This window comes from Juglans regia, chromosome 7, assembly GCF_001411555.2.
Source record: "Juglans regia cultivar Chandler chromosome 7, Walnut 2.0, whole genome shotgun sequence".
Classification (NCBI taxonomy): Eukaryota; Viridiplantae; Streptophyta; class Magnoliopsida; order Fagales; family Juglandaceae; genus Juglans; species Juglans regia.
The window spans coordinates 35,491,593-35,561,978 of NC_049907.1; the positions used below are offsets into that span (position 1 = coordinate 35,491,593).

General features: G+C 34.8%; 8 protein-coding genes across 12 annotated transcripts; 2 read left to right on the forward strand and 6 right to left on the reverse strand.

The window, feature by feature from the left end:
- The first annotated feature begins 6,922 nt into the window (after positions 1-6,922).
- On the forward strand, positions 6,923-7,616 carry LOC108994991. Its single transcript, XM_018970443.1, has 2 exons — positions 6,923-7,355; positions 7,501-7,616. Exons 1-2 carry the CDS (start codon positions 6,923-6,925, stop codon positions 7,614-7,616), a joined length of 549 nt encoding a protein of 182 aa, XP_018825988.1.
- A 494-nt stretch (positions 7,617-8,110) lies between these two features.
- LOC108995071 (receptor-like cytosolic serine/threonine-protein kinase RBK2) lies at positions 8,111-11,722 on the reverse strand. Of its 4 annotated transcripts, none has more exons than XM_018970572.2 (9): positions 11,567-11,722; positions 10,868-10,971; positions 10,385-10,762; positions 9,976-10,227; positions 9,720-9,874; positions 9,343-9,422; positions 9,096-9,231; positions 8,850-8,999; positions 8,111-8,534 (listed from the first exon to the last, which is right to left on the reverse strand). In XM_018970572.2, exons 1-9 carry the CDS (start codon positions 11,599-11,601, stop codon positions 8,364-8,366), a joined length of 1,461 nt encoding a protein of 486 aa, XP_018826117.1. In that variant the 5' UTR covers positions 11,602-11,722; the 3' UTR covers positions 8,111-8,363. The 4 variants fall into 4 exon arrangements, with proteins under 4 accessions (XP_018826117.1, XP_035548346.1, XP_035548344.1 ...); XM_035692453.1 differs by having other exon boundaries at positions 8,122-8,534; positions 10,385-10,771; positions 11,567-11,715; XM_035692451.1 differs by having other exon boundaries at positions 8,122-8,534; positions 10,385-10,771; positions 11,245-11,636.
- A 1,102-nt stretch (positions 11,723-12,824) lies between these two features.
- Positions 12,825-16,353, reverse strand: LOC108995072 (uncharacterized protein At4g15545). Of its 2 annotated transcripts, none has more exons than XM_018970574.2 (9): positions 15,876-16,353; positions 15,699-15,767; positions 15,174-15,230; positions 14,949-15,018; positions 14,207-14,302; positions 13,780-14,025; positions 13,620-13,662; positions 13,148-13,226; positions 12,825-13,076 (listed from the first exon to the last, which is right to left on the reverse strand). In XM_018970574.2, the coding sequence occupies exons 1-9, from the start codon at positions 16,152-16,154 to the stop codon at positions 12,984-12,986; spliced, it is 1,032 nt and encodes a 343-aa protein (XP_018826119.2). In that variant the 5' UTR covers positions 16,155-16,353; the 3' UTR covers positions 12,825-12,983. The 2 variants fall into 2 exon arrangements, with proteins under 2 accessions (XP_018826119.2, XP_018826118.2); XM_018970573.2 differs by having other exon boundaries at positions 13,768-14,025; positions 15,876-16,282.
- A 19,153-nt stretch (positions 16,354-35,506) lies between these two features.
- LOC108994990 (protein DMP2-like) lies at positions 35,507-36,405 on the forward strand. The gene has a single exon (XM_018970442.2). The coding sequence runs from the start codon at positions 35,554-35,556 to the stop codon at positions 36,154-36,156; it is 603 nt and encodes a 200-aa protein (XP_018825987.1). The 5' UTR covers positions 35,507-35,553; the 3' UTR covers positions 36,157-36,405.
- A 3,208-nt stretch (positions 36,406-39,613) lies between these two features.
- LOC108995035 lies at positions 39,614-42,276 on the reverse strand. Its single transcript, XM_018970495.2, has 4 exons — positions 41,052-42,276; positions 40,485-40,692; positions 40,191-40,320; positions 39,614-40,084 (listed from the first exon to the last, which is right to left on the reverse strand). The coding sequence occupies exons 1-4, from the start codon at positions 41,951-41,953 to the stop codon at positions 39,813-39,815; spliced, it is 1,512 nt and encodes a 503-aa protein (XP_018826040.1). The 5' UTR covers positions 41,954-42,276; the 3' UTR covers positions 39,614-39,812.
- Positions 42,277-42,903: 627 nt separating this feature from the next.
- On the reverse strand, positions 42,904-46,716 carry LOC108995036 (putative TrmH family tRNA/rRNA methyltransferase). Its single transcript, XM_018970496.2, has 4 exons — positions 46,040-46,716; positions 45,854-45,955; positions 45,045-45,171; positions 42,904-43,466 (listed from the first exon to the last, which is right to left on the reverse strand). The coding sequence occupies exons 1-4, from the start codon at positions 46,244-46,246 to the stop codon at positions 43,246-43,248; spliced, it is 657 nt and encodes a 218-aa protein (XP_018826041.1). The 5' UTR covers positions 46,247-46,716; the 3' UTR covers positions 42,904-43,245.
- A 151-nt stretch (positions 46,717-46,867) lies between these two features.
- On the reverse strand, positions 46,868-56,330 carry LOC108995034 (pyruvate, phosphate dikinase, chloroplastic). Its single transcript, XM_018970494.2, has 21 exons — positions 56,205-56,330; positions 55,472-55,774; positions 54,188-54,244; positions 53,420-53,653; positions 53,180-53,317; positions 52,760-52,922; positions 52,350-52,585; positions 52,097-52,225; positions 51,690-51,869; positions 51,176-51,313; positions 50,602-50,766; positions 50,315-50,476; positions 50,130-50,219; positions 49,477-49,615; positions 48,894-49,071; positions 48,663-48,792; positions 48,051-48,179; positions 47,762-47,899; positions 47,541-47,618; positions 47,261-47,352; positions 46,868-47,178 (listed from the first exon to the last, which is right to left on the reverse strand). The coding sequence occupies exons 2-21, from the start codon at positions 55,760-55,762 to the stop codon at positions 47,136-47,138; spliced, it is 2,910 nt and encodes a 969-aa protein (XP_018826039.1). The 5' UTR covers positions 55,763-55,774; positions 56,205-56,330; the 3' UTR covers positions 46,868-47,135.
- A 2,147-nt stretch (positions 56,331-58,477) lies between these two features.
- On the reverse strand, positions 58,478-63,112 carry LOC108995056 (putative E3 ubiquitin-protein ligase RF298). Its single transcript, XM_018970544.2, has 3 exons — positions 62,982-63,112; positions 60,262-62,421; positions 58,478-59,129 (listed from the first exon to the last, which is right to left on the reverse strand). The coding sequence occupies exons 2-3, from the start codon at positions 62,413-62,415 to the stop codon at positions 58,593-58,595; spliced, it is 2,691 nt and encodes an 896-aa protein (XP_018826089.1). The 5' UTR covers positions 62,416-62,421; positions 62,982-63,112; the 3' UTR covers positions 58,478-58,592.
- Between the last annotated feature and the right edge of the window lie 7,274 nt (positions 63,113-70,386).

Sequence of the window (70,386 nt, forward strand, 5' to 3'; positions counted from 1 at the left end):
CGACAAGTTCCGACCTATAAGTCTTTGTAATGTTATTTACAAAGCATTCTCCAAAATACTAGTGGATGAAATGTCAATGATACTCGGAGATATGATATCTCTGGAACAAGGGGCCTTTGTGAAAGGAAGAAACATTTTGGAAAACATCACACTCACACAAGAGATGATAAAGCTAATGCATCGGAAGAATTGAGGCGGTAACATAATGTTAAAAATAGACATGAGCAAGGTAGATGATAGAGTGGATTGGAGATTTTTGGAGCATACTTTACGGACGATTGGCTTCCCAGAGTCCTTTTATAGGTTGATTAAAAATTATGTGACAACACCGTGGTTCTCAGTTATGATGCATGGCACTTGCAAATGCTACTTCAAGTCGAAAAGGGGACTTAGACAGGGCGACCCATTATCCCCGTATTTATTTATTATCATGGAAGAAGTACTCTCAAGATTGATAAAGAATAAGATGTCAGGAAAAAAAAATCAAGCCTTTTTCTCAACCGAGTGGAACACCTTTTATCTCACATTTATTATATGATGACGACATTGTTGTATTCACTAATGCTAGCAAGGGCTCTATCTGATGCCTAACGGAGGTGGTAAAGACATATGAGAGATGGACGGGGCAAAGAGTAAACAAGGAAAAATCTGCTATATTTTTCTCAAAGCAACTGAACTGTCGAAGGAGGAGAGAGTTGATGATGGAAACAGGATTTACGGAGGGTCACTTTCCATTTTCCTATTTAGGAGTGCCGATTGTGGATGGCAAATTGAAGGTGAGACATTTTGAAACTCTGAGTATGAGTATTGGCAAGAAGTTATCAGGATAGAAAAGTAGGCTGTTATCACAAGGGGGTCGCTTAATCCTATTACGACATGTACTCTCAAGCATGCCGATTTATCTAATATCGACCCTTCATGTTCCAAAAATTGTGATACAAAAGATCCATAGTTTGTTTTCAAACTTTTTCTAGGGTGAACAAGGGGCAAAGGTAAAAGAAAGTGGAGGGCTTGGAGGAAAATAATGGAGGGAATACCAGATTTATTGACTAATTCAAGATGGAAGGTTCGATAATGAAATCTCTGATTATGATATGATAATTTCTTAAAAGAGGGCCCTCTGTTTGAAACAGTGAATGAGGTGGAGGAACATTAGATTTCAGGAATTGTTTACTAACGAGAGATGGGAGGCTGAAAAACTATAGATGTTGTTGGGGAGACAGAAGGTGAGTGAGGTAATGGAGATGGTAGGGTCTTTGAGAAATAATAAGGATATACTAGTCTGGCTACCTGAGAAGATTGGGTGTTTGCAACAAAGTCGGCATGGGAGGTTGTGAGAGAGAGGAGGCCGAATTTTGAATGGGCTAAAATTTAAATGGGTGTGACACAAGTTAATACCAAAAAAGATCGCAATGTGTATATGGAGGGCTCTTTTTAATTGCTTAAGCATAGATGAGCAAATCCATAAAATAGGGATCCCTCTTGTTTCAGGTTGTAACTTCTACAATGAGAGAAAAAGTGTAGACTTGGAACACTTGTTTAGTAAGGGAGAGTTTGTGGTAAGTGTTTGGCGAAAAGTCTCGACAGAGTTTGGAATACCATTCTTCACTCGACAAAGTTGGAAGGAAATGATAAAAGTGTGGTTTAATAGGGCATCTCACACATCCCAACTGGGAATTTTGATGGGCTTAACACCATGTATGGTAATCTGGAGGTTATGGCGTCGACGATGTGCAACCAAGATGGAGGGGAAAATAAAATTTGAATCACTTCTGGACATTTGCGCAAGGGCAAGTGCTGTTCTTGGAACACAATATTCTTCTCTCTTTTCTCTCTCGGGAAAAAGAGGTGAAGGGGGGGTCCACAACAGATTCTAACAGAATTTGGTGAGTGGGAAAGGAGGGAGGCTGCGTCTTGCGGCGAGTACAGTAGGCAACAAACACGTTCTGAGTGGGAGGAAAAGAATTGTAAGGTGGTAGTTACTGAAAGCTACGGTGGCTAGTGGAGGAGAAAGATGAACGAACTTGAAAAAAGATGGGATAAGCTGCGTTTAACAGAGGAAGAGTCTCTTAACATAGAGGTTGATGATGACATATCGGAGGAATTGAGAATAAAAGGGGACTGTAGTGTCGTGGGAAAGGTTTGGATGGAGAGGAAACTGAGCTCAGGGGTGCTGGAAGACACCATGGGTAAAGTGTGGCGTATCAGTAAGAAAGCCAAGTTTAAAGAGGTAGGACTGAATATTTTTGTCATTGAATTTGCGAATCAAGCTGACAAACTGAAGGTAATGGGAGGTAGGCCATGGCTTTTTGACAACTACATGTTTGTCTTATTGCCATTTAATGGTTTTATACCTGCACATAAGATGGATTTTACTAGGGAAAGGATATGGGTTCAAATGTCTGAGTTATCTCTTGTCTGTATGAACAAAGAAAGGGGGGTTATGATAGGAGAAACTGCAGGGGAGGTTCTGGAGGTAAATACTCAGAACGATGGGAATGGATGGGGGGAGTATTTAAGGGTACTGATTATTGTAGATCTCTTTAGACCTCTAGCTAGGGGTAGGTCCATCTCAGTAAAAGGGGTGCAATACTGGATCCCTTTCAAGTATGAAAAACTGCCTCATCTTTGTTTTAAATGTGGATGCATTATGCATAAAAAGAGCTCATGCGAGAAAGAAGATGATACAGAAGGGGACCAATATGATGCATGGCTTAGGGTGGGAATAAGAGGTAGGTTGAGGGAGAGGGGTGGTAAAACCTCAGAAGGGGCAACTGGGGAAAATGAGGGTGAAGGTGAGAAAGAAGGGGTATTAAGGAAAAACATGATTTTTAAAAGAGATGGGAAGGAGAGGAATGATGGGCTTGTTAATAATGGGAAGACTACTGTGACTCAATGTGAGAAGGAGAGGAATGTTGAGCCACCTATTGTGGGGAATGCTGAGGAGAGAGTAGAGGCAGAAAGAGTAAAAGCTGCAGGAGAGATTTCTGTGACTCTTGCTACTGAAGTCTCTGGTCCGAGGAGGGAGTCATGGAAAAGGAGAGCTAGGGGAGTGGGTCAACAGGAATCACAGAGAGGGGATTTCATCCAAGTGAAAAAAAGAAAAGGGAGTCAAGGGGAGAAAGGAGAGAGGAAAAAAGCAAGAAAAAAGATGAGTATTCTGGAAGATGAAGAAAGTGAAGCAGATTCAAATGTATGGGTGGTGGCTGTTGAACAGCCCCACCTATCACAATGAAAATGCTAAGCTGGAATTGCCAAGGGCTTGGGAACCCTTGGACAATTCAAGACCTTTATCATTTGGTGAAGGAGAAGAGGCCCAACATAGTTTTCTTAATGGAAACTAAGATGAATAAAAATAAAAGTGAAAAAATGAAAAAAAGACTGAAGTGTGAGGGGTTCTTTGTAGTGGAACCAGTTGGTAGGAAGGGTGGCTTAATTATGTTCTGGGATTACACGGTGACAATTGAGGTAGCTAATTACTCTCATAGACACATTAGCTTATGGATTACCAATGAAGGAGATTTGAACAAGTGGTTATTGACAGGGTATTATGGAGAACCTGAAGCTAGTAAGAGAGCTGCCTCTTGGAGATTTTTCTCCTCCCTCAAACCTGATATGAATATTGGGTGGGGGGTTATTGGAGATTTCAATGAAATAATTGCTCAGGATGAAAAAAAGGGTGGAAGGCAGCGGTAAGAAAGTCAAATGGCAGCATTCAGAAGTGCTTTGGAGGAAGGGGGTCTTTATGATATGGGATGGAGAGGGGACAAATACACTTGGAGCAACAAACATGAAGATGAGACATTCACCAAAGAAAGGTTAGACAGGACTGTTGTGAATGAAAAATGGAAAAATATGTTTCAAGAGGGATGGGTGGATGTAATGGCAGCTAGGTGTTCTGATCATAGGCCATTATTATGGGTTATGAACCAGATGGTTGATAGGGAAAGGAGAAAGAATAGAATATTTAGATATGAAGCTAGTTGGGGTCTCGAGGAGGAGTGTTCTGAGATATTGAGGAGGATATGGGGTAATGGAGAAATAAGGAATGAGGAGAATCCAATGAGGCTTACCAAACTAGAAATCAGCAAACAAGCTCTATCTAGATGGAGTAAACAGAAGGGATCAGGTGTGGGAAGGGAGTTAGAAGAAAAAACAAAAGTTTTGACGAGGTTACAAATAAGAGAAGGCAGTAGCAATGTAGAAGTTATAAAAACAATTCAAAAAGAGGTGGAGAGGTTATTGGAGAAGGAAGATTTAAGGTGGAGGCAGAGAGCAAAACAAAACTGGTATCAACTAGGGGACAAAAGCACAAAATTTTTCCATAGTTGTGCAAACCAGAGAAGAGCCAAGAATAAGATCAGTGAAATTAGTGATGAAAATGGTAGAATCTGGTCAAGAAAAGAAGATGTAGAAGCAGCTTTTAACGATTATTTTGGGAAATTGTTTACTTCTTCTAATCCTAGTCAAGCAGAAATTAGTAATTGTCTGCTAAAGATGGAACCTCGAGTTAGTGCTCAAATGAATGAAGGGCTGGAAAAGGTGTTTACTAGAGTAGAGATTGAAGAAGCTTTACACCAAATGGCTCCTTTAAAGTCACCTGGACCTGATGGATTCGGAGCTTGTTTTTTTCAGAAACACTGGCACATAATTGGAGAAGAAGTTAGCAAGTCTGTGCTCTCTTGGCTGAATGGTAATCCTTTCGACCCTTCTTTAATAGCTCTAATTCCCAAAGTTAAGAGCCCCAGTAAAGTTAGTGAGTATAGGCCTATTAGTTTATGCAATGTGGCTTATAAAATCATGTCTAAGGTGCTGGCAAATAGGATGAAGAAACTCCTAGACCTCATTATATCTCCAAACCAAAGTGCTTTTATTCCAGGGAGATTAATAACCGATAACATTATGGTTGCCTATGAACTTTTGCACTCTATGAAGGCCAGAAAGAAGGGCAAGATTGGTTCCATGGCTATTAAATTAGACATGTCAAAGGCTTATGATAGAATAGAGTGGAAGTTTCTTGAATCTGTCATGGGTAGAATGGGGTTCTGTGATAAGTGGATTCACTTGATAATGAGGTGTGTTCAGACTGTTTCTTACTCAGTTTTTGTGAATGGACAGCCTGGTTCCACTTTTTACCCTTCTAGAGGATTGAGACAAGGAGATCCTCTATCTCCTTATCTTTTTATTCTCTGTGCAGAGGGCTTATCCACTCTACTCAATTTTTCTGACTCACTTGGGGATACAAGAGGGGTTAATGTGGCAAGAGCGGGTTGTAGAGTGAACCATTTATTGTTTGCAGACGACTGTGTATTATTTGGAAGGGCTAAGGTTGAGGAATGGCAGAAAATTCAAACCATGTTGCAGGTGTACGAGATTGCCTCTGGCCAGGTGCTTAACAAAGAGAAATCTGCAATCTATTTTAGTTCAAACACAAACCTTATTGATAAGAGGTTGATAAGAGAGGCTGGTGGGGCTGTGATGGTAGGGACTTATGAGAAGTACTTGGGGTTGCCACCTGTTATTGGAAGGTCCAAATACCATACCTTCAGAGGCATAAAGGAAAGGGTTTGGAGAAAAATCACAAATTGGAAAAATAATTTTCTGTCAACTGCAGGAAAGGAGGTGTTGATTAAGGTTGTCCTTCAAGCAGTCCCAACCTACACTATGAGTGTCTTCCTGCTCCCAAAAAGACTCTGTCATGAGCTTAATAGCATGTTTGCCAAATTCTGGTGGTGTAATCAGAAAACCAGTAAAGGGATTCATTGGAGTAGTTGGGAAAATTTGGGAAAACAAAAACAAAAAGGAGGGCTCGGATTTAGAAATGTGGAGTGTTTCAACTTAGCATTACTAGCCAAGCAAGGATGGAGATTTTTGAATAATCCTTCGAGTTTAGTGGCTCAGATTTACAAGCAGAAATACTTTAAAGACTCATCCTTCCTAAGTGCAAAGCTGGGCAGCAGACCCTCACAAATTTGGAAAAGTGTTTGGCAGGCTTCTGATCTGATCAAGGAAGGTTTGAGGTGGAGGGTGGGAAATGGAAGAAGAATTAAAATTTGGGGGGATAAATGGCTAACATCTCCATCATCCTTTAGAGTTCAATCCCCAGTTTCAAGGTTGAATGAGGAGGCAAAGGTTGAGGAACTGATCTTGCAAGAGGAGAAGGTATGGAATGAAGCTTTGATCCGAGATATTTTTGCTGAGGATGAGGTGAACCAGATTCTTAGCTTACCTTTGAGTAGGATGGATGGTGATGACAAACTGGTATGGGGCCCTTCTAATAAAGGTCAATTCTCAGTTAGAAGTGCCTATTATCTTGAATTAGAAAGGAAGAGAAGTCTTAAAGGTGAACCTTCAAAGGAGAGGGAAGATGACCAAAGATGGGTTAAGATATGGCAACTGGATGTACCAGGGAAAATCAAACAGTTTTTGTGGAGAGCTAGGAACAACTTTTTGGCAACTAGAGCTAATTTGCTGAGCAAGAAACTGGTGAAGAATGATGTATGTCAAATATGCAAGGAACAAAAGGAATCTGTCATACACGTGTTGTGGCAATGTGTTGCTACTAATGATGTCTGGTGTGAGTCTTGTTCTAAAATCCAAAAGTGGAAAACCAGTGAGGGTAACCTGCTGGAACTGCTAGAGAAACTGATGCAGAAATTAGCAAAAGAGGAAATGGAGGAAGTGGCTTGGATAATGTGGAACATATGGACAAGAAGAAACCAGTTTGTTTTTGAAAACAAATTCATATCCCCTGGCCAGATTATCAATGCAGCAAGAGAACAGATGAGAGATTTTAAAATGGCTCAATCAGAGATAGAGAAGAATCTTCACAGCAGCAATATGACCAACGAGATGGCAGAAACCTAACAGAGGACAGGTGAAAGTCAATTGGGATGCATCTATTGAAAAAAAGAAGGAAAAAATGGGAATTGGCATAGTTATAAGAGATGAAATGAGGGAAGCACTAACAGCCTGCTGTGATCAAAAGAAATACGTGCAACACCCTGCAACAGCAGAGTGTATGGCACTTTGGAAAGCTATGGAGATCAGTAGAGACCTTGGTTTTCATAGAGTAATTTTCGAGGGTGATGCACAGAATATTGTGAGAGCTATCAATGAAGATAATACTGATTATCCAAGCTATGGGAGTATAATTCACGATGCCAAGAAGATGCTACAACAGCAGCAAGGATGGAAGGTGCAGTATGTTCATAGGACATCAAATGAAGTGGCTCATAAATTAGCTAAGCAAGCCTTATGTCTGGAATCAGAACTTATTTGGATGGAAGTTATGCCAACTTTTATTTCTGATAGAATAGATACGGAAAAGCAATGTATTGATGACATTACACAAAGTTAATACAAAGGTTTATGATTCTTGATTCAAAAAAAAAAAAAAGATGGAGGGGAAAACCGAATATGGAAGTATGGGCTTCGATTAAATACTGGGTAGGCACTCTTGCGGCTAGAAATAACAAAGTCAACAATTTATCCTACTAGGAAGCTCGGATGCTGAGGAATTTGGAGGTCCCGATGATGGAAATAAAGAAAACAGAGGTGCAAGTAGTGAGATGGAGAAAGCCACGGCAAGGACATTTGAAGCTGAACCTGGATAGAAGTAGTTTCGGCAACCCAGGGCTTGCCGAAGGAGGTGGTATTCTGAGGGATGATGATGGGAAATTAGTTTTTGGTTTCTCAAAATTCTTTGATTCTTGCATAAACATGGAAGCTGAATTAAGGGTGGTGATAGAAGGAGTAGAACACTATCAGAATCTGGTATATATAGAAATAGACATAGAGTGCAATTCTTTAGTTGTAGTAAATTGGATCCTGACTCACAAATGCACAGTATGATATCCCTGAGACTTTTGGGATCAACTACAGAATATTTTGCAAAATTTGGTTTTTTCCATAACACACCACTATAGAGAAGGAAATCAAGTGGTTGATTTTGTGGCTAGACGGGATGCTTTGGGCAAGACCGAGTTGTACTCAAATTGGTTGCGTAAATTAACGTAATAATTATATAAAAATAATTTTATAAATTAACGTAATTTTATATGATTTATCAGATTATAAATTTATTTTTATTATAAATAAATATAACAAATTAAATGAATCTACGTTAATTTATAAAATTATATTTATGTAATTTTTTTATAAACATAAAAATCCTCGTAAATAACCATTTACGTTACGGTCTCGTCATACATGCAAGTCATTAGAAAAAATATAAATAATATATATATCAGATTCTGCTCGGTTTTCTCTCTTCAGTCCATATTGTTTTCCTTTCTTCCAAACTGTTTTGGCGCTCGATCTTTACATTTGATCAAATTCAACAAATGAGTTTTAACTGGATATTAGTTCCCCAAAACAATGTTCATATGAAGATCCAGATCAGTTAAACACTTGGTTGAGTTATACTCTTCTGCATCAGACAGCTCCTCAGAGTATGTCCTCCGAAGTCTAGGCTGTTGGCATTGTTTTACGAGCTCTAAAGCGCTGTCCTCGCCTTTCAGAATCTTTACAACCTGCATCGGACCAAGTAGTTCAATCAGTCAGCATATAATGTTTGATTCTGAGACTTTAATTAGTCATCAACTTCACCATTCTTCGCTTGTCATGCATTGGTTAAATTAGATCCCTTGTAGGGACGAGCCTTGTGAAACACTTTGCAGCATGTTATGAGTTCTGGACAATGTTGTTTTGTTTTCATGTGTATAGGGAAAGTAGTGAGGGGTTAGGTATTTAGTTTCGGGTCTAGCTTGGAAAGATCACTGACATAAGGGTCTAGCTGATGACTAAGCAATTACTGGGGAAAAAATCAATTTAAAAAGATTACATGCCTGGCTCATTTTGGGACGATGCATTGAAGAATGATGTATACACAAAGAAGCTGTCAAGACCATACGACTCATCTGTTCTGAGTCATAGGAATCAGCAAGACATGGATCGACAAGATCCTTGATACTGTTCGTAGAGAGCAAAGGTTTGGCCTGCATCATATTGTTCAACACATGAGCTTGAATTGTCAGTAGTATTCCACCATATACTTTCGATAATAAATGGAAATGTGGCAGAAGGAAACATACCCACATCACAAGGCTTTGCTGTGAGCTATCCAGGGCTTTCCGTCCGGTGATGAGCTCTAACAGCAGTACCCCATGAGCATAGACATCAGTCTTCTCATCTACCACGCCATGCATGAAGTACTCAGGAGGAAGGTAGCTGTCATTGGTTTTTTTTTTGGGGGGTGGAGGGGTTAGAGAAGGATGTCAAATAGTTGGAAAGCATGCTTTCAAAGAATGAGAAACCATGAAGACTTTGGGATCTACAAACCCGAATGTGCCTTCAAAATTTGACACAACATGGTGAGTCCATTGATCAGGTAGCCACTTTGCAAGCCCGAAATCAGAAATCTGGATCAAATTTGAAGTTGCAAATAAAACTGTGAAGTCTCAAACAAGCAATATGAAGGTGTCCTGTTAGAGTTTTACAGCATTCAATTATCATATTGGGCACATGATTACTCCATTCTATCCACCTAACTGATGCAAAAACTACCAATAATTTTAGCCTAGTTTGCCAAAGTTAATGTAATCATTCAGAATGACAGAAACTGGATTCCTTTCAGTTAAGTGATATTAATGTAATTTTCTATTAAAAAAAAAAAAAAAACTTGTTATCATTCAGTTATCCTCAGATTATAAAATTACCTGAGGCTCAAAATCCTCTGCAAGCAATATGTTAGAAGCCTTGATATCTTTGTGGATAATTCTCCTCTGACATCCCTCATGAAGATACAGAATGCCTTCAGCAGTCCCTAAAGCAACCTTATATCTGATGCCCCAATCCAGTTTCTCCCTCGGGCCTGACAAAACATCACAAAATGAAAGAAGCTGATAAATTTTAATGTTTGGATACTTGAGAGGATTTGAAAATACATAGCTTCATAATGATAAACAAACTAACCATAAAGTATAGACGCTAGGCTTCCATGGGGAGACAATTCAAGAACGATGTGCATCCCGCCGTCAACCACATACCCAATCAATTTAGCAATATTGGGGTGTTCAACATGGACCATAACCCCAAGCTCTGACAGGAAATCAGCGGTCATATCTTCTTGGGTTCCTCTGTTCAGCCTTTTGACTGCAATAAGCTGCCCATCTTCCAATTCACCCCTGTAAACTTCAGCATAGCCTCCCTCACCAATCAAATTCTCTTCATCAAGCAGAAACATAAGATGTTTATTAGCCTAGCAACACAGCTAAAATTACATTTAGGAATTTTTTTTTTTTTTTAATTATCATCAGTTCAGTTAAAATGTTAGATTCACAATTGAACTTTAAATTATATTCTGAAGAAAGGAACCGCAGACCATGGCTGAAGTTGTTGGTTGCAGCTTGGAGATCTGAGAGAGTGAAGTTCTTCCAGGAAGACTTGAAGCAGCAAATTTCACTATCTATAGGAACTGGAGTATCCAGAGCCGGAACCATCCCTTCTACAATTCTTTTGCTTTTCCTCCTGGTAAGCTTTGCGACACTTCTTAGCGAAGGGAATGTCTGAAAGCGCACGTGGGGTCTTTTCTTCAACATGGAAAAGAAGTCACGCCAGTATTTAGTGGCTCTTGAATCCTGTTGGCCTCCTAAGTCAGAAGTACTGGCTTTGGAAGCTGTTTCAGATTCTAAGCTTGTTGAGCAGCCGTTCTCAGGAGCTCCTCTTGGAGAGGAGGACTCGTACATGGCCTCCTCCACATCTATTTTAACTCAAGTCCATATGAAACAATACCGGCATTAAATTATACCTTGATAGTTGAGATGATCATGGTGTCTAAAGGACAAAATAAAGATGGGTAATTTACCATAACTTGAGAAGGAGTCGGAGAACCCAAGTCGCAAACGTCTGCATCCAGAAGGATTAGCCTTCCCTTCTTCATTGTCTACGGAAATGTCGCGGGAACCATTGCTGTCCATATAGTCCTCAAGGATCAATTAGAAACAACACAGAATATGACAACACCCAAAAGAGCTACTTAAGAGTAAATTCAAACAAAGGGGACACGCATATGAAAGGACCAGAAGTTCTCCAAAAAAGATCTAACACTAAAACGAATATCAACGTGTGATTAATGAGCATAGACAGCTGAACTGAAACATCATTTATCGCAGAAGAGGAACGGACAGGACACAAAAGCAACAATGTAGACATGTCCGTTCTGTTCGCAAGGCTATGGAATACCTTCTAGTTTTTTCATTTTCTTTTCCTGTTGTTTTCACGAGCAGATGAAGCATCATGGAATACCTTCTGCCTTCCATTAACGTTGTAAAGAAATTGACACACTATCATTCTTCACCCGCAGTTAATTATAAAATATTGCGTAACCGAATAAGATATAAGTAACAAGAGAAACTCAATGTAGTCACAAAACAAGAGGTTGGAAACAAAGACATCGTGGCATAAAAAAGAAATGAAGGCATCAATGTAGCGTAACCGTTACAACATTACCACACAGAAAAGAAACAAACCCAGAAAAAGATAAAATAGAAGGCTCAGAAAATACCTTGAACAAGCTAAAGGTTCTCCGACATTTTCCATGAGGCACAAGAGTTGGCCAATCCAGAGAGAGGCCTCAGAAGCCAAAACAAAGGCGAATGAAAGGAAAGAGACAGAGAGAGAGCCAGAGAGAGAGATTGAAAGTAGCGGCTGGCATGAACTGAGTTTTCTCCGCTTTTTCTAACATCCAATATTTATTTTGACTTCTCCCCGAATATTCATGCTGGAAAATAGGCTTTCTTTGTGATTGTTCCTTCTTAATCCAATCTCCATTTATTTCTTTTTAGTTTGTTTTTAAAATCAAACTCAAACGTGGAAAAGGGGATACATAAAACATATTCCGTGCGATATTCTTGGAGGGTACAGCATGCACGTACTCTCTCTCTCTCTCTCTCACACGTAAAAAATCATAAATATTGTATCTTATGATCTTCGATGTCTATAAATCTATAATAATTCATCCCAAGTAATCCATACTAGATCAACCTTAGTATCACGTTTGAAATTTGATTTGCTTACTAATCAATATTTAAAGACGGCCAACTAATCAACTCATCTCACATGATCATTATAACTTTCTCAAACTTCCACATAAAATACAATAAATAATTCGATTTTTTCAAATCACAAAATAAAAATAACATTCTAACAATATTTTATTCAACTTTCAATTTTCATCTCATCTCATCTCAACTCACTATCCAAACCTATCTGAATTATTTACGGACAGATTAATTTATGGTCCGAAATTTTATTTTATTTTTTTCCATTGCTTTTTAATCATTTTAGCCAACACCTGAGCCATCGCTGTTTGTTAAATAATCTTCACTTACAGTTTACACCAGCAATCCCAGATATAAGATCTTGGATAAACCGTTTCTTTCTCGACTGTGTCGGATTATGCACACCGAAACACCCATTATGGAGAAGCAAGTGCATTGCCAAAATACCTGCCTTCCTTGAAGCCGTCAAAAAGCCTACCTTGAAGGTCAGACTTCACTATTTTTAACTTGCTACAGCTGGGATTTGAATTCTGTCTGAGCCCACCTGGTTTCATGGAAAAATATAATGCTATCTAAAAATCAGGATCCAATTTTAGTTATTTACTCCCAAACTTCCAAGCAAGCCATCTCAAGGATGCAGATTGTTTATTATTAGTACTTTAGTTCACTTGATGTGTGCTCTTCCTTGTAAATGACAAAAAGGACAACATCCTAGCCTTACTCAAGTTTCAGAACAGGTCATATTTCATCAATAGACATGCAAATTCACAACCTGATATCAAATTGAACAAGGGTTTAAAGAATAGTTTCATTACACTTTGCACTAGAGTCTGTCTAATATACAGTGGGAACTGCTCAAGAAACTCTATAGAAATAAACACAATGCTTACAAACTGTTATCACAGTCCCGGCTATGCAATATCAGTGGACATTGCGAGTGATCAGTCCCTCGAATATCATATAGAGGTCCCTGTTCTCTGGGCCAAAAATCTCATCGGCCTTCCTTAGAGTCTCCTGAAATATTTCAGATGCATAATTATTCATTGGATGCTGAAAACTACAGAACTGTTAAAAGCGGGGTAAACCTCTTTTGTTTGCTTGTGGGAATTCAACTCCTTAACATTTGCTAGAAAGGCACCAAACTGCTCATAAGACAGACGGCTCCTGATGACAAAAGAGACAGGATCAGATCAAAAGCTGCTTCATCCGAGAAGCCAATAACCAAATTATGATCACGTGCAAAAATTAAAAAATATGGTTCCAGAGCTGTTAAAATTGCTCAGATTAACTATATAAAAAAGTAATGCATAAGGGGAAAGGAGGAACAATTATTTGGACTTAAATTCGGCAGTGGCATGAATAATTCGAGATAGCAAATAAAATAAAAGCTTTGGGTTACAAAAGGACTGGGCGTATGGAGTATACAAGCTTTATTTTTGCATAATTTAGTAGTACATAAATGTTTCAAAAATAGTTCTAAATAAAGCATAATTTAGTAGTACATAAATGTTTCAAAAATAGTTCTATCATTCTTGATCTCAAAACTCCATGTTTTACCTGACTTGGCGGAAGAATTCTTTCCCATCAACCCTTGTTCGTCCTGAAACATATCAAGGACACTGACTAATGAAATGGGTTTTAGACCATATAATCAGTTTTCATAAGCAATCTACTTGTCCAGGTGCATAGATATGTAAGAGCTAACCACTCTGCAAACCTGTGTCAGAGCCTGACAAGGAGCCATGATGGCTTGAGTGCATAGAAGAATACGCCGAAGACCGATCATCGAACATTCCTCTTGATCCAGAAAATGAAGTCGAACGCCGCCTCGGGGACACAGGTAAGGATGTTCTTGTTGGGGACACCGATGCAGATAGGCTCGGAGGAGAACCTGGAGGAGTAAGCCGGGGTGTGACAGTTTGGGATGCAAACAGGAGGCCATGTGATATGCGAGGTCTTGACGCTGCAAAGATTGGCAAGAAACAGAACTAAGGTTATAAATGACATACTCAGTTACAGGATTTTAAATCCATAAGCAATACAACATATGGCCTGCAGGCATTAACTTGTGCAAGACACATATTCCAATTGCCTAAGGGAAGAAATCTGATCTAAAGTACTCCTAATTCATAATACGCTCATACCATCAGGCTCACTTTCCTCTGCTAGTGAATTTCCTACTTCAGACATCTGACTCCGGAATGAAGAGTATCTAGAATATGAAACTGCAGCATCATCATCTGAAACAAAATAGACAACCTCGTTCAGATTAGTGGTTGTATTGGTAAAATGATACACCAAAAACTTGGACCAACGCTTTACGATAAGAATGTTCGAGAGGTCATTGTCAAATATTAGGATGGAAATAATTGGTGCAAATTTATGAGCAAAGCATTTTAACCAAGAGAAAAATGTATAATGTTCAGAGCACATTCAAATGTTAAACGGATCAATTAACAAGTAAATTCCAATTTTCTTTCCTGCTGTCAAAAGAGAAGAGGCAAGTTTTTCCAAGGGAATCCCAGAAACATATGGCTGTCAATGAGCTAATACATTCGTTTTTCAAATTTTCTTTAGAGAAGATGGCAATACTATTGTACAGGAAGCCCTCCCCACCCCAAAAACCCCCGCTCACTGATTGATCCAGACCTCACCCTACTGAAAAAGGCTCTTGCCACTTCACCATAGAAGGCCAATAGTGATCTAATATGTTCTAATCGGGTCCAAAAACTTTCCTTGGCTGGGATTAAGAATAAATATCCATTAGTCGGCAGTTTCATTTCCATGCACAAGCGGATCCACTATTGGGATATTTATCAATTTTGAATGCAAATAGACACCCAGAATCCACCTAGGTAGAACAACATGAAAATAGAAGTAGAGGACCTCCAGTCTGCGATGCTGAAGAAAGACTTGACTGGCTTTGTATCTTAGCAGCAACCTCTGGAGCCCCTGCCTGAAGTAAAACCAGATTCAGTAATGGCACAAGCCAAAATATACCAACACGTACAGCTAGTATTGTGCTCGCAATATATTATATATATTTTTCATTAGACTGCCACATTGGGCTAGACCCGAACTCATGAGGAATGCTGAGAGAAGATAACTCACAGAATTTTCATCATCCTCTTGAAGCGATTGCATGAGTGTCTTCTTGAAGACCTCCAACTGCACACACCCAATACAGTACGACCATGAGACCTCCAACCATAAACCCGATTTTACACTCATTCAGTTGTATAAACTAAGGAGCTCAAACAGCTCTAAGCACCTCGTTAGCTGATGCGTTCGTGTACACATACATACATTAATGCATGCATAGAAAAAAAAAACACGTAACAACTAATGAACTCCTCTCGCTCGCTCTCTCTGTCTCTCTCGTTCTGAGATCCTCACAAAAAATAAACCGATTAAGCTTTAAAATCCAATGAACAGAATAAGATTAGTGCAATAGAAGATTGTTTCAAGTTTTCGTCTTTTCCCCCGCCGCCATTCTCAACAAAACGTGATTGAGCATTTAAATTACCAATCAAATTTCACTCAGTGCATCACACTACGCGGCAAGTTAATAATCAAACGGATTGAAAACCGATAAGTCAGAAAAATGTAGCTGTTGGTAGAAAGAATTGGCAGTACCTTGGAGACATCTCGGTTAAGCTTCTTCACGGTGCTGGACAGCGAAGCGTTCTGTTTTAACAAGCTCTCCTGCATCAAATAGGAACCCCCGAAATATGAATGAACTAAAACGGGATTTTTTCAACCAAAAAAGAAAGGAATTGAAAGGGGTTCGAGGCTTGGGGGGGCTGTTCGGACCTTTTCCTTGTCAGCGAGAGCGAGTTTATCGGTGGAATCGGAGAGGGAGGCGTCGAGGGACTCAACCTGGGCCTGGAGTTGGGCGATGAGCTGGTCCTTGTCGGCGAGTTGGGAGCGGAGGGAGGAGGACTCAGATTCGAGGGCGGAGACGCGTGTGGAGAGGGCAATAGAGGTGATTTTGCGAGCCACATCGAGCTGCTCGAAAGGATCTGACGGCAGGACTTCCAACACCTCCTCGGGAAGATCGAAGTTTGAGCCACTCGGTTCCTTCGCTAGCATCTCTCTCTCGCGGGGTTTTCGATTTTCTTATTGTTTCTTTATATGGATTTCGTCATTTCTCAAATAAAAGAACAAATGGAGATGGCTGATTGGTTAGATACAGATATGACATAAGAGGTGTTTTTTTTAATGTCAAGGGAAAACCGAAAATGTGTGGTTTCTAATAGGAAAGCTCGTGAACGGATAGAACGTTTGGAAGAGACAAACAGCACGCACTAGCGGTCCGTTATGAGTGTTTCCTCTCACACGCACGCGCGTGCGCCTTGTCACTATTCTCCTTAAAATAAACAAAAAAAAAAAAAAAAACATAGTCAAATGGGTTGAAGATGATGTTTTTGGGCATGGGATGGGTTAAGCCAGATGGACCTAGCTTTTATGGATGTACAAGAATAAGGCTATAAGTTGGGCCCAATTACAAATTCATATGGCATTAGCACTTTGCATGCACTTCTTCTACTTTCCAACTGCTTATGTTTTGGCTAGATTTTGATGAGATTGTAAATATAGTTTCAGCAATGTTAAAACTCGCATATTTTTTTTTTAAATAGTGATATCTATTATTAAAAAATTAATTTTTTTATATAAATTTTAAATTTATTTACTTTTTTTTAAATAGAATATAGAATTTGTACACTCTAAAACTGCACAAATTATTTATCTTTTACAAATGGGCATTCCAAGTTGCGGGAATCAATCTATAGTTAGTTAAACCTGAGTTATCATAGTCTTAATTTTGCCTCTTATATTCTAATGTTGGGTTGTTTCATAGTATTCAGCATCATCATCTTAGTTCATAACATGCTATGATATCAGCACATGGATTGGGGGCATAGTTATGAAGTTGTAATAACACTCACAAAATGCCACGTAGCAGGTCAGCATTGATGGTTGTTGATTCTGCAACACAAACTGAGAGAGGGAACCTCCATTCCCCCTCGGGTGACCAAAGCATCTCCAAAAGACATTAGCATAAAGAGAGGCTCATTGATTCTTCACATGCACTTTGGCTTTTCTTGATGTTTCCTCTACCCCCTTCCCAAGGCACTACTATCTCTTATGAAAGAAGTAGACAGGAGACACAGAACATTATTGCTTCCTTGCAATTCACTTCTTAGAAATAAAAAATAAAAAAAAAGGATTCATTTGACCCCACATTTTTTTTAAAAGCTTCTTGGATTTGTTCCCACTTCCCCTTTATTTTCTTACAATATTACTGAGGAATCCAGTGGGACTGAGACAGAAAACAAGCTCCACTCACTATTCTTTTTTTTTTTTTAAATATATATATATATATAATTATAAATATTTAAATAAATATTTTTAATTAAATTATATATAAAAATAAGATTGAAGCGACATATCATTCGTATTCGCAATTAAATTAAATATAGTTTTAAGTTTGCAAATTTTAAGATTGTATGCAGCATTATGTTGTATAAATACTTTAATTATAAAGTAATTATATAAAAATAAATTCACAAATTAATCTCTGTATCTGAAACACTTCCTATGCAAAAATTCAACTATGAGTTGGACAGGGACTCAACAATTATCCAAAATCTAATTAAGATGTAGGAGATCTTAATTATAAAGTATGAAAGATGGGTGGTCAATGGCTAGCAGAAAGAGATTCGGTAGGTGGCAAAGGAAGGAAGATCAGTTAATGCCTTGCTGCATACATTGCATTGCTACTTAGATCGGTCCCGTCTGGCACATGCTGATCGCTGATGGGACTTTTTTAAAAAACTCAAAGTACATTCAAATTAAATTAGAGTGATAATAGGTAGGTGTGAATTAAGAGCTGCATATAAAAATTTTATTGTATTATGCATTATTTTTTATTTTTATATTTTTATTATTATTTATAAAATACTTAAAATTATATCACTAATCAAACGCAACCTAAAACAAGACGGAGTTTAAAAATATATTTAATCTTGAAATACACCTCAACTAGTAAATATTTATAATCTTGACAATTACATCTTTACATTAAAACAATGTCAATCATTCAAATATTTTATTTGTAGTCTTATAATAATAAACTAGACTAATTTAAACAGAAGTTAAAAAAAAAAAAAACATAAAAAAAAATCTTATATCCAAACATATTCATGAAAAACTCTAACTAGATCGCGTTCATTCATTTACTGAGAAGTCAAACTCGATCAACAATATTTAATTGATATGTGAATTGCACAACCTACCAACGAATAATCATAAATACCAATATATAAAATTGAGAAATTAATGTTTTTTATGTCAAATAGCAAGTATATATCATGTGTTGTATTATTTTGTATAAATATATTACTTATGAGAAATTATACTTGCAATCGTGAGTGTACAAGTACCGTACAATCGCTTTGAAAAATGTGAATAAATATGGGATCTATATGAAAATAAATTAATTTTTTAATAGTAAATTTCACTCTTTTTCAAAGCGACTACACGACGTTTGTACATTCCATGACTGTATATAGCATTATTCATTACTTATTTTACAATCAATAAGAATCAACTCAGTTTGGATTGAGAGGGATTTTCAATCTATTTCATTTCATCATTGTAATTTTATACAAAATATAATAAATAATTCAATTTTTTTAAATTATAAAATAATAATAATATTAAAAAATAATATTCTAATAATATTTTATTTAACTTTTATATAAACTGACTATTCAAACCTAATCTTATTTATTTAATTTTTGTCAGTTGGTGTAAAACAATTTGATGAGAAGTTTTCAACGCTGTATATGATCACCAGAGCAAGAAGAAGAAAATATCATCCGTCAATTTCCAAGTAATACTTTGAAGGCAAGTTTGGAATCCAAATTATATCTAAAGAAAATCACATGTTATCCTCTTAACTATATATATAAATTAGCCACCAAGTTCTTAAAGTCGTCACTTTGACTTTCAAGTTGGAAAGTAGGTTACAATTTACTTCCTCATTAAGATTAGAACATGTTATAGGTGAAAAATATATGATGTGGCCGATCCATCTGATCTGGCAGATCTGATCGGACCTCTTTAATTTTCACATATGAAATAAGATGAGTTTAAATGAATGTTAAAAGTTAAATAAAATATTATTATAATATATTTTTTTAATATTATTTTTATTTTAAAATTAAAAAAAATTAAATTGTTTATTTTATTTTATGTATAAATTTAAAAAAATTGTAATAAGTAAATTAAATAAATTGAGAAGAATTGTAAAAATAAACCAATAGTATCATGCCGCTTGTCATCCTATTTTATATCATTCTTTCAAGTGATATAAAATTATTAAAAAAAATTATCATCTATTAACGGGCACTTGATCATTTGATAATTTTACCATCGTGATTTGATTAGATATTTCGTCATGCGCATGTGTGATGCCTATAAATTTGAATTTATAGTAACTAAAAACAATTAAAATTTTGATAGGATATTTGAAAAGAATGTTTCTGTTGAATCATCTCAAACTTACCTCTTTTTGACGTGGCACTACCACGTAATATCACATAATTTATGAAAAAATATAAAAAAATATATTCAAACCAAAAGAACATCCGAAAATATAAAAAAGATTAAAACTAAAACTTTAGGTTTTTCAGTAGAGTTATTTAAAAGTTTTTACACCACACATCATCCACATGATATAATTTAATTTGTAAGATTTAAATTTTAAAATTTTATTTTAAATCAAATTCTGCTAAGTAAATTATGTGTGATGTAAAGACTTTCAAATAAAATTATTTCTAGGTATCATCTACCTCTTTTGTGTCCGTGTCAAAATTATATGTAGGTACCCTATATCACATACGTATGCATAATCAACATATAATATATCATTTTTGTCCCTCTAACATATCTCAAAGATGTCTGTTGTCTAAAGTTTCCTCATAACATTTCTCATTTCAAATTGTCAAGTATCATTATTCATTTGAGAATATAAGATTCTCATATTTAATTCATTTCTTGTCATCGTATAAAAATTATTCATGAATACAATAAATTAGATACAAGCACGAAAATAAGAAAAGGCTTCTAAAATTATAAATTATCAAATATTTATTATAATTAATTTTTAAATTTAAATAATTAAATACATAATCAAACTCATCTTTTCGACCGAGATTAAACTCGTCTTTTAGAATTTATGTATCAAAATGGTGTTTATTTTATATTTTTATTTTTTTGAAAAAATAAAATAAAATAAAACAGAAGCAGAAGAAAGCATCAATGACTTTAGCGCTGGATAGAGACGAAAGGTGTAGCTGTCATATGTACCACACGCCACAGGGGATGGTAGAGACAAGTTTAGGTGAACAGTCGCCTTTCCATTCCCACCCAGAAAAGACATGAACGCGTTGTTGTAAACCACGTACAAGGTAAACAACCACTGGTAACAACTGCTTTTCCTTTCACAAATCATAAATAAATAAACAAATGTCACGAGAAAGCTATTTTTGGTATAGCGAACTTTCAAACGTCTCCGACATCTCCACCGACATCGATGCAGTTAATGAATTGAACACAAGATTTTGCGAAAATATAAAAGAACTACAGAACATAACCATTTCAGTCAGACATTGGTAGATCTATCAACACGGAATTCAATTCATTACATTATCTTTACATGCCATAACATTACAACAAAAGGAGTGAACCTAAAGGTCCAGAAAAACATACAACACACACAACTCAGAACAGAAATAGGAAATCTGCTTAAGTTAAAGTCATCCCCCTAATGTTTATCGTATTTTACACTGCAAAAGGGAAACAAAACACATACATTTACAGCCTACCTTTAGCTTCTTAACCCATCTTGCTTACCCATATTGCAAATCAAACACCCCCCCTAATTTTTTCCCTTTTTTGAGATATTTTTTCCAGTATTACAACACTACATTACCCATATTTCGATTACTACTACCCAAAGAGAGAGTATTATCTAATCCGTCCCCGTAATTCTCCCGATTTTCAGATTAACCTTCCGTTTTAAAAAAAATCACGGATGGTTTAAGATCCTAAAACTCGAGATTAACGCAACGGAGACGAAAGTCGCGGCACAAAGAGAGATAATTCGTTCGGATCAAGATCTTATCCGGATGTCCGATTCCGGTTACCCTGTTCATCACCTGATTGGAAACGGACCTTACAAACTGAGCTTGAGCAATCGCCTCAGATCTCGAGTGGCGGAGTCATCAACAAGTGTGGAGACATGATTTTTCTTAGAGAAGGACGGCAAAGGAAGCGAGCTCGGTGCCGGTGAGACCGCGAACGCCGACCCAGCGTACACGTCGCACTTTCCGATCATCGGTGGCGACCTCGGATCCTCGATCCGGATCTGCATCGGCACCATTCCAAGTTCCGAACCCAGCCTCTGGGTCCCCAGGAGGACCTGACCATCGTCTTCCTTCCGCAGGACCGCGCTCTTGAGCTTTGAGTCCATCGATTCCCCTCTCCTCAAAATCGTCACATTTTCCATCGAGAGACTCCTCTTCTCCAACTTCAAATCGTCGGAGGAGCTCGATCTCTTCGAGACGGACGGCTCCGACTGGCTCATAACGAACCGTTTTCTCTGCTCCGGTTTCTCGGACCGGACAGCCGGTTTACGGCTAGATCTAGAGTTAGAGACATAACTAGTGTTAGCATTTCCATAATTACTTTTCCGGCGATGAAAAACAACCGTATGAGGGTCTCTGATTCGTCCGATCAAACAATCCTGAGGTCGTAAAACCTCCGTCCCCATGGTTTGGAATCCTCAAAAGCGAAAAAAAGAAAGAAAGAGATATATCGAAAGAATGGGGGGGGGAAGTTGTTTCTTCTCTGGCCCGCTGCTCTGCTGAACACAGAGTCGTCGTGTTTGTGTTGTTTGTGTTGTAAGGTCGAGCAAGCAGGGAAATGGGAATATATAAGGGTGGGGGATGAGAAAAAAGTGGGGTTAGTGGGTTGGTTTGAGCTGTGGTTGGGTTGGGTTGGATTGGGTTAACGAAAGTTGCTTTGTTTGATCAATCGACTTTTCTAATTTAAAGATAGATATTATATTAGTTTCACAAATTCTCTAATTTTTTTTTAAAATATTAAATTTATATAATTATTTAATATTAATATAACCACAAAATAAATTTTATAAAAATAAATTTATAAATAGATACACATATTATATCATATCACTCTATTTTATAGATTTATTTATATAAAATTTATTGGTAAAGCCTTTTTATTAAATTATAGCTAAAATAATATCACAAATGAGATAGATTAATATGATTTATTATATCAAATTTATAATAAAATTAATTTTATAATTTAATATATTAAATTAAATTATATCGATTATTGAATTTATTTTTTAAAATTTTTTTGTGATAAAAGAATTTTTTTAATTAAAAATATTTATAAAATACAATTTTCAATTTTATAATTTATATTTCTAAAATTAAAAAACTTTAGCTATTTAATTTAAAGAGAAATAATTTATGCAAGTCTCAAATAGATAAATTTCATATAAAGTCTTGTAAAAAAATAAATTTCATTTTAAAAAAGTGTAAAAAAATTACTTCTTATTAATAGAATCTATTATTTTATAAAAGGTTTGTATGAAACTTATGAGTAGTATTATACTTTTTGAAAAAAGCTTCTGAATGTACTTTCTGAACATTATATTTTATTATTATTTTTTATATTTTTGAAACCATTATAAATATTTTTAAAAAATTAAAAAAATTTATAATATTATTAAAAAATATTTTTTTAATCACTAAAAAAAATAAAAATAAAAACTCATTCTACACATTTTTTACATTCTTAATTCAGAACGTTTAGTATTTTATAAAATTTATATCTAACATTACCCCTTATTAAATTTTGACGCGTGAAAGAAAGAGCTGCTCAGCTGACACATTTGAGTGGTCTGACCCGACTTACTTACTGACTGGGTCTCTGTCTCTTTCTACGTATGTTTGTGTGTGGGGCCTACCTTGCCACCCGATGATCCGATCCCAGCCCGTTCTAACGGGGCACCGTTAATCTTTTGCTCCTAAAACACTATTCGATACTTTTTCGATGGCTGTAGTGACACTCCGTATATATTCGTGATTGGTCTGGCCCTGTCAGTTTGTAGAGTCACTGACGGTGTTTGTCTGTCAAGGGTCTTAGGTGTCCGTTTCCCTCTTTTCCATGCAAATTAATTATTAATGTTAGGCGGGGACCACCATGGGATAATAATTATTGTTATTTTCCTTTCTTGTAAGGAAAATGATTTATCTACAACACATTTTACAACACATTGTACAACAATGTGTTAAATGAAGGACATTATTATAAAATTAAAATAAGATGATTTTACAATAATACCCCTTATTTAACACATTATTGTACAATATATTGTAAAATATGTTGTAGGTGTATCACTACTCTTCTTGTAATTCGGGGCTGCATTGTACTAATATTATATAACCTGTCCCCTCAAAGCTCGAACTGCACGGGTTCGAATGATGTTAACGGATGGTATTATATTATATAAATTAATTTAAATATAATTTATTAAATTTATTGTATCAAAATCTTAAACTACTCTAATATAATTCTTTAATATAACCGTTCGTATCATGTCAATGTATCTTGAGCCCTTACTAAATATTATAAAATATATTAATACAATTCGACCAGAACCATTTTAATTTATTTATGTAAAAATAGATTAAATAAACTCAAAATTAACTCATTTGACCATATTAAATTTAACATCATTTTATATAAATATTTAAATCACAATATTTATAAAAAAATATAAAACGAACTACAAGTCTAAAATTACAATCCAAATCATAAAAATATTAAAATAAAAATCCTAATAATTTTATTTTTAGGTATAAGAATATAATTTTAATTTTAACTTTCATAACAGATCAAAAGAGATTGACCCCTTAAACAATCGTGTCTTAACGGATCAATCCGTTTTGATTTGAACTCATTAATACTTAACTCAAAACCGTTATTATTATATCGTGTTCGTGTTGAGTTAAATGATCGTGTCATATATTGTCACTCCTAACTGAAGCAGTCATACCACCAAAAGATCATTTTATCGTTATAATTATTATTTTTTTTATTTTTTTTTATTAATATTAGTTACAAGTTTCAAATAAATAAATTATATATAATGACTTGTTGGGATATAAAAACACTCTCAACCCATCTCATTTCATCATTACAAATTTTTCAAATTTTCATACACAATATAATAAACAATTCATACTTTTCAAATCACCAAATAATAATAATATTAAAAAATAATATTCTAACAATATTTTATTCCACTTATCTAAAACCATCTAATCTCATCTTATCTCATTATCCAAACTAGCACTAAATCTTTTTATAAAAAAGTGTATCTCACTAATAAAAAATAATTTTTTTACAATTTCTAAGCTGTGGTCAACTTTTTTATAATGGCTTGCATGAGACTTGTCTATATGAGATTTGTATAAATAATTTCTCTTTTTTTATATTCATTTTTAAGAAGAAATTTTGATTGCGTTTAAATGTTAAGATGAGTTAAGTTGAATTGTAAATATTAGTATTTCGTGGGTCTCCTTGCAATGAGTTTAACGTTTTTGTGTTTAACTTTTTAAGTTGAAATGTATAAAGTAGGTTGAGATGTGTTTAACTTTATTATGAGAAATTGAAAAAGTAGTAGGTTCCATCAATGATTGGTTTGATATGAGTCGTGTAAGATCCAACAACCAAACATAGCCTATTGTGTTTAGATAATGAGGTGATCTTAGATGATTTCAATTTATATGTGATAATAATGTTGTGTGATTCCATTAAAAATGTATTTCAATGTAAATAAGTTAAGATGTATGTTTGAATGTATGAAAAAGTTGAGATAAATTTAACTATTTTACAAGAAAAAATTGACTCACCATCTTAACTCTCATCATTTTATGATGTATCATTAGATTATAGGTTTACAAGCGAAATATAATAAATAATTTCCAATCGCTTAATGCCACATCATAGGATAGTGAAATGATTATGAAAGCTAGAATGATGAATATCATTACTTTTTTTTACAAAATATTTAAAAAATAATAAATCACATCAATAATTAATTCGATATAAATTTAAATTGCTTTAACAATCCAAACATAGTCCTGAGTCCCGAGATCACAACTATTCTCAATAGGATGCCGACGTGGCCGGTTGCGTGGACCGATTTGGCGTGCTCCAAATGTAAATTATATTTTTTTAATTAACTTTTATAAAAAAAATTATAAATTCATTAATAGATAATTTCTTAATCATTAATTACCACGATGGAGCAAAATCATAGGGCAAGTTAGTATTTTCCTTCTCAATATTCTAAAATTTCTAAAATTTAATTTTTTCTTTTTTTTTTCTCAAAATCTAATAAAAATATTAATTCAAATTATATTGTTACTATTCACAAATTATTTTACTACAATTAAGATATTTCATGAGATATTCTTATATTTATTTTATAATAAAAATAATTTTATAACTTGATTAGTCATATTAAATCACTATAATTTATAAATTTACTTTATAAAATTTATTTGTACTAAAACATTTCTAAAAGAGTAATAGTTTGGTGGTTGGATATAACTAACTAATTTAGAAGAATTAGAGAATACGGTCTCGTTAGGTTACACAAATGAAATGAGATAAAAGTTAAAGGTTAAATATTATTTTTATTTTAAAATTTGAAAAGTTGAATTGTTCATTATATTTTATATAAAATTCTTGAGAAAATTATAATAATTATATGATACGAGATCAAATGAAATGAGATGAGATAGTTTTAGATAAAAGTTAAAAACAGAATAAAATACTATTAAAATAAAATATTATTATTATTTTAAAATTAAAAAAAATTAAATTATTTATTATATTTTGTATGAGAATTTAAAAAAATTATAATAATAAAATAAAATAAGATTGATTGAGATAATTTCTCAATCCAAACGAATCTATATCCAAAGGGCTAAGAGCTGTAATTAGGTTGCGATGTGTTTAACTTTATTATAATAAATTGAAAAAGTAGTGGGTCCCATCAATAATTGGTTTGATATGAGTTGTGTAAGATCCAACAACCAAACACAGCCTATTGCGTTTAGATAATGAGGTGATCTTAAATGATTTCAATTTATATGTGATAATAATGTTGTGTGATTCTATTAAAATGTGTTTCATTGTAAATAAGTTGAGATGTATGTTTGAATGTATGAAAAAGTTGAGATAAATTTAACTTTTTTACAAGAAAAAATTAATTTATCATACCAACTCTCATCATCATTCTATTATTTCATGATGTGGCATTAGATGATAGGTTTATAAGTAAAATGTAATAAGTAATTTCTAATCACTTAATGTCACATCATAGAATGGTGAAAATATTATGAAAGTTAGATGACGAATAATATTATTCTTTTTACAAAATGTTTAAGAAGTAATAAATCATACCAATAATTAAATCGAGATAAATTAAAATTGTTTTAACAACCCCAACATAGCCCTGAGTCCCGAGATCACAACTATTCTCTATAGGATGTCGTCGTGGCCGGTTGCGTGGACCAATTTGGCGTGCTCCAAATGTAAATTATATTTTTTTTAATTAACTTTTATAAAAAAATTTATAAATTGATTAATAGATACTTTCTTAATTATTAATTACCACGATGGTGCAAAATCATGGGACAAGTTAGTATTTTCCTTCTCAATATTCTAAAATTTCTAAAATTTAATTTTTTCTTTTTTTTTCCTCAAAATCTAATAAAAATATTAATTCAAATTATTTCATTACTATTCACAAATTATTTTACTACAATTCAGATATTTCATGAGATATTTTTATATTTATTTTATAATAAAAATAATTTTATAATTTGATTAGTCACATTAAATCACGATAATTTATAAATTTACTTTATAAAATTTATTTGTACTAAAACATTTCTAAAAGAGTAATAGTTTGGTGGTTGGATATAACTAACTAATTTAGAAGAATTAGAGAATATGGTCTCGTTAGGTTACACAAATGAAATGAGATAAAAGTTAAAGGTTAAATATTATTTTTATTTTAAAATTTGAAAAGTTGAATTGTTCATTATATTTTATATAAAATTTTTGAGAAAATTATAATGATTATATGATATGAGATCAAATGAAATGAGATGAGATAGTTTTAGATAAAAGTTAAAAACAGAATAAAATACTATTAAAATATTATTTTTAAATATTATTATTATTTTAAGATTTTAAAAAAATAAATTATTTATTATATTTTGTATGAAAATTTAAAAAAATTATAATAATAAAATAAAATGAGATTGATTGAGATGATTTTTCAATCCAAACAAATCTATATCCAAAGGGCTAAGAGCTGTAATTAGGAGTTCTATTGCATACAAGGTGTTGTTACTTCTAGTTCTATAACAGCTTTATCTATTTATTCTTTTTACATTGAGATAATAAAACAGATATGTCCAAGATAAAGTTACAAAAGTAGTCCTCAAAAGAGTGTCCAGTCAATTTCCAAATAAAGTAGTTACATTTGTAGTCAGGGACAAATTTAAAGTGGGCATGGGATATTGGTCCCTCAAAATTTTTGAAAGTAAAACGTTTCTGTTTGTTAAAAACAAAACAAAGTTTGAGAATCTTGCGAATTATTTTTATTTTTGTCATTTGGTCTGGGTTTATGTTAACATAAATGCTTGGTATCTCGAGACGGGATCTCGAGAGTGTCGACTTGCATTTTTTTTTTTATCTAAAGATTAAAGTATTTTTTAAATATTTAAAAATATAAAATAATATATGAAAAAAAAATTAATTTGAGTAAATTCTCGAAAGAATTTATCGAGCTACATGCTCAATGGGTGTAGCACGACTCTTATGTTAATAAGAGATCCATTAAGAATATATTTAGATAAGTTTTGTGAAAATTATTTTTAAATTTTTTACAAGAGAAATGTTTAGTCTATACAAAGATGATTCTAAAAATAATTTTATAAATTGACAGAATTTGATATGTTACATCTAATTATAAAATATTTTTTTCAAAAAATATAACAGATCACTTTATTTTGTAAGTGTGCTTCCATAACTCTGGCAGGTTTGGGGGTGGAATGAGACACAAAATTCTCATCTCATATCATCATTACATCTTTTTCAAATCCTCATACAAAATATAATAAACAAGTTAATCTTTTTAAATCCCAATTCAACTTTTTTCAAATCTCAATACAATAATAATACCAAAACATAATATTTTAAACATTAAAACAAAATATAAAATTCTTATCTCATCCTCCAAACCTGCCCTTAATAGATATAAGATTTTCTCAAAAGTTAGAGGAAAATAAAATCTTAGAAATTTTAAGATACATAATTAAAAGGAGAAGTTCAAATGACGAAGTCCAAACCTACTTGAAAGCACCTTACATGGTATGGATTAGGGTTGTAAGAAAAAATTAAAAAACCGATCAAATCAAATCGAATCGACCAATTATGTTCGGTTAAATATCGATTTGGTCGATTTCAGATCCCAAGAATCAAAACTGATCAAAAATCGGTTTGGTCCCTATATTCATGACTTGAAAATTGAATTAAATCAAACCCAAATATATATTTTAATTTTTTATATTATATATATTATACATATTATAAAATTAATATAACATGAGATTTTAATCTTATTATTTATATTTCCTTGATAAAAGCTTACTCTTGAGTATGAATATTAATATTAAGTTATCAACATGTTTCTATTTATCTTTACATATTAAGTTACATACTTATATGCATGATTAGGACTGTAATCGAGCCGGGCCGAGTTGGTCTTTGGTTTGCCGAGCTCGGCTCGACTCAAAATATTCGAGCTCGAGTCCGAACTCAAGATTTTTTTTTTTATTCTTTGTTCGAGCTCTACTCGATAAACTAAACTCTCAACTTGAGCTCGAGCTCGTCTCACAAACGAGTTCGAGTCGAGCCGAGCTTGAAATTTTTTTTAAAAATTTTTTGAATAATATTTAATAATTAATAAATTAAATAAAAAATAAAAAAATGTAATATTAAATTATACAACTAACAAGTAGAACCTCTATTGAATTATAAAATTTAAAAAAATTTAAAAATAATTAATATCTAACTAGTTGATATTTATCCAAAATAAAAATATATTATATGCCTACATATATTATTAATACATATACTTAATATGACAGCATATAAGGTTGCAACCCGAGCTCAAAGCATCGGATATGTGCCCGACCCAACTCGGACATCTACAGTGCGGATGACAACCCGATCCGAGCCGATTATTAAAAACAAAAAACGGATCGAACCTGTGTGACCCGACTGATCTTAAAAAAAAAAAAAAAAAAAAACAGAAAAATGTTTTGGCTCAGATATTTCGGGGTCATATGTGCAACCCTAAGGGGTTCATCAACTTTTTGATGGACGGGCTCACGTAGCCGTCGATTTGGTTCTGACGCAAGTTACTCCCCACCCTCCAATCACAATGATTTGGGGTCGCTGGCAAGCTGCTACTGCTACCTTAATGAATGGTGTTGGCTATGTAAACAGGTCTGATGAGACTGACGGGAACACTCCCATTTTCATATTAATTAACAATAATATAATATTATTATTTCTTAATTATAAGAGCTTGCCAATCATCTAGCTCTTATCAAGTCTAAAATTTAGCTAGAATCTCAACTTTTGGCTATAATATTAATTTTTGACTCAATGAGTTTATATTGGACTAGCTATCTTAAAGTTAAAATAATAATATAATATTATTTTTTTAAAATTTTTTTTTACAAATACAATTCATATATTTTCTAGATCTTCATACTTTATAAAAATAATATATATACTCTATCAATATTTGCAATCAATAGAATAAATAATGTGCATGCCATGTATATTTTACTATTCAAAGAAAGAGAGAAGTGATGAAATAATAAAATATTGCTTTCTATTATGAATAGTAGCTAGTTATGTTTGGAGATGACTTAAGATTTATTGTAGCTTAAGTTTTAAGTTTTGGACTTTTAACTAGTCCAATATGAAAGTTTTTTCTCACATCTAACTAAAATTTAGACTTATATTGATATTTAACTAGTCCATTATCAATATTCTAAGAGTTGCAACCGAAAAGTTGGTGAGAATTGTACCGATTAAATAAATAAAATAAATCCAATATTAAATTACACATGGCAAGCAAAAAATGATTGCTTAACCTTATCAAAAAAATAAAAAAATTACAGATTAAAGTACATTTGAGTGATCATTAAAGCAGACGTTTGATTGCTTTTAAAAAAAAAAGATGTTTGAGTGATAAGTATATCTGCACATACAGTACTACAACAATCTAAAGATGATGTTTGAGGTTGTGTTTGGATGTTGAAGTGAGTTGAATTGAGTTGAGTTGAATTGAGATGATAAAATATTGTTAGAATATTATTTTTTAATATTATTATTATTTTAAAATTTAAAAAAATTGAATTGTTTATTATATTTTATGTTAAAATTTGAAAAAGTTATAATGATGAATTGAGAGGAGTTGAGAGGATTTATGAAACCAAACGAAGCCTAGTGAGTGAACCAATGCATAAGGCCCCAAGGTCTATGAGTTAACCCCTACCAGTTGGCAGTCGGTTTCGACCAATATAATACATAGCGAACCCGTTGTTTCACTTGACCCGATGAAACCGGCTTTTGTCGGGTGGGCCAACAACGGGTCTTGCGGACGGATCGGTTTAGGGCCTTTTATACACAGGCCTAATAGCATATATCTATTTCATATATGATTCTCACATACTAGTATATGAAATTATTAAATTTTATCGATTAATTATTATACAAATTATAAAATATACTTATGAAGTATATTCACTATAGACATAAGTAATTATATTACATATTATATATTTAATTATAAAAGTGGTATGTTTATATTATTAGTTACTACATATATATATGTGTGTGTGTGTGTGTAAATAGGTGTATGTATAAATTTATCAATATATTAATGAATTTTAATCGAGTGGAGCTAACGAGTCGACTCGAGTATAAACGAGTGAGCCTTAACGAGCTTTAACAGAGTCGAGTCGAGTTTTGTCGGGTATGTATCATTTACAATTCGAATGGGCATCTGCTTTTACGAACGAGTTTTTTTTTTGTTCACAATTCGAATTTAACCGAGCGAGTACCGAGCGGACTATCGAACAGACTGATTTATTTACAGTCATACTGCATGATTTAAGTATAACGTATACATCTATTATATATATTGATAAGTACAATTTTTTTAAAGCTAAGCAACTAGTACGCAGTTATTATATAATTTTCTTTTATATACTTTGAAGTTGGACTTTTTTACTTTGGTGGTTGTATTTGCAACTGTTTTAGTGTGTGTGTGTGTGGGGTTTATTTATTTATTTATGTTGGCTAGTTATTTTTTATGTGCATGTTTTAGGCTTTTAGCCCTTATGAATATTGTTATGTGCATTTTTAGTTGGTTTTTTAAGCATTATTAAATGCATGTTTTAATTAAACTAATTAGTGTATTTTGGCTAATTATTTTTAGCATTTATTTGGATAATTGGTTATATGCGTGGTGTATTAAGTTGAAAACAATGTTTTGGACTCTATTATATTTGGGCTACAAAAATAATCATTTGGATCAAAAAACCAATTAGCCCAACAAAAAAACCCAAAACTAAATCATACATTAAATCGAATTGAACCGAACCAAAACCAAAAAATTGAAAGTCTTGGTTCTTTGGATTAATCGGTCGATTTCGATTCTCAAAATTCTCAAAACCGTCTTAGACCAATTTGGTTCCAAAACATATTTAAAACCGGATCGAATCAAACCGATTACACTCCTAAATTATCGATTAGAGAATTGCAGTCTCATCTTTGCAAACTACAATGATCTCGTTGGAGATCCTGATAATTATAGGAGACAAAAGGATGACAGCTAGAGTGAGCGGAATACTTGAAGCGAGTATATAAAGAACTAGAGTAGAAAAAGCAACTAGTTGGAGAGAGGGGAAGAGCTTCACTCAATCCATGGTTCAAGAGAAAGGAAGAGAGTGGATTCCACGCTCTTGGAGAGGAGAGTGGGTTAACAATGCCATAATCTACAACACAGTTTTTTTTTTCTTTGGATACAAGGGGAGGGAGATTCGATCCTTGATTTTCTTAGTGAAAAATTAAAGAGTTGCCGATTGATCTTAGCATCTACAACACAGAGTCAAGTGTGAAGGGATATTCTATAGGATACTGCTACGTCAACAGATGAAGGCCACCGAAGAGAGTAAATGTATTTTTTTTTATATATTTAAATATATATTTTTTAAAAATTCACAACTTCATTTAAAAACACTTCCTTAATCACTAAATAAAAACTAATAACAAAAAAATAAAAAAAAGAATCAGTGGCTGGTTTCAGTGGGCTTCGTCAGTTGAGCAAGCATTTTCCTATTCTATATATATAGAGGCAGAGGAATCGGGCCGAATTAAGGCCTGGCCCAAATACTGTAGTCTCCAACTAAAATTGTCGTAAAACGACAGAGTAGTGGCATATATAGGGTCCAGAAAAAGGATCCAATAAACTTCACAAGTGGGCCCTATGAACATGGGCTTCATGGCTCACGATTAAAACAGAAAAGAAAGAGCCCATTTTTATGATCCGGTTAGGCTTCGAACCAGCAGCACCACAATTCATAATATATGTTTTTGTGAAGAAAAGTACTACAAATATAAAACAGATGTCATAAAAATAAATTTATAATCAGATATAAATTTATATAATATGTTAAATCCATTTTTATTTATTTTATAATAAAAATATATTTATAATTTAATATATCACTTCAAATCACATTAATTTATGAATTTAATTTTATAAAATCTTTTCGTACTAAAATATTTTTGGTTTACGAGTGAATGATCCTTTGAGTTAGGTTTGTTGCGCAAAGTGACGTCCAATTTTTTAGGTAAAATTCAGAATGACGTGCAAGATTGATAGTTTTACCTTATTTCGAAAAGGAATGCATATTTTAGTTTAAAATAAATGTATGACGTGGAAAAGGTGGTGCAACCATTTGGAAAGACGTGCACTTGTGTAGGAAAGGACTAGGCAAGTTTGGCTCCAGTTAACGTACTTCTACGGTCGAAATATGAAAATTTTGTGGCAGGTCTTTTAAGTTTGTAATTTAGTTTTTTTATTTTTTATTTTATATATATATATATTTTTAAATTTTTTATGAATAGTAATAAATTGAGTAGTGGAAGAAGTTGTGTGGAGTCTATCTAAATTGAATTTAAAGTGTGTTTAGATGTTAAGATAATTTAATACTTTTTATGAAAAATTGAAAAAGGTTGTGAGTCACACGTATAAATATGTGTTAAGTTAAAAAATGTTATGAGTTTCAAGTGTAACTGAATTTAAAATGTGTTTGGATGTTAAGATAAATTTAATACTTTTTATGAAAAGTTGAAAAAGGTTGTGGGTCTCATGTATAAAGATGTGTTAAGTTAAAAAATGTTGTAGGTCCTATGTGTAAGGAGGTTTTGAGTTGAGATGAGTTTAGTAATTTAAGAGTTGGCTATTTGAATGTTAAATTCAGTTTAAAATTAGACTGAACTCAACTGAATCTTGCAATCAAACACAATCTTAAGAAAAAAGTAAAATTTTCATTTAGACCCGTCCTAATTAATAATTCTTTTCAGAAGACACTCGAAACTTGTACGTTCACCTGAACTTGTGTAGATGATTTTACTATCCAAAATCGCCTTTTCCTCAATCATTCAAAGCACCAAAACAATGTGTTAGAAAATGAAGAGCTAACACAGATTGAAAATGCATGACAAACAGTGAGATGATTGTTAATCTATCTCTTAGATAAATATTACTTTTTATTCACGAATTGAGTTTTGCAAAAGAGAATCTGATAAGTATGTTTTCATGATACAATATTGTTTATATAGTATGCAGATTGCAAATTCTGAATACTAATTTTAGAATGAAAAGATGTAATAGCAGTAGTTGTAATGCTTCATTTGAATTTAAATAAAACGGTTTCTATCATAAAGGTGTGAAATAACTGTCATTGACAGTTAATAATATTGATTGCCTTGCGATATATATAATATTTCATTCAGATGATGAATTAATTATATGCTAATGATTAATTGGTAAGGCATGTTTATGTGCATAATACAAGTTAGAGATTAAAGTTTCTTTTTTAGGTCCATAGTCCATATAAAACCTATATATAATTGAGATCGTTTCGTAAAGAAAGATGAATAAACCATAACTGAAATATGGCATGCACGTACGTACGTATATTTTCGTAAAGTATAAGTTGCTAGCCAGTTTATAACGTCAAATGCTTATGCTGCGCCAACTGCCAAGTGTGCATTCACCGGCCAATATATCTTCTTATCCCATTGATGAACACTACTTCAGAAATCAAGCAAAAAACTGTAGATTTGTTGGTCTGGAAAATAAAGAAATACAGCAATAATATTGTTGATTTTGTCAGCTGAATATGATATATCTGTCCTAATTACTAGCTAGCTTGCAAGTTGGAAAAGAAAATTCTAACTTTCTCTAGTTAATTGTTTTTCAAGCAATCCATCGAATAGTGAGTAAAAACGTCACGAGGAGCTTAAATATTCATGTACGTGCGTATATATTTAATTATTAGGACTTGCACATGAATATTGTGTATTAATCTCAACTGATGATCATGATGATGTAATTATGTACCGATTAGTATATATGTGTGTGAGTGTGTGTAACCTCTCTCTGATATTCTCTCTAACGATCTGTGTCTGTCTTCAAGATTATAATTCTTTGTTGATGAATACCAACAAGAAACATGGTTTCCCCCCATACGCAAACTTCATATCAACGCGTATGATTAGACTAGCTCGATTTCGACTGGTTAATAACGAAAAAAATGATCAGGCATTTCATTATATATATATATATATATATATATATATATTGATCATCATCAAGATGATTGGTATTTAGTGTTTAGAGTTAGCTCAAATTAAGTTGCATGACTTTTAATTAATGCCACCACCTGAGTTGTCTTGGCATGGAGTGTCTAGAAACGTAGCAAACTGAATCCTCAAAAGCTTGGATTGGGGACGAAGCCCACTCTTTCCAAAAGTAAAAGCAATGCAATCCAGACGATCGACCAAATATCTTCCATTTTACGTAGAAGCAATTGATCTGTCTTGTCTTACTACATATTATATATAAATAATCCATAGAAGTTGGCAGGACCCATAACACAAAACAATTAAACGCACTTCTTGCACTCATCCCCAAGAATCGATCCCCATGGCTGCTGCAGTACCCTACAGCTCTAATTTCTCCGAGCCCAAAGAAAGCGCCCAACAAACCATTAAAGGCAAAACATTATTAGGTCTTGGCAACCTCGTCAGGCTCCTCCCGACAGGCACTGTCTTCACGTATCAGTTCCTCAGCCCTCTCTTATCCAACTATGGCCACTGCCATACTGTCAGCAAGTACCTCACAGCCATTCTTGTTGGTTTGAGCGGTTTGTCTTGCTTCTTTTCCACCTTCACTGACAGTTACGTTGGAGATGACGGGAACACCCACTACGGGATTGCAACAAAGAATGGTATTTGGCCCTCGCAGGAGTCTAAGAACGTGGACTTGTCGGCATATAAGCTTCGGCTTGCGGACTTCGTGCATGCCTTCTTTTCGGTGATTGTGTTTGGGGTCGTGGTTCTTTTGGATCAAAATACTGTGGGGTGCTTCTATCCAGTGAAAGATTCCACAGAGAAAACTTTGCTCATGGTGCTGCCACCAGTTGTTGGGGCGGTTTCCAGTGGGGTTTTCATGTTATTTCCTAACAATCGCCATGGAATCGGATACCCTAATGATAATTCGAGCGAGTCTTCAAAGGATTCCAAGTGATCATCATCATCTGGTACTTGTGGTGGTACCGAAGAGGAGAAGTAAATTACTAGCTATAGCTTGACGAAAACCTAAAGAAGTTAATTAGAGTGTGGTTTGAGCTTTCCCTTTGTTTACTCTTAATTCATTGCTTTTATTAAGGTTTGATATATCTATATATATATGTTTGCATGCATGGGCGTCAAGTTGTACTATGTAATATTAAGTTGTGTGAAGAAGTACTAATTTGTGTGTGATTTCTTCCTCAAATTCTTAATTATACACCACCTTGTTGTCTTATATTAATGTTTCCTGTTTTAAGGTAATTCGTAGGACATGTTTACTGGCGTCAAGATCTACGTACGTACGTTCGTTCGTTAGAATATAAACGGCCGGGGGAGTACTAGTCATACATGTCTCCGTTGCGTAGACTACATGCAACTAGCGAAGAATAAATAATAAATATCTCCGTTTAGTTTATAAAAAATTCTATACACCAATATGCATGCTATCATTCTATTAGCCTATTAGTTACAATGTGACAAAAAAATCATTCAATAATAATAAATACATTACATCTTAAATAGTGAAATAAAATTAGTATAGTATATAATAACATTACTCAATTATTCAATTGATTAATTAATATACTATCCCAAGCACCACAAGAAACATAACATTTTCTGACACAAAAATTTGTCGCAAATAACCATATAAATTGCTGCAAATACCTTTGGTGATCAAGGAAAAGAAGAGGAAGACACCAAATAGTATATATATATATATATATTTACTTTAGTGAAGGATTGATACAAATCAAGGCAGTTTAAGATGTGTTTGGATACCAAACTCATCTCAACTCATCATTACAACTTTTTCAAATCTCAATATAAAATATAATAAACAATTCAACTTTTTCAAATCTCAAAATAATAATAATATTAAAAAATAATATTCTAACAATATTTTATCATCTCAACTCAACTCAACTCAACTCACTTCATCATCCAAACACAATCTTAATTAATTTAGTAAAAATTAGTTCTTGAATACTCCTTAATTAATATGGCCCCGTTTATCGTAAAACAAATTATAAGTCAGAATTCAATGAGAGAGCATATGAAAAATGACGTAAACTAGGCCTTAAATAATTAGAGAAAGGAAAATATATATTTAAGAAAAATTTACAAAAATTTTACTTCTCTACATGTCAGTTATTAATATATTAAAAATCATGAAGAAAATTAACAAAATGAGTCTTATAAGTAAATATTTAAATAAGAATATAAATACATGTAATATTACTCTTTAAGAAATGTTATAATTATAAATAGATCTTATAAAAATTATAAATTTATAAATTGATATACTTTTATATAATAGGTTAGATGTATTTTATAATAAAAACATCAAGTTATATCAATTTGAGAATTTATTTTAAGATATATTTTTAGGCTAGTTTTGTTATATGCATGAAGGTATGGCTTCGGCCTCTGCAAATTACAGACCATTAACGCGTGCAATTCTCCATCCATCCCTGACTCAGCTTCACAGATACAGTGACAATTAGAAGCTTAGAATTTAGAAATACCTCTTCTAGCTGTTGCTTCAAGATGTCTCATGCATCCTCCCAAATTAAGCATATCAATATTGACGAATCGTCCGAGTCTTTGCCGTACGTTCGTTGAACTCTTCTCCATCTCCCCCTAATTCGATTCTTTCTTTTCTTTTTCCACACCAACGTAAATTCGTCATTAATCTCGTACCCGCTTCGATTGTCTAACACTGCATTCAAGATCAGTTGGTACGGGGTTGAATCCCCATGATTAATGGTGTGGTGTTGTGTCTCTTTAGTACTCATCTAGTGGTTAGGCTTTGTGTTTAGGTGTGTATTTAGTCCTTCCCTGAGTTTCTTTCCCGAGAAATACTTGGTCTATTCAGCTTGATGTTAGATCAAATTCGTTCTACTTATCTTACTAGTTGGGTGTGGTTTTGCATGGTCGATTCAGCTTGGATTTTTTGCTTTACATTCTTTGGTGTGTGTGTGTTTTTTTTTTTTCCTACTTTTTAGGTTAAGTTTTGTGGAGAGATCGACAGTACTTTGCAGCTGCGCTACTGTTAAGAGCTTTCAGACGGTATTGACTCATTTATTTTAAAAAATGAGATAAAAGTTAAAAATAAAATATTATTAGAATATATTTTTTGTTTTGAAATTTGAAAAAGTTAAATCGTTTATTTTATTTTGTATAGAAATTTGAAAAAGTTATAACAATTAGATGAAATGAGACGAAAATTTTTATGAAAATAAATGAGGTAATATATTTATTTCCCTTCGAAAATCTAGCATCAATTTCAAACATATTAAGAACTCTAGAAATCTCATATCAGATTTTTTTTATATCTATCCTGGGTTTCGGTTTGGACTGTGTGTTGAGTACGGTGGTGGCAAAAATATGCAGAGGTTTCCAGTGAGTTTTTAATTCTGGTTGTTTTGGTGTGGAGGGAAGTGAATTTTAGGGTTGCAAGATATATCGAACATCATTTTTAGGATTTCAACCAAATGGGAAAGTAATGATTTCCCTCAAAAATTATTTTCAGGGCTTAAAAAAAAAAAAAAAAGGAAAAAGTTGTCACACTTGCTGATGAATATAGATGGATGCTTATTTGCATTAATATTTCTAGTAGCTAGGTAGGAGATGTTTACTAGCCACTTAAGATAGCAAGTAATTGATCTTCACATGACTTGAATTATGTGGGTTTCTCTATATATTGCTAAATCATATCATATGTGATGCGGATTAGGTCAACCAATAAAGCAATCCATTATTTTGTAGTGTTCTGTTCTGTTTTGGAGTCTTTCATCATTTGGAGTTACTTGTTCTATGCTCTGCTTCGAATTGGAGTCTATGTTTAATCAAGTCTAGTCTACTTTGATTCGGATGACGTTATTTGCATTATCTAATTCATAAACGTTTCTTTTGCATAGTCTAGTCTACTGTGTAACCTTAGCAAAAATACAACTCAAAATGAACACTTAATGAGAAGTAGGCTCGTTTGTTTTCAGAGATGAGATGAAATGAGTTGAGATTAAAGTTAAAAAGTTGAATAAAATATTGTTAGAATATATTTTTTAATATTATTGTTGTTCTGGGATTTGAAAAAGTTGAATTGTTTATTTTATTTTGTGTGGGGATTTGAGAAAGTTGTAATGATGAGGTGAGATGAGATGAGATGTTTTTGGAAAACAAACAAGGCGCCTCGTTTGTTTTTGTAGATGAGATGAGATGAGATAGATTGTGATTAAAGTTAAAAGTTAAATAAAATATTGTTAGAATATATTTTTTTAATATTATTTTTATTTTAGAATTGAAAAAGTTAAATTGTTTATTTTATTTTGTGTGAGAATTGAGAAATTTGTAATGATTAGATGATATGAGATAAGATGAGTTGAGATGAGTTGTAAGAACAAACGAGACAAATTAATCAAGTGATTGAACAAGACCATAGGTACTGAAAAGGGTTACAGGTTAATCCCCCTACAGATTTGCTTTCACTCATATCCAAGGTAGAGTTAGCATGATCATTCATACCACAAACTTACTTTTATTCATGCTACAAATAAATAAGTATTTTTGTGATGGAAAATGTAGTATTTACAGGACTCCTGCCAACAACACTCAGAGTGACCAAGCCTTTAGCCTCCAAATAGCTGTTGAAGAGCACTGGTTTGAAACTCTTACAACCTTCTGTTTTATCTTCCTCCCTTGTCTAATGGCATTCTCTGGAACACTTTCCACTGCTTTCTTTATGTCGACCTTTACAATATGGTGATCGGAAGTACCCTTGGATGATATGACCGAGTATGAACCCGGAACAAATTTGTATGGTGAATTTGGCGATGCCAAAATGTAATCCACTCGGGTTCCATATTTGCATGTCCCCTGCACATCTGCTCAGGCAAAAGTTCACAATCAGATCAGATTTTCTTTAGGAAATAGAAAATGATTAAATTTAGAAACTCAGCCAGATTGAGCTAAGATGTCAAGGTCAAGTACTTTGGCCTTTGGCAACGATGACCACTGGCTCGCATTCTCCAGCAAAGTCCTTTGCATCGTTGTAGCCTTTCCCCTTCAAAAACTTCATCACCTCTACTTTTGGAGTAGGCTTTCCAATCTTCTCATAATACTGCAACTCATATATATATATATATTGGCCAAGTATTGGGTTAGCATCTGATTAAATACATATATAATCTTAACATCAGAGGGATAACGATATTTTCTGCAAATGTTGGCACTTTTGTAGTTAGTAACCATTTAAACAAGAGACCCTTTATACAGCAATTTTACCTTGACGATGTCTGTCCATCTCTCTGATGAATAATCAGATACATTGAGAGAATTAATACCCCCTGCCAATATGTGGGGACGATCAGTTGATTGCATAATTGAGTTTATCTGCTTCATTCTCCAGTTCTCATCTAAATGATCAAGTTGGGTGCAGTAGAAGTCAACTTCTCCAATCCATGGCACTTCAATTGTGACCTTTATCAAGTTCCTGAATTTAAGATTAAACATATTACAGGATACATAGCCATTTTTCAAACATCTTTCCGGTTAGAAACTACTCGCTCTAGTACTAAATGAGCAGTTGGGTTTTTCATATCAGATGCCAACTAGATTCACATGGAATTTAGTGTATATAGCCTGCTCAAACTTTGATATTACATGAATGTCTTAGCACCAACTTTATCTCTCAAAATGCGGAAAGTTATAGGACAAGCTAGGCTCATATTCTTGTGGCTTTCTGTTCTAGGAAAAAATAAGAATGGTATATTATAATTCTACTGCAGAATACTATTAGAGTAATAAAAGTAGGCTAATTGTGCTTGCAGCAGAAGGAAAGTAAAAAAGTACCTAAAATCATCATCATTAGCAATTTTCTGGACTTTCCACCTCTTAATTGGCCATTTTGATAAGACTGCATTGCCATACTCTGGAGCCCAGCTCTCAGCAAACACATATTTCATCCCCAAGGCACCTGCCAAATCAGATAGAGGCCCCATACCTTTCCCCTCCTCTGCCTTCACATCTTGCAGGGCCAATATATCAGCATCCACCTCTCTGAGTACTTCCAGGATGCTTCTACCGCTTCCCAAGCAGTCATCACTTTGACCGATAAACATACTGGATGGAAAACACACGGGAGACCTTGCTGGAACCCCACTTCTATGAACTCTTCTAGCAGTCATGTTTGAGGATTCCTCTGTGCCATGTTCCATAGCGCTAAGCAACTTGGTATTTGCTAACGAGATCTCATTATCAGGAAGATTAATAGAGACCTTTAACTTTAGTCTTGTAACCTTCTTTTGCTTAGAAACATGTTCAGGACTACTCAGGGTGGCATGACTGGGAGATTGCTTCAATATACTCCTGGGACTACACATGGATTTTGCCTGAGAAAATGTAAAATCTTCCTCTTCAGGATCAAAGCTAGCTGGTTCCCCAGCCTTTGGAACAGCAGGTGCCAAGGAGAACATGGCAACATTGAATGTGGCTGCTCGAATTGGCCTTTCAGACACAGAATGACCCAAGTGGCCATTCATACGAATTGTAGAATTATTGGTGGCTGGTTGCTGTTTAGAGTGAAGTTTAGAGCTCAGTTTTCCAAGCCTCCTGATGACAACTTTGGGCCTCGGGCGCTTCCATAATAGCCGCCGTATCCTTGAGCAGATTTGCCGGAGTTTCCTTCTAAGGAAACTCGAAGAGTTGGATAAATGGTTATTGCAAAAGTTCTCAAAAACCATTATCGGTTTCATATGAAGTTCCGACAAAGTTCTGACCCTCCCTCAATCACGATTAATAATATGAGAGCACCCAAGTAACTTGAATTGGACATTAGCCTTTTGTTAAGAGAAGATGGTGCCGCTGAAAAAGTAATGTCGGTAGAGTTAGGAAAGTAATTGTAGGCTATAGGGACAAACAAAGATTCCAACTGCTCCAAAGTGAGGGGAACGTTGACAATGGCGCAAAATGTTGAGGTTTGCTTTCCAAAACACACCAAAAAGCCACACCAACAACTGCTGCCATTACCAGTATAAATTATAATGTTAAGTTTGACCCTCTGAATAGTACGATTCTGAGATAGATTTCAGGCAGGAATTTGGCTTTAATGAACTTTTCCGAAGTTGATCTTATAGTAGGAATTAAGGTATTAGGATTCTGTACAGTCCGTACTCTAAAGTGGACAGTGGAAGAATGTTAGTATACGAAATCGATTGCTTGTGCGCATCTCTAAGACATGGAGTGTTTTGACGTAATAATATTTCCAAGGATTAGATTGGCAAGAATAAATCTCAAGTTAAATATAGAGATCCAATTTCAATGAATGTCTGGATAAAACCAAAGGTGTAGTAAATGTTGTAAAATCTCAGTCTATCTTTTTCACTCTTTTTAATCTGTGTTTCATATATCAATACCGAAAGTCCTACAGTCAATCTCTGGTCTGATAAGTGGATGGATAGTTGGTGTGTTGGTCGCGGACTTTGAGGCTGATTGCCGTCTTAAAACAGGTTAATGACAACTAAGAGTTGAATTCTGGGCTCTCACCGTAAAGCCAACTTTTCTTCTATATGCCTATGGATGCTTGTGGGAGGAAGTTTGGTTTCCTTTTGTGTCTTTTCCATGTAAATAAGTCAAAAAGGTAGGTGGAGGAAGATCGAGAAAGGACTTCTAAATTAACATCTACACACAACACGAGACAACGATAGAAGAGAATTGAATCGTCAACAAATTTCTCATACCATTACCAATACTCTTACATGGAGAGCTAATCCCAACCAAAATGGATCAAAGTCCCCTATTCAATTTGCAACAACACATCATCCACCCATCCATCCACCCATCAAAAAGCTTCTCTCACTCTCAATTAGTTAAAATAATTCTCTAGCAATAGACTTTTCTCGAGTCACTGCTTAGTGCTTACGCATGAGCTGTTTCTTTCTGTTTAGAAGAAATAGTTGAGAGGCAATGTAGACCCACAACAACCCAAACTGTTCTCGATGCTTTTATGATGCTATGCCAATCTTATCAAATACTTAACCCCCTTGAATCAATCATCACCGAACAATGCATCCAGAAGGTTAGAAGCTGAATTGCTATTTCCGCTCTCATCAAAGAAACCATTGGAAGCATTTTCCCTTCTAGATTTACGCTCTTCAATTATGGTATCAGCTGTTTCTGCACAGTAGTTTCGCCTCCCCTGTTTAACGGGTCTCTCAGCCACAACATACTTGTTCCCATCACGGGTTCTCTCGGGGAAGCCAGCCCAAACTGAAGAAAACCATGTGTGAGAAGTTAGTCAAGTTCTGTTTAAGATATTAATGCTAAAATATTTGTTCTTCAATCGAAAGCAACAGAATCCTAAATTATTGAGACATAACACTGGTCTTTTGGAACTAGATGCAAAACGATTCTCTGAATGCAAAACGATTCTCTTTCTTTTTCATTTGAGGTAAAATGCTTCAGTTACATTTGTGTCAACTATTAAGGAAGTTGAATTCCTTTTAAGTTGCTGGGAAAAAGAAAAATTTCTCATCTGTTTTTTTTTTTTATCGGAAATCAAAGTATTTTATTCATAAAAGTAGGCAAAGCCCAAGTACAAAAAATTTCTCATCAATTATACATAATAACAAATAAAAGAGCGAATAGGGGTTAATAAAAATTTCTCATCTATTAAATGTTAATGCAAACATCAGAACCCAAATGTGAGAGTTGAAAAATTAGACATTAAAGGAAAAAACTGTATCCGGGAAGAGAGGAGACATCCCATAAAAGCTACATTTGAAATGGATACGTTCCATAACTAAAATCTTGTGATTAACTATATTGTCCAAGGAAATAAGCATTTCATGCTACTTCATGTTGCTCTTAGTTAACATGGATTCCTTGTCTAAACATATGGGCTGATTAGTCCATGGCAATCTGTAGCATAAGCAGTAAAAGGAACTATCACATTCTAAATTAGCAAGCTTTTTTCTAAATTGTTAAGTCTTGAACTGCTCTTTATTCCCATAAGAACCACTCATCCCCATATGAACCATGAATGTTACAAAATTGCTTGCTTAAGGATCACCACAGAGCTGTGGTCCATTTTTATAACTTTCCTGCAATGCATATCTGTTCTATACTATGCTTCTGCAACTCTCTTCCTGTTCTATTGATCAGAAGCATACAGCAGCACTACACTGGTCGTTTGGTTAAGAATTCGATAGTAAGGGCTAAGGTTCTCATTGTGCCCCCTTCCTTTTAGGAAGCCACTGTGCAAAGCCAAAACACATAGTGCTCCTTAATGTGCATTTTTAATATACTAGGCCTATGGCGCACAACACTAAGAAAGTTCCTCTTTTTAAGAAACCATTTCAACAAACAGGTGAGAAAGCAAGGAACATCCAATGGTTCAATTAGGATGATGCACAACCAGAACTGTGAGTAAATGACAAAAAAAGAACATGGATGGAGATGTGAAGAAAAGGTTCACAAAAAAACTGGAGATGTGTGTCTAAAGTGAATAGGAGGGAAATATTTGTGTGACTAAACAAACAGTAAGAGCCTTTGTTATAACATCTACACATATATGTGAATATGTCTATCCACGGCAATGTGCACAACAAATTGTGTTGATTGATGACCCTTTTTTCTAATTGGTAATTTACACAGGGTAGCTTTTGAATCTGCGACCACATCCCTCATCTTGTTATTATGATAGGAGAAGATTCCATTTGAGCTAAATTTCCTTGGTTATGCAGTGTGCTTAAACATTGAACGAGTACATGTAATTGCAGACCTTAGGCATGCCCCATAAGAGATGACTTATTTACCAAATACTCTGATGATTGTCGAGAAAGTTACCTCCAAAATGATGCAATACAATAGAAGCCGCTACTGTAACATTCAACGAAGCAGTACCAAACCCGTATTGTGGGATATAAACAAAAAAGTCACATATTTCACATTCTTTGGCAGAAAGCCCTGTTCCCTACAAAGTAAAGACAAAGAAACATAAAAAAAAAATAGCTTTAAAATATGTCTATACCCAAACGTTGCAAACTAAATTGTAGTTACTTCTTTTTTTTTATAAGTAAAAGATCAATATTATATAGTTGCTTCTTCTGTGACCTTAAGTGCAATACTGAAAAAAATGCCCAGGCAGCCCTCAGTGGCGTGCCTAAGTTGTCACCTATTTGGTACCATGGGTATCAGGGTGACAAACCACACGACCTTTAGTTCTCAAATTTGATTCATCCACAAATTCCAAAGGAAAGCTTCTATCTACTAGATTAGATATCTCAAGTTCTCAACTCTACTTCGATGATAAAAACCTACAGCCAAAAAATGAAAAAGAGAGGTTTTGTGCGAAAGAAAGATGGCAATGGATCCCTAATGCTAAGACTGCAAACAGATACTGCAAAATAATGCTTAAGAATATGATCATTTGGTTTAGCACAAGCTAAATGTTAAAATAAACCAAACGCATTTTGACATTCATACTCGAAGGAAAATCCCATCACGAAACAGAAAATTAACCGAAAGCCCCAAATTCGTAAGTGACCAGCGGACCAAGGAAAGTAATACCAGACATAAACAAACCAGCAAAACCCCATAAACGAGTGCTCAATAAAGCAGCTTGATCAGTAAGTGTAAACATAGTAATTTCATACCTCGTTTCCGAGTAGGAAAGCAGTGCTCTTGTTGAAAGGATGCTGATTGACAGCCATAGCAGTGTCTGTGATCTCCACCCCACAAATATCACAATCTTTTTCCTTCAAACACAGTACCCAGTTCAATATTTCACATTCCGAACCCAAAAAGAAGCAAAATAAAGACGGATTAAAAAGGAAGCGAACCTTGAGGAATTGGCGGGCGTCAGGGAGGGAATGGAAGTGGCGGAAGCGGAGGTGGGAGGTGGAACCGTGGCTTCCGAAGGCGTTGAAGTCCCTGCGGCCCACTAGGATAAGTTCGGAGACACCGAAGGCCGTGGCACTCCGGGCTAGTGTGCCCACGTTGTGCCGCTTCGCGATGTTGTGCACCACCACGTAGCACTCTATGCTCATTTTTCTTTCTTTCCTTATTTTCTAAAGAACGACTCGAGAGTGGCTTGAGAGAGAGAGAGAGCTTGTTTCTGGGATTTTGAATCTTTGATGCTTTTGATGTTTACTGGAGTCAGACGAAGAGAGAGCTCAGGTTTGGCCGCCTGCCACTACACAACTGCAAAGTCTCTTACTCCGACGCTTTTGTATAAAGAGTATACAAAGACGACTCTTACGTTTGGGCCGTCGAGAATAGTCGACGTTACATGTTCATTCGTTAGGTATTAACAAAAATGTTATGAAAACATATCTTTCGACCTACATGTCACATCGACTATGAAAATCAAAATCCTCTGACGAGTTGTGCAAGTGTTCATGCCTTGTGTGCAACTTTTGAAAATCATACTAAACATCCGTTTCAAGCTCAGTTCTCAATTCGGGTTACGGTTTAAAATATAAAATAAACAAAATTTTATGGACTGAAAAAAAAAAAAGGAAAGGAGTTTTCATCACTCTTCCTCATTCTTGCTTCTGTTTCAATAGCAGTCTATGACTAATGTTCCATCAGTACTACTCATTCCATATATATTCCATATATGTATGTATGTATGTATGTATGTATGTATGTATGTAACAATTCACGAGTTATTCACATATACAGTTATATCTCTTGAAAGGTGTACACAAATTTATTTTAAAATCTCTCTGAAGAGAAGAATAATTTATCACAGAGCTTTTGCTGTCAATAATAAATTCTGAACCCCTCTTCCCCTATAGGAGGAATTAGTCATTTTTTATGCCTCCTTATTGTACACCAATTAGTTATTGTAAGTTCCTGTGACTGATATATGTATATATATTGTAGTTAATGCACAAAGTAAAAAGCATGTGTAGAAGTAGTCAAGCATGCATCTCAGACAGCAACTTGCGCAGCTGCAAGCCTAGCAATCGGAACCCTGTAAGATGAAGTTGAAATCAGGACTTTGTTCTTCTTATGGAAGCAGTATAGAAAATTTCCATGTACTGAGTCAAGCCAACCTGAATGGAGAACACGAAACATAGTCCAGTCCAGCCTCTGCAAAGAAGGCAATGGAAGACGGTTCCCCGCCATGCTCTCCACATATTCCAACCTGTTTATCACTACCCTATATTAGGTCCAGAACATAAACCAAACGTACATGTCTATTGGGTTTATCTGGGATTTAATCATTAAGTGTTATATTTCTCAGATGAACCCAAATGTCCTATCAACGAGAGAGGACATATATTTCTAAATATATCAAACGGCACAAGCACCTTGTATAAAGTTGCCATTTACCTTTAAGCTGGGCCTAGCTGCACGACCCCTTTCTGTGGCAATCTTGATGAGCTGACCGACTCCTCTTTGATCAAGTACCTGCAAGCAACAAAATTGGACTATGATTGTCAAGCAATAATTCTCACTTCTTCTCCATTCCCTTAGGACGGAAACTTCTGTCCCTTGGAAAGTACAAAATAACCACCATATAGCCCATGGACTAGCTTCAAAAGAAGACTAACCTCGAAGGGATCATTTTGTAGGATGCCCTGAGCTATGTAAATAGGGAGAAATTTGCCAACATCATCTCTACTATAACCAAAGGTCATCTGTGTAAGATCATTGGTCCCAAAGGAGAAAAATTCTGCTTCCTTAGCAATCTGTGATCATTGATTAAACGAAACAGGACATTAATTAGCAATAATGAATATTATGTACCTGCATCTAGGTTTCAATTTTCAATGGCTTCCTACAGGTGAAAAGCTAAGTAGTATTCATAAAAACCTGTAAGGTAAAATTCAATTTGCATACCTCATCCGCAACCAGAGCAGCTCTAGGGATTTCGATCATGGTCCCCACCTTATAGCTCAAGGAGGATCCCATCTCAGAGAACACCTTCTTTGCAACACTTCGTATTAAACTCACTTGATTTCCTAGTTCCTACCATGAAAAGATGTCATTTGTTTTTCAGAAGTTGGAATTTTGGGTGCTTGATACACTAAACCATGAAAGAATTCCCATCATTTTTAACTTTATGGCTACAGGGTCAATATTGGTTGAATCAGTGCGGTTTGAATAGTGAGATGAGATGAGATAGCTTTAGATAAAAGTTGAAATTTAAATAAAATATTATTTTTTAATATTATTATTGTTTTGAGATTTGAAAAAATTGAATTGTTTATTATATTTTTTATAAAAATTTGATAAAGTTATAATGATGAGAAGAGATAAGATGAAATATTGTCACTATCCAAACTTGGTTCTTGCTTCAAATGACTTGCACATATTCGAAGAAGGAAAGGGGATAAAGAGACAGAACAGACTTCAGAATATGCCATGTGTATATAGTTCATCTTTTTCTCTCATTTTATGAACTTAACATTGAAAAAGATTAATAAGAGAAAGGAAGGGACAGATTTATGCCTGAGGTGTTCCTACAAGGGGAACCATTATCTCTGGAAAAACTTTAACACCCTGGTTGCTCATGGAGACGGCAGCCTGAAATATTGCACGTGCCTGCATTTCAGTGAGTTCTGGGTAGGATATTCCTAGCCTGTTGACAGACAAGCAAAATCCAAATATGAACAATCATGAGATTTACTTCTGATGTAATAATTACTTTTGTAATAAAAGCTCGTAAGAAGGCCACTGAACCTGCAGCCACGGAAACCAAGCATGGGATTTACTTCTGATAGCTTTTCAATTCTTGAAAAAACTTCGTCTTCATTTATTCCAGTCTCTGCAGTCAGTTCACCTACAATCTGTTGTAGGTCACCTTCAGGAAGAAACTCATGAAGTGGAGGGTCTAACAGTCGTATTGTTACTGGAAGCCCTGAAATTCCACAACTAATCTTGCATAAAGAAAATTTTGATGATAAAAAACAACAAAACTTGTATGTAGATGAGCTGGTTTGGATTTAGAGATGAGATAAAATGGTTTTAGATGAAAGATTAAAGTTGAAAAAAATGTTGTTAAATATTATTTTTTAATATTATTATTGTTTTGAGATTTGAAAAAATTGAATTGTTTATTATATTTTATATAAAAATTTAAAAAAATTATAATGATGATATGAGATGAGATGAAACGCTTTCTAAATCCAAACGATACCAGAGTGCCTAAAATATTGACAAAGCTGTCTATTCCACCATTGGATTTGGGATTGCAGTTCACCAAAATCATATAGTAGAAATTTCTTATCCTTCCCAATTTTAAATCAGTGGAAGAGATTAGTACCGTCCATTGCACGGAAAATTCCTTCAAAGTCAGATCTTTGATACGGTAATAATGAATTCAGTGCTGCCTTTCTCTGTTCTGTCGTAACTGCCATTATCATCTTCCTCACAGTCTTTATCCTCTCATCTGAAGCAAAGAACTGAAGCATCCCAAAGCGTGGAAAAAGAAGGAAAAAAAAAAGGAAATTTGAAGTCATACTCTTAACAGATAAAAGGTGATAGTGAGCAAAGCTAAGTTTCTGTAATTTGTTAACAATGTACATTGTCCTACCTTTCATATGAAATGTGAAAATGTGAAAAGGAAAGAGGAGGTTGTAGGTATCCAAAAATAATGATAAAAAGAAACCTTAAAAAGTCCCTTGAGTACAGGTACCATTTCTCAGTTGAACAGAATTTGGGATACTTATATAAGTACCATGTTACAACGAGAAAAAAGAGTATAGCAGATTTTGAAATTTCTTCCCTCAAGCAGCTGTTTAGGAACATACATATGCATACATACAGATATAAGATCCTTCTAGAAAAACCATGAACCATGCAATTTCCATTGGACTGCCAAACCTATCGATATATAACTCTACAGATATGGAAAAAAATACAGTGCCTATTAATATGTTGTGATTATTAGGACAATGGTGCTAGAAAAATAGTTACCATGTGCTCTGTCCTGCAGAGGCCAATCCCTTGGGCACCATTGTTTCTTGCCGTTACTGCATCTTCAGGTGTATCAGCATTTGCCATAACCTATTCCAGCATCATGCTGCTTAGTTAGATTGTAGGATTACCAACAAACACTGATAAAATGCGAGTGCTTATAGCAGTAAAAGGAAATTTAGCACCTTGATACGCCTTATTTTATCAGCCCAAGACATAAAGGTCTCCAAGTCGCCACTTAAAGCTGGAGGTGAGAGTGGCTGTTTCCCCAATATCACTTCACCTGTGGACCCATTGAGCGAGAGCCATTCTCCTTCCTGAATTACTTTGTCTCCAATCACGACAAGCTGCAGTGTTGATACAGAAACAATTTATGTATATTCCCTTCTTATGTTTTTTACCCCCAGAAAAGGAAATTCTTTCTTATAAAGAACTATCCATGTGAAGAGGAGACAATATTTAAAAACTCCACCTTCTCATTGTCATTTACACTGATTTCAGAACAGCCGGAAACACAACACTTTCCCCACCCACGTGCAACAACAGCTGCATGAGATGTCATGCCACCTCTAGCTGTCAAGATCCCGGCAGCTGCATGCATACCACCAACATCCTCTGGACTGGTCTCTGTCCTCACCTTCAATTAAGTGAAATAATGAAAAACATTCAGCTCTGAACAACAAAATGAGAAAAGGAAGTTGAAATGCACGCAACATAAGATATTGTGAGCGCTAACAGAGTTGTGATAAAGAAACAAAATCATCATGATACCTGTTTCTTATGTGATGCAATCCGTTCAATCTAATATCATAGTGGCCCATAATCACACAAGAAGCTATATCAAAACAAAGCATCCGGCTTTTAATGCAGAGAGATTGTTTTACTCATAAATTATAAGAATGGCTTCTGTGAACAGGACTGCCATTCCATTGGTAAGCTTAAGCCATTGTATAGGCGGGATTTTTGTCCAAGATGGGGAGAATTGCTCTTTGTTAAGCTTATGCCAAACTAACAGTTCCAAGAAAGTAATAGACTCATGAAAATACCAAGATGGCACTCTTTCCTTGTGCATGCCATGCTTCAGCATCATCAGCTCTGAACACGACCTGTCCCACTGCAGCTCCTGGAGATGCTGGCAAGCCCTTGGCGACCACTTTGTCTTTGTAAGCAGTTGGATCCTCAAACTAGTCCAACGACATGTGAATGAAGTCAGGAAGAGCTTTATATAGAGATGTGCATGGTGCATAATTGGACAGATATGAGAATCTTTACCATAGGGAAAAAGGAAAATAATTAGCACAACAATGTTGTGTACAAACATATGAACACCAAGTCTAACAGAAATCAGTAACTAGCTTAATCAAATAAACTGATTAAGCTATGCTTCATATACATGCAGCCATTAGTTTCATTATTTGAAGTTGGTGTTTAAACTTTAAAGTCCTCCAAAAGGCAATTAACCAATACCTAATAACATTTATTTTTATGTGTGATGAAGTTAAGAATGTTCATCTATAGGCACAGATCAACTAGTCCTGTAGAACTATAGACTTGATAAACCTGTGGATGAAGAAGTTGGTCAAGATGCTGTGGCTCCACCATTTTAATTGCAGAGCGCATATCAACAAGCCCTTCACTAACCATGTCTACTGCTATCTTTACTGCACCTTTACCAGTACGTTTTCCAGAGCGGCATTGCAACATCCACAACCTATTTTCTTGGACTGTGAATTCAATGTCCTGTATTTATCAGAAGAAAACCCATCTTAGTATATTATGAAGTACAATAGATATAATCACAATGTTTGAAAAGATATTCTCTGCAACTAAAATGCGGGGAAAATATGACAGACTTGCGCTTCACAGTTGACAGCATGAATGCCTTTATTATCTCAGAAATCAAGGAAAAAAAGGATAATACGATGATTAAAAAAAAGTCATCTTCCAAAGGAAATGTAAGATTTTACCATCATATCTTTGTAATGTCTCTCTAGAATTTCGCAGTTCTCCACAAGTTCCTTGTAAGCTTCTGGCATGCAGCTTTTCATGGTGTCCAAGTCCTCTGGCGTCCTAATTCCAGCAACAACATCTTCTCCCTATTCAAAGCCATTCTTCAGCTACACTTACAAAATCATTACAAAGATAGTCTCTACTGATCTGTGCATAAAAAGAGAAGTTAATGGTTTAAAGTAAGCTCAGGATGGGACTGGCATAAAAAACCTGAGCATTGACTAGAAACTCCCCATAGAGCTTGTTCTCACCGGTGCTTGGATTCCTAGTAAATAGAACACCTGTCCCTGAAGTATTTCCCATGTTCCCAAACACCATGCATTGAATGTTTACTGCAGTTCCCTTTAATCCAGTTATCTGATTGATGTTCCTGTATTTTATGGCCCTTGGGCTATCCCAAGAATCAAAAACTGCTTTAACTGCTAACTGTAATTGCTGTTTTGGATCTGCAGATAAGACAAAAGGAGATGAGGTTGGAGTACATTAAGCACTTCTAGAATCGAAATATATGAACACTATTGCCCAAGTTGTCCAATGCATTCCATATTTATTAACACAAAGATTTTTTATTTAAAGAAAAGATAGAAATATAAAAAAGTTCTTGATGTTGTACTTGGTACCTGAAGGAAAATTATCACCCTTAGTTTCAAGGTAGACATTCTTGTACTGTTCCACCAACTCTTTGAGATCACTGGCTGTCAGCTCAGTGTCATGTTTAATTCCTTTTGAATTCTTCAACTTTTCTAACTTCTCCTCAAATAGCGAGTGTGGAATTCCCAATACCTCCAATTGAAGACAACGAGGTCTTGATAAGTTTAGCAAAATAAAAGTGAAAAATTAAGTGGACACGCAATTATAAAAAAAAAGTTTGCATTGGTTTAGACTTTAGACTCTGAATTTTTATTTGGTGCTTTTAATTTTTCAGTCACTTCACATTGCCTAATAAATTGTAGAAGACAGGACACTAAGCAGAGAATAACGAAGCACAGCAGAGTGAACAAAAGCCAGAATAAAGAGCTAAATCTGGAAGAAGCACTTACAACATCTCCGAACATGTCAAGAAAACGTCTGTACGAGTCAAAAGCAAAGCGCTCTCCACTTTTTGATGCCAAACCAGAAACTACTTCATCATTGAGTCCAAGGTTGAGGACAGTGTCCATCATGCCAGGCATGGAAATCTACTTATAAAAGGAAGCAAATCAGTTAGCGTACTTCATAAGTAAATAATATCTAGGCTTCTATCTACTTTATGGTCTATGCTCAGGTGGGAAAAAGCTTACTGCAGCACCAGAGCGGACTGAGAGGAGAAGGGGCTTGGAAGGGTCGCCAAGGGAAGCACCCATGTCCTTTTCCACAGTCTTCAAGCCTTCCAATATCTCCTCCCATAAACCTCCTGGCAACTTCTTTCCATTCAGCTGATATTCTTGGCATGCTTCCGTTGATATAGTAAGTCCTGGTGGTACAGATAACCCAATGGTCGCCATTTCTGCAAGGTTTGCTCCCTTCCCTCCCAACTGCAAAGTTTTGAACACACGGACAACACCATAAAATCCTCCTATACATAGGACTCACAAGTCCATATTTTGATAGGAGCTTTCCTGCTCATAATTCTCAAACATTACATACCACACATTTGTTTTAAAAAAAAATTAATTAATTTTATTCTTCTTAAATTAATTGAATTCTTTTCTTTATCATCCATACATTATATATTTTATAAAAAAAAAAAAAATTAAAAAAATTAAAAAATTAAAAAATTACATATAATGCGTGATGTGAAGATGATAAATAGAATTTTTCCTTTGATAGTCATTTTAGAAAAGCAGGACGGTACTTATAATTTAAATCTGAAAGGAAACAAACCCATCAAGCAAGATAGGGTGGTGCATATTAGAAATGACAAGTGCCTTGTACTGGTACATTTTCCATGATATATTATTTATTTTGATTTCCAAACACACCATCAATTAAGAATAAAACGGTGGGTTCCGGAGAAATAATTAAAAGGTCGTGGCTCATGTGCCTGGAGGAAGATAAATAAAGCTTACCAGGGATTTCATGCCCTTGTTGCCTTCACTTTTTCCTTTGCCAAAAGTAAATACTCGCTGTGTAAACCAAATAGATGACCAATTTCAGGCTTGCAATTCTATATATATATAAAGAGAGCAAAATGCTTGTACTTAATTACACATAAAATTAGGTCATGACCTCACACTAATCTAGATTTGGCAACCTATCTTCTTCTACAGTACTAGATGAAAGAGGCAATGTGTACTACCATCCATCATTGCATGCATTTCCATTAGGAAACACGCTGACAAAGGAATACTAGCCTGTTGTGGAGCTAGAATGCTGGATTCTAGCACGTTCTGATATTATTTATCTTAGCATTGCGTTTGTATGAATTAATCATACATATGCAATTAATTCTCTTTCAATTTTGATAAACGATGGCAACAAAAAATGAAAAAAGACTACGTGATTATTTTTTCATGCCACGTTGACACGCTTTTAAACGATCCGATCGAGTTTTGCATGAGGAGTTTCCATTTGGTCCCTCTTCTCTCACAGACAACCATATCGATCCTTAACTTTCTCAAACGAAAGAATGCGAACTATTCATGTCAAAGAGCTGTACTGTTAAGAACCTACTGTTAAGAACAATTGTCAACTTAAATCTGAAGAATAAGGATAATTCAAAAATAAACAATTCAAATTCTCAGGTAATTGTCGACAAAAGTATTAGTGGGTCTCAGAAAATCTACACAAAGAAATGAACTTGCAGCGTTTGAACGATGCATTTCAGTCAAAATGAGGCTTATTTTAATCTGAAAAGTAATTTGTTCCAACAGAAGCAGTGCTTCTTTGAGTTCCTCTCCTCTTCTCTGGGATAGCAATATGGCTTGGCTAGGGTGGTGGCTTAAACGAGACAGAGGCCGGGTTGTGCTTTTGCAATTATTTGTGTTTTTGCATTTGAGAAAAAAGTCGGTAGCTCTGTATTTGATTTGAGAGAGAGAGAGAGAGAGAGAGTTTGGAAAGGAAGGAAAAGTTGCCTTAACATCGGTCTGACCGTTGCAAAGCGGACCTGAATATAGAAACTCTTGGAAGGTCAAAAGTGTAGTCAGGCCGAAAATAACTCCGAAAACATGAACCTTATATCATGCATGGGAGTACTGTACAACCGTAAATATTCGCATAAATATTAATTTTTAAAGACATAACATTGATAGAATATAGTCCAAACAGTCAATACAAAAAATTTTATATTTAATTGGCAAAACAAATGGTGAGCCCTGCAGGATCCACAGCACGTGGAGTAAAATAGACCTTACTTTTTCGGTAGTCGGAGTAGGGTCCGACACCGGTGTGAAGATGGCTTGCGCTCGGGATTGGGGTTGGAATAGCGGCTCATGTCCCGCCGGGGGAGTGTTCTTCAGCCCACTCGCGACGATACTCACATACCGGGTGTTGTGACAGCAAGCGTTCCCAACTCGGCTAATGCGAAGGGTTTCTTTGAAAAGATGAACGCGATCCACATGCTTATTCCCCTGCAACAGCCTCTGCTTGCAAACGTCTGGTGTACTTCTTACCAGCATAGCTTTCACCGTTGACGGCACCTTCATATACAGCTCAATCTGGACGAAGCCGTTCGTTAGAGTATTGATTGTATAATCAGATTTAAATTTCTTTATAATGAATCTAAATTTTGAGATTATTAACGATTAAATGACTTCAGTTTTAAGATTGTGAGAAAAATTTATCAAGAAGATTGACAATCTCGATCGATCGTTATCGTATAAAATATTTATATTAGAATCCTAATACTACAACACAGAGTTAGCCTGAACATTAGGATTAAAGAATGTGAACTTTCTAACAGCTCCAAACACAATATATAGCAGAAATAGCTTGCTAGCTTAACTGACTGACTACAGATGAAAATCCCCCGCCCCCACATATAGCTAGTTTTGCATACGAGAAACACATGCCGACAGACAGAGAGAGAAACAGATGATCATAAAGCCCATTTAATTGTGAAATGGTTGAAAGAGTAATCAAACTTACGTGGAATTGCAGAGAGAACAGTATGATCAGAGATATTCAGCTGGCATACAGAGCTTCTTTGATATTCTGAAAACGAAAATGGCGGTTCCTTTTTTTTCGGTTTTGTTTGGTAATAACTAATAAAGCTCAGAAAGAAAAGCTATATATGAAGAGTGACATGAGTGGACCAAATTACGGTTACACTTGTAACTCATCCTTCTAACCGAAACTCCATTATAATTATTTACTTTAAAAAAAACAAAGAAAATGACACGTGGCATCATGGCAGTGACATGTCATATTAATTAATTAAAGGAATGGTCCGGTTTGTTCGTGCGGCTAAGAACGATATGGGCTCGTGGCACGCATTTTAACAACCATATCGTCTTCTTCTACTGTGGTGAAAATACATTTTCCACGTCTTGTTTATAGTTTTAATTTTTGAACGTCTCTCTCTTATTAATTGAATTACGTTAAGTCAATACGTTGAGTGCTTGCAAATCAAATTCTTTTAAATTTATAAATTATAGTAATTTCATGTTGTACGAGCGGAATGTTATAAATCAGTATTTTTTATAAGATGTGGGTAGTGAATAATAATTAATAAAAATAATTTTTTTTTATAAAATAGATTTAATGTAGCACGTCAATTTATATTATTTTATAAATTTATTTTTATAAAATATTTTTATTAATAGAGAATTTATTCAACTAGATACTATATAGACAAAAAAAGAGTTGATTTTTCCTCGGGCAGGAAAGTGGAAAGGTAATATTGGAAAGTCAATAATGATAGCATAGCATTGATTTCAATCACCATCAATGTAAGCTATCATAGGTGAGAATAGTGTGATGACAGAAAGTGAATTTCCCATAAGGTTGTTTTCCAGATAGTTTTTTAGAAAGTTTTGGATGAGCGAGTAAAATGATCCAAACAATTTGAAGAAAATTATCTCATTTTATTTTATCATTATAATTATTTTAAATTTTTATATAAAATATAATAAATAATTTAACTTTTTAAAATTTTAAATAATAATAATATTCTAACAATATTTTATTCAACTTATCTAAAACTATCTCACCTCATCTCACTATCCAAACAAACTCAATTTTATATTTTATAGTAAATGAATATTCTCAATTATTGTTAAGATGAAATAGATATTGTGATTGTTGTCACGACAGCTTGTGGCGTATGATCTAAAAATCAAGATTTTTTATTTTTTATTTTTAAATAGAAAAAAACATTTTCTAATATCATTTTCTTCCAAATGCATGAAGTGAAGGGCCCCCATCACTATTTGGGGGGAGAATATACAATGAATCCAAAGAAATCGTGCCACATGGCTTACTCAAGCACACAAAATAGGTCTATGCAATCCTGCTCTCTCCTTCCTTATCCTTCCTTAAACACAGGTATCCAAATTCCACCTTATATGTATAATATTGGAATAAAAAAATAATCTTGGCTACATCTGATCAGGGTGTTTTGGTTTGGTGATCAATATCTCAGTCTCAGAATTCAACAAGCAATATTTTATTTATTTATCTATTATATTATTTTCAGGTCATGGTCTGTATGTTATTGACAGTGGGATTGGATCAGCTGTAGAAACTACTCCCCTGCAAAGCCTGAACAAATAATAATGTCTCTCTCTCTCTCTCTCTCTCTCTCTCTCTCTCTCTCTCTAATTTAAGCCCAACATATGATTATGTCCAGCTTCGAGCACTATTACCAACTTATAATTATGTCATTGTAATGAGCAGACAATTGCATGATGCCAACAATTTTAAGGAAAGAACAACATTACCAACCAGATTTCATGGCAGGGGGGGTGCACCATGTCGAGGCCCTTTATGCCGGTTTGGAGATCTTGGTAGCTGACTCCACTCAAATAATAGAATTACCCTGACCTTGAGAATAAAAACTCCAGAACATTTGTACTTGCTGTATAATCTTACCATGTCTATACTTCTGAAGCAATTTGATAAGTGGAAATTGGGAAAGCCAAGGAAGAAGTGACAGATTCTAGGATCATAATGTGATAAATCGATAGAAGATTAATGCAAATTAAGCTCAACTAGCGAAATCAATATACATGTAGATACTAATTTCTACCTTAAATCTGTACATGCTATAAAAATATGGCAACTTTTATCTTCAACTTCTCAAGTAATCAAAGAAGAGAACCAAACGTTGGAATCCAAGTCATCATACTTTCGAAGAGATTGAGAAAAACTATAAACAAAGGAAAAGAGGGGAAGAACACACCTTCATCAACACTGGAAAGTAAGGTAACTTGATTTTCTCAACTATTAAAAGGGGGTCGTTCAAATGAATTATTCATTTCAAAGGAGTCCCACAATCTTTATTCAGCACACTCAACTCAGATTCTGAAAAAAAAATTAAGAATGAGCATAACGAACAGAAATTCGCCGCTGTATGGGGCTCCTACAAGAAGGGCAATCCTTCATCCCCTGTTTCTCATGGAGCTCATTGCATGTTGTGCATACCACCTGATGAGCACATGGGAGAAAAACCACGGACATCTCCTCTGAAAGGCACATCACGCACTCCCGTTCACGTTTCACACCTGTCCCAGAGTAGTTCTGAAAATCACCTACCATTTCTGAGATGCAAGGGGGCCAGGACTCCTTGCGATCTGGACTATTTTTCAAGTCCATAAATCTGTTGGCTCCTCCATCAATGCCTCTCTTGAGTGCAGCAATTTTTGAAGAATCAGTTTTCAGTCTCAATTGGGAGATTTCTTTTTCAAGCTTATGAATATCGTCTTTGTACTTCTGCAGATTTTTTTCCGCGTTGGATTTAATCATATTCTCCTTCGATTTTGCCAAAGCCTCAATTTCTTCTCTCTCTTTTCTTATGGAACTGGCTTGCATAAGTAGTCCTTCCTTTGCTTTCTCCTCCTGTTTCCACCTATCCTGTGATAATTGTTTTCTTTTTCAATGAGAAAGGAACCAGAGGTAAATCCATAATCACAGAAGCACCACGGCAAACTATGAGTGGCACCTTTGTGGAACCAAAATGCAGTATACTTTCAAATCTTTAACATAAGTGCACTCTAAAATTTAATTGCACTTATTAACATGATCTTTTGTGTGATGGCTCATACCACAGTAATATTATCCATTTGCAATTCTGTCAAAAACTAAGTTCTCATCAGCCAGGAAATGTTTCTGATGTACTAAAGAAAGAGAAATGGACAAAACCTTGGGAGTCGGGAGTTCCAAAACATAAAAATGTCTGCATGTGTACCATGTACAGGCCCTTAAGCACGTGCCTAATTATGGTAAAGAAAAGCCCTAAAAGAGGACAATCAAGTATGCGGGAGGTCAATCAACGCATAGAGGACAAGAGAAAATCACCTCTTAAAAATTTCAACAAGATTTTTCCAATCTATAGAAACAGATAAAAATAAAAATTACATCCACTCATAGTATTAAGAACAAGGCTACAATTTGCCTTCAGGATGACAAACCCTTGACTGGGAAATGGATAACCTAAAACCCTTTGCCTAAAAGGAAACCTAATGCAGGCCCTGAATAAGGATTATCCTAATATATCTATACTTGTCTACATGTGTTTTTTTTTTTTTTTTTATCTATGTACAGTACATGAACCAGTACCATCTATTTGCAAACCTAATGTAATTTGTCTTCCCAAAGCAGCAAGGAAAGTGGCGTCAATTGTGCTTACTTGCACTGGGAATGAAAAATAAACTGTGCGTAAGACATGGCTCGAAGAGATGCTATGACCAAGAATCAAACTTGTCATACTCCCAAGTCAGGTTTAACGTAAATGGATGTTCTGAAGCACACCATTTCATTTACAATCCAGTGCCACAACCACTTTTGACAATCTAAAAGATGCAACAGTTAATGCCATCGCACCCAATGTGTGCAATACATTGGCAATGAGAAACCTCTCACCAACCACATCACATTGGTTAGCCTCAGTCATCCACTCAATAACTGAAGGATGGGTGCAATATATCTTGTGGGTGTCCTTTGTTTTTTTTTTTTTAAACCTCCAAATTAAACTTATAAAGCATACCTCAGATTGCTCCTCGAGATCTTTAGCTTGCTCCAATTCCTGTAGCAGCTGTTTTACTTTGCGTTTTTCTGTCATGAGTTCCTCTTGAAACACGGTTTTTTGCTTCTCCCATGTCTGAAATTTCATTAGTGTCTTCTTCTCCCTCTTTGATACCTCCTGACAGCTTGCATCTGACTCTGCAGCACGGAATTTAGCTGCTTCCATCTCTTTCCTCAGATCAGCATTCTCCACCTCAAGCTTTCGGACAGCAGTGTTGGCTCGCTCAACCTGCCCACTAGCCTTGCCCAAAGCATTCTCCATCTCAGATAGCTTCTTCATAGTGTTTTCCTCCAGAGCCTGCTTCTCTTTCTTCAGCCGTTCTACTTCTTCTTTTTCCTGCCTCAGTGTCTTAAGTTCAGCCTTGTCTTTACCAAGCCTATGAGCAGCCTGCATAACTTTCTGATTTGCCCATTCTGTCCACTCCTGGAGCTGATTTTGCAGTTCCCGAACCCTTGGAACCAGTTTCAAAATCATCTCATCCTTCCTGTCCCGAGGAATCCACTGCCCCAGAGACTTGTCATATGGAATGCCAGCATAACTACAATTAGGTGGCTCAGCATTACAGCTGACGGGCACCAAAGCAGAGTTGCTCTTTGGAGGAAACAAAAGAGAAAGCTCAGCATCAGTAGCTGATAATGAAGGCGGTTTATTAACCGGAGGCAATGCAGGCAAAGAATTAATTGCAGGTGATTCAGTTAAGGTATTGGTCTCAGACAGTGCAGAAATGGTATTATCACTTTCCAGGTTAGAAGCTACTGAGGAAGAGGGTCTAGAGTTGGTTGAGAGGCTATGGATACCATTGTCTAGAGGCACATCAACCCCCATAGGTTTACTTATCTTTAAGGAAGCATTTTTAAGATTAGCAGTGGTAGAGTCAGCCAGAGATTTCAATTTTTTATCCAAGATTAAACCACCAAAACCGCTCAGCTTCCCTCCTCTTGAAGACCCTTTAGATCCATATGTACGGTAATGTTTCTCTGCATGATGTGGCTTCTGTCGGAGCATGTATTCCCTCTTGGTACCACCAGAATGCACCTTTCTACTTCCCCCAAACTTTTCTTCCACTGCAGGAGATTGACATGTTTCTGACACATCAAAGGATTTATCAACGGTATTGGATGTTGTAGTTGTGCCCTCATTTTCTGACACCAGCCCATTGAGAACAAGGGAACTCTTTGGTTTTGCAATATTGGGAACACCTGCCACAGTGGGTACGTTGGATTCGGTAGTATGAGAACAAGTAAATGGTTTTAGAGGACTTGGAAGATTCAATTCCAAGCTTTTGGTTTCTGTTTTAAGCTGGGGTTGAGAGGAATTATGGGAACTACTTGAGGACCCATCACACACAAAACTACTCAAGTGGTCTCCATCCATTGCACAAGCATGTGACACATTCATATCACAAATCAACAAGCACCACATTGCATCCCCAGTGCTGAAGAAAGGCCTAACTTCTCGAAGAACACAAACCAGTTCTGCCAGCACATACTTTTCCAGCTGTTGTAAATCCACAAAATAGTGTTCTCTTGAGGGATCGATCTCTTGGCCACTTCTAAGAAATGCCAAAGCATTGTCCACTATATTTGTTACCGTATCTTTGCACCCATAACAAAGGCCAGACCTTAGGACAGCCTTAGTAGCAACTTCTTCTGTGTAATCATAAGCAACAATTTTTTTAATTGCACTCTTGAAAATGGCATCTAAATTGCCTAAAACTAGTTCTTCAAGCTGAGCTTCTGTAAGATCACTCCAATCAGCATCTTGGAATTCGTCTGCCTCTATTTCTTCTCTAGGACGGCTAGGCCCGACCTCAAATGAGCCTATAGCACTAGACAATCCAAGATCAAGTTTTAACCCATCAGAATGGTTCTGGTTAACACTACAGTGGTCACAAGCACTGGGTTGCCCATGATCCGTGGTGATTTCAAATTTCTCTGTTGAAAATTCGTAACTTGGGCATTCAATTTGAGGTGAAGTTACAATGTTATTTTGGTCGTCTACAGGTGGATCAGCCCGAAATTTCCTCTTATTCCTACTTCCCTTTTCTTGGAAAGAAACTGAAGCAGACACTTGACAGCTACTACTACTGCAAGCCTTAGCAACCATTGATGTCATTTTTAGCTGCACGAAACAATATCTTTCATTACACTCATAAAATCTACCTGTGACTTGTCTATCAATGCAACACTGAAATACTGATTAATTAATACTATCAAACCTATTGAAAATGAGAAAATATCCAAATTAACACTGACAACAGCGAGTCATAATCCCAGCTTGTAAGATCAGTTACTTATAACAATACAAAATGAGACAACTAAAACAGATTATAATAAACCATTGCATGCAACAACAAGGAATAGAAATCATATCAATCAATTTTAGTATCCCAAAAATAACAAAAGATTCTGCAGCAGAAAGAAAACCAAAAACTTTCGAAATTCCTACCCGGAAACGAAAATTCAATCAACAATGCGTTTACAACATACCCAGTTGACAAAAAATCAAAACTCGGATAACATACATAAATACGGATTGCGAATCTAAACTTGAAACTAGAATATAGATCAATAAATCATCAAGAAACTTCCAAGAATTCATAGAGCCACCGTTAAAATTATAGAAGATCCCCCAGAGAAGTTCGAGATTATATAATCAGAATAGCGACGATCGAGACGTACCGGATTGGAGCTAATGTTCGATAAATCAAAGTTGCGAACAACCTCAGAACATCGGATATCAGAAAGAAGATTTATAGCTCCTTTTTCTTTATTTCCGTTTATTTATGCTTAGAGCATTGAGGTATCTCTCTATTTTTTGGGTTAGAGGGGGTATTCTATTTCCAATATTGTATTAACCCTAGCAACTAACCGTGGTTAACCAGATATGCTTCCCCAAACTAACCACGGTCAATTAAATTTTAGCACCTACTCAACTTTTTATTTTTATTTTTTTCTTGTGATGAAAGCACTTTTTTTTCTCATCTAGAAAAATAACTCCAGATAATGATACTCGTTTTCCTCATTTATTGTAAATCAAACAAATTACAATTTATTCCAATTATCAATTTTGAGCTCTAAAAATCAGTTTATAATATATATGTTGACGCAATTGTTTTTTAGTTTTGCTACATACAGTCATTTTTATATATTTATTATATATTTTATTAATATAATTGATTAAAATAATTATTTTATATTAAAAAAATAATGTAACCAATTATATTAATAGTGTATAAATAATACATAAAATTAATTGCACAAAATTTTTTATTTTTTTATAGGATCAGAGGTCAACATTATCGTCGAATCGTCATCTATCAAATAAATAATAAATAAAATATTTAAAATATAAGTGAAGATGGAGAAACACATGAATTAACGTGTAAAGATTATTCTAGAGAGTGGATATCCCTTGTTTGTATATGTCACTTGTTTTATAGAGATTTTCATCGTTCTTTAAAGTAGTTGTGTCCTATTTATTTTATGTCACTTCTACTTTTTTGTATCTACTGATTACTTTTAGCTTTATCTCTTAATTTTATTCATGACAATGGACTTTTTAAGTACGTTTTAAATTCCGTTTTAGTAGTAATTTCAGTTTAAATATTAGAACGAAATATTTCGATAGAAATGCATATCCATATACCATTTTGAGATTAACTATATATTTATATGTATATATAAACTCATAACTAATTGAATAAATACATGTATATATAAAGTACGGTTTGAATAGTGAGTTGAGATAATATGAGTTAAAATAAAAGTTAAAAATTGAATAAAATATTATTAGAATATTATTTTTTATTATTATAATTATTTTAAAATTTGAAGAAATTAAATTGTTTATTATATTTTGTATAGAAATTTGAGAAAGTTGTAACAATAGAATAAAATTTTTTTGAGAATTTGAGAAAGCTGTAAGTGTGCATCACGTATGTGTGTGTATATTATATATATATATAAGATTTAACGATTTATCAAATGAATGTACGTTGAAAATATTAAAAAAAATAGAGAATATTTCAAAAATCACAATGTTGAATTGAGACAAAAAAAAAAAAAAAGAAAAAAGTACAAGACCAAAGAAATTATTAAAACTAATGATATTTTTTAAAAAAGAAAAGAGAGAGAAAGAATGGGAACATATTTAAGCTTACAAAAAAACTAAAATTAGATAAATAAATTTTAGATTTTATAATTAATTAAATATCATCCAAACTCAAGAAAGTTACAAAAATGTTATTAAAATATTTCAGGACATAATAGGGTTCAAAATGGCTAAAACGAGCCGAAATAGACCATTTAAAATGAAATGGAACAAAGAGGTATAATATATAGTGTACTAAGGGAGACCCCCTTCCTTATAAGGGAGACAAAGGCTCTCCCAAGCAACCTAGGCACTGCCCTTCCAGTCCAACCCAACCCACGGAAGAGAATCCATAACCAGGAAAGAGAGATCACGAGCCCATACGAGCCCTGACCTTCAGCAGCTCAAATACAAAATCAACTTCAAGCCAATTTGATCCGCTCACATCACAGTAGTAGTAACATAAAGGGCATAACTCGGGGGCGGCCATAACATAAGGCTATTGCTTTCACATCTTCCTCTCTCTATCTAGTGATATCTAGAGAGAGAGATCCATTGCATGAGCAACCCCGCATGGCGAAAAGTAAGCCGAAAGAGCTTAACCTCTTTTTTGTTATAGTTCCACTAAGAAACTTGAGTCTTATAAAAGAGGCCACTCTACGAGAGTTTGACTAGTTCTGTCTATGAACTCACTTATAAAGTTTGACCTTTTCCACGAGATTGGTTGATCACTCGCAAACCGACTAGTCAGTGGTTTAGTCAACACGTTTGGAGCAACTTTAGTCCCAGAAAAACCAAATGCGGTCTCCACTTGTGATACCCTCTGTGAGAAGGAGATGGTAGAGAGATTCAACATAGTTCTTATTGAACCTCTGTAATATCTAACAAGTCGAGTCTACTTGCATCTCTCTCTTGCGAGGCGTGAACCTTTCCTATCTCCTATCTTTGTGAAGTGTGCCCTACACTATAGATGAGTTAAGATCGATAGAAACATATCGGTTAATGTGTCATTCTTTTAGTGGGTCTGTGTTCCGTATACCTCCCTTAGTGAATCGCATAGTAAGAATATTTATTTACCTCCATGAAAGGGTAAGGCCAGACTTAATCCCATTACTTGGGAATGGAGGGAAGAGAAAAATGCTTACCTTAGAAAGCTACAAGTCCCATTAAGGTACGAGGTTAAATCCCTCTCTTCTTGATACCTAGCCTAGTAAAGAGATTAGTATAGTAGGCAGTTTAGTTCGGTAATAAGGTCTATACAACAAGAGCATCATGCCTTCAAGAGCGAAGAGCATACAGAAGGTACTCCACTTACAATTAGGCGGGAAGAGCGGCCTTGGTTTAACTCATATTCGTGAGGGAGGCCCTTAGCCCATTCCTATTTCGAATGGAGGGCATGTTAAGCATCATTCCTTATTCAACTACCAGTTAGAGAAGGAAGGCAAGCTCGAAGACAATGTTAGGTAACAACAGACATTTATAGGGATTGGTTGATCTTGCATGAGATTGTCTGCTACTCGGAATAGAAGGAAAGAGCAAATAGGTCCAACAGAGAGATCGAGGGCACTTCATGCTGCTATTGACGATGCAAAGCTTCCTACTTCAAACTAGCTCCTAGGATAGCTGCCTAATAAAAGTTAGGATACGGGCACATCCAGCTAAATAGAAAGGGCATCCCTTAGCCTAGTATGGGGGGAAGGGAAAGAAACCTGCCTTCAAGAGCAACCTTATTACACTTACAGTTAGGAAATGAAGATCAAGGGATAGACTAACAAACCAACACTCGCCTTGGGGAAATAGTTGCAAAAGAAGGAAGTAGTAGTAGGAGGAAGTAGGGGTGTAAAAATAAAAAATGGAAAACCAGTTGAACCAGACTGAACCAGTGAGTTCGATCCGATTTTTAAGTGGTTCGGTGAGGTATCGTTTCTTAAAAATTGAAACCGGTCCTAACTGATGCGGTGCCGATTTTCATATTTTGAAAACCGGTTTAAACCGAACTGAACCGGTATATATATTTATAATTTCTTATATTATGTATCATTTTTATATTATATTATATGCTGAATTACTAATTATTCTTATATTAACTTTATATTAATTAGTAATTTAGCATATATATTATATGCTAAATTATTAATTAGTATAATATAAAATTCTAATTTTATTATTCAATTCTATTAATCTTATATAATAAAATTAATATAATATAAAATTTTAATCTTAAACGTAAACATTAATATAAATTTACTTATATATATATCAAGGATACATTTTTGGCATAATAAATTATAATATATATATTATTTTTATAAATACATTTTTACACATTTGATCATATATACTCATGCAAAAAGTCTAGAACTCATATAGACTATAGTTAAATTCAATATTATACTAGTATATGTTAATTATTATAAAATAATATATTTATACTATAATATAAATAGGCTAATAGTTTAGTACATATAAACATCATATTATTACTAACATAGATAATTCATAAAACCGAAAAAAGGGACTAGACCACACCAAAAAAAAAATGGAAGTTTCGGTTTCGGTAGTGAATGGTCTGGTATCAGTTCTTAAAATTTCAAAACTGATATATATCGGTTTGGTTATAAGAAAATATATAAAACCAAACCGAATTGAACCAGTTACACCTCTAGGAGGAAGTCTCCCTATTCTTTACTTATCTTTGCAGGCAATTTGCAAGAAAGAAGTGTAGGATATTTAAACTAGCGAGACCTTAATTAGCCCAAGCTCGGGTTGCCAGGAACAAACTCAATACCTAGGGAAGAATTCCTCAAAAGGAGAGAAAAAAAAAAAGCTATCATATGCTCATCTTATCTTCTGTTTCTGCTCAATACTAACTGCTCAAAGGCATGTAGGAAGAATGACAACTAACTAGCGTACGTAGACTCAGACACTTGATCTAACTACTAGAGAGAATCACATGCGGGAGGGAAAAGGAAGCAAAATAAATGTATTTTTCTATGTTATACTACAAGTCATAGAAATCAGATCATGCAAAGGCAAGAGCTAGAGTTTTCTCAGTCCGTATCTAACCTATAATAAATGGATTTTCGAGAAGAACCATTTCATGATACAAGTTCAATCTGCTACGTCTACTAATCCCATCATCGTAAGCTAGTTAAATAGCATTGAAAAAGAACCCAATATACGCGATCCAGCTTAGTAACATACAAAAGCTAACTCCATGGGAGAAACTTCCTCACATACTGGATAGGTGGACCAGTCACTTGAGGAAGACTTTCGAGACTTGGTTTGATTCCTCATCTTGGATCAGGACCGAGCACCAACAACCTATTCATGAAAAGAATCGGTTATGTAAGAAATTGATTGGGGGCTAAGATAGGTTGATACTCTTAACAATAAACAAAACACATATTCAATATCAACCTTTTGTTGTACACAATCAGTTGTGGAGCTCTACTCTAGCTAGTCCTATTTACCTCACCTTGGAGGGAGAGCTCTTATTCAACATAGACTAATAAGGCCTCATATGGGCACAAAAGCACTTCTATTTATTGAAGGAAATGTGCGATGACTCCTTTTGAGAGGTCCCTTCTTGGAAAGTTCCTGAAGGAAGTGAGCAATCCTTGTACTAATTAAATACAAATACAGAAGATTAGGTGCCCCCAAATAAATAAAAGGCAGTTCGTGCATCGAAGGTATCCCTCTTATTTCGATAAACAAAATAACTCTCCCGAGGGGAATTCCTCACATACAGGAAAGCACAGCACATTATCTTGCCAAAAATGACTCTAGAGAAATCTTGAATATTTGAATAGTTAGCTTGAAAAGTCAAATTAGGATAGCCGCGCTTACCCCTCAATGGTGGGAGAGACGAGGTTCGAGAACCCTTATTTACTTAGATTGATAGGGGGTCCATAGGAAGAACAAAACCGCTTCCAATAACAACGATAGCAGAAACTCCGATCGGCAAAACAACTATTTGCTTTTAGTACTAGGATGTGACTGAACCTCTAAGTTCGCTATTCTTGATCAAGGAATAGAGTAAGAACTTAACTACTCCTCTCCTCCTATTTTATTTTAATATTTCTGACATGATTTTATATGATATGTTTGATCTATTTTATAATAAAAATAATTTTTAATTTAATATATTATATTAAATTAAATATATTTATAAGTTTTTATAATAAAAATAATTTTTAATTTAACGTATTATATTAAATTAAATTTATTTTCATAAAATTTATTTGTGATAAAGTATTTCTAAAACTCTTTGGGCCAAATAATTCATATAATAAATGTTGTTGTTTAATTATGCAATTAATATTTTAATAAAGTAGTTATCAACTGGTCAATTGCACAAGACAGTTAATAGAGCAAAAGCTGGTCAGAAAAGAGGAATATTATAATAAAACAATAACACAGAGAAAATAAAGAAAGTAAGAACAAGCCAAGTACGACTGTACGAGAAGTAGCCCGAGGTCACGTCACAGGTTGGCAAAGTTGACAAAGGTAACAGAGTCGTTATTCTCTCACTTATCTAAAGTTACAGATTTGAAATACGGAAAATGATAGGTTATTATTTTTTATTTTTTATTTTATTTAATGATTAAGAAAATAATTATTAGTAATAATATATTTTTTAATTTTTTTAATAATTAAGGATTTTAAAAAAATATTTAAAAGAAAATGATAAAAAAATAAATATACTATAAATGAGTAGTAATCCTTGAAAGGTTTGAGGGTGAGATGATAATTTTGTATTTTGTTTGAAAGTTTAAAATATTATATTTTAGTATTATTATTATTATTTTAGAATTTGAAAAAGTTTGAATAAAGATTTGAAAAAGTTAAACTGTTTATTATATTTTATATAGAGATTTGAAAAAGATGTAACGATAAGATGAAATTAAATGAAAATTTTGTATGGGACACCAGCATGCTCGCATTTTCATAAGGTAGTGGTGGCTTCACCTAAGACCAATAGCTATGGTTAAATCTAAACATATCGTAGCGAGTGAAAAGTCCTCGTAGTTATTAATAACTATGGCTCAATCTAAACATACCGCAAAGAGTGAAAAGTCCTCATAGGCACGCCTACATAGGAGAAGCTATATTGATCACCTCTCTCCACTATTTCGAACAAAAAGAATACGAGAAGTGAAACTGGAGTAGCAGCCACGGAACGAGCCCAAGAGCCCAAGAGACCGTAAACAGTCTCAACCACAAGAATGATTTGAGGAAAGTATGATCCGTATTTCTATTTCCTTTTCATTTTTATGGTATGAAAATATTTTACAGAAGTTTAAGTTTTGAAGGCATGCAGTGAAAGAAGGAAAAAATGATTGAGGACAACGAGGATTTTGCATAGAAGGGGCTAAACTCTGCAAATCACCATTGTAAGGGGATTTTCCCCTCGAGGCCCAAAAGGCCCTACCAAGCCCAGCCTAGGACAAGAAGCCACGAACCTAGCCCACTAGGAGAATCCTCTGTACATGACATGTAAGAGGGATGGTGTTGCAGGGGATGAGACTCGTCGATCTGAGGCCCTCTCGGATAGTGTCCAGTCATTAAGTGCCTGCCCACACGTCAGTCGTGACATACGGAAAACTGTTGATTTACTGACGGAGAAGGCATGAACGGACCAGGGGAAGACAGACTAAGAGGAGAAGGTTGGAAAACCATGCTGCATTAATGGATCCACCACCCAGATAACATGCCACATTAATGACGCCGTCGTAGAGCCACGTCACATTAATGAGGTCGTCGTAGAGCCACACCACAGTTAAAGATTCTAACAAAAGGAATAGTACGGGCAACCCGAACTTCATGAAAGTAGGCATGATCTGCTCTTCAAACCTATAGTAAAATAGTTGATCTTAGGTATGAGGATACTCTCTCTGATCCCTAGACTCTTTTGTTTATTTATTACACTCCAAGAATATTTACTAACTTTGACATCAGAGGTTCCTCGACCCCAAGGCCGCCCTCTCAAAG

Excerpts from the sequence above, each read along its gene's own strand:
- LOC108995034 (XM_018970494.2), bottom strand. The coding sequence starts at position 55,762 with ATGAAGGTGCCGTCAACGGTGAAAGCTATGCTGGTAAGAAGTACACCA. Across the intron at positions 47,353-47,540 it reads CAGCTAGGCCCAGCTTAAAG|GTTGGAATATGTGGAGAGCA; the intron begins GTAAATGGCAAC and ends AGTGATAAACAG. Across the intron at positions 47,179-47,260 it reads GTTTCGTGTTCTCCATTCAG|GGTTCCGATTGCTAGGCTTG; the intron begins GTTGGCTTGACT and ends TTCATCTTACAG.
- LOC108995035 (XM_018970495.2), bottom strand. The coding sequence starts at position 41,953 with ATGAAACCGATAATGGTTTTTGAGAACTTTTGCAATAACCATTTATCC. Across the intron at positions 40,693-41,051 it reads GCTAATGATGATGATTTTAG|GAACTTGATAAAGGTCACAA; the intron begins GTACTTTTTTAC and ends TCTTAAATTCAG. Across the intron at positions 40,321-40,484 it reads GATGGACAGACATCGTCAAG|TATTATGAGAAGATTGGAAA; the intron begins GTAAAATTGCTG and ends TATGAGTTGCAG.
- LOC108995071 (XM_035692451.1), bottom strand. The coding sequence starts at position 11,321 with ATGGAAGGCAGAAGGTATTCCATGATGCTTCATCTGCTCGTGAAAACA. Across the intron at positions 10,772-10,867 it reads CGACTCCTTCTCAAGTTATG|TTAAAATAGATGTGGAGGAG; the intron begins GTAAATTACCCA and ends TATGGACTTGAG. Across the intron at positions 9,232-9,342 it reads AATTTTGAAGGCACATTCGG|CTACCTTCCTCCTGAGTACT; the intron begins GTTTGTAGATCC and ends AACCAATGACAG.
- LOC108994991 (XM_018970443.1), top strand. The coding sequence starts at position 6,923 with ATGGGAATTGGCATAGTTATAAGAGATGAAATGAGGGAAGCACTAACA. Across the intron at positions 7,356-7,500 it reads TATTGATGACATTACACAAA|GAAGCTCGGATGCTGAGGAA; the intron begins GTTAATACAAAG and ends TTATCCTACTAG.
- LOC108995036 (XM_018970496.2), bottom strand. The coding sequence starts at position 46,246 with ATGAGCATAGAGTGCTACGTGGTGGTGCACAACATCGCGAAGCGGCAC. Across the intron at positions 45,956-46,039 it reads ACGCCCGCCAATTCCTCAAG|GAAAAAGATTGTGATATTTG; the intron begins GTTCGCTTCCTT and ends CTGTGTTTGAAG. Across the intron at positions 45,172-45,853 it reads CTTTCCTACTCGGAAACGAG|GGAACAGGGCTTTCTGCCAA; the intron begins GTATGAAATTAC and ends TTTACTTTGTAG.
- LOC108994990 (XM_018970442.2), top strand. The coding sequence starts at position 35,554 with ATGGCTGCTGCAGTACCCTACAGCTCTAATTTCTCCGAGCCCAAAGAA.
- LOC108995056 (XM_018970544.2), bottom strand. The coding sequence starts at position 62,415 with ATGACATCAATGGTTGCTAAGGCTTGCAGTAGTAGTAGCTGTCAAGTG. Across the intron at positions 59,130-60,261 it reads ATCTCGAGGAGCAATCTGAG|GATAGGTGGAAACAGGAGGA; the intron begins GTATGCTTTATA and ends CAATTATCACAG.
- LOC108995072 (XM_018970573.2), bottom strand. The coding sequence starts at position 16,154 with ATGCTAGCGAAGGAACCGAGTGGCTCAAACTTCGATCTTCCCGAGGAG. Across the intron at positions 15,231-15,698 it reads TTAACCGAGATGTCTCCAAG|TTGGAGGTCTTCAAGAAGAC; the intron begins GTACTGCCAATT and ends GGGTGTGTGCAG. Across the intron at positions 14,303-14,948 it reads TTCAGCATCGCAGACTGGAG|ATGATGATGCTGCAGTTTCA; the intron begins GTCCTCTACTTC and ends ATTTTGTTTCAG.